The 72,089-nt window shown below is 43.7% G+C and overlaps 1 pseudogene; it reads right to left on the bottom strand.

The window, feature by feature from the left end:
• Positions 1 to 31,271: 31,271 nt before the first annotated feature.
• Positions 31,272 to 31,941, bottom strand: LOC145714318 (small ribosomal subunit protein uS10-like; annotated as a pseudogene).
• Between the last annotated feature and the right edge of the window lie 40,148 nt (positions 31,942 to 72,089).

Below are 72,089 nucleotides of genomic sequence, written 5' to 3'. Positions count from 1 at the left end.
AGATCATGACCTGAGCGAAGTCGGACGCTTAACCGACTGAGCCACCCAGGCGCCCCTGAAGTTATTTTCTTAATGTAACTTTTTCTATCCTTTTAACTTTTCTGCCCTCATATTTTATTTATGCCTCTTGTCAAAAGCATATAGCTAGATTGCATATTGTCATCTAATTTACAAACTCTTTTAACTGTAAAGTTTGGCCAGTTTACATTTATAGTGATTGCTGTTGTATTTGCATATATTTCTATAATTTTTTTGTGCTATTTACCCTGATTTTTCTGTTTTTGCTTTTTTCTGTTCTGCTTTTTTTTTTTTTTTATTCATTGAGGTCATTGTTTTAGTTGTCCATGATTTCTTTCTAATTTTGAAATTATATATTCTATTTCTAATCTTCTTTTGGTTATTCTTAAAGTCTTAACGTCCATTCTTAACTATACAAATTCTTTTTTTTTAATTTTTTTTATCTTTGAAGTCAATCTTTTAATGCACAAACAAAAAAAAAAGACAATACAAATTGTAAAGTTAATCCATATCTTTAACATCGTCCTGAAAATTTTGAGGACTTCAGACCTCTTTAAATTTGATTACCTCTCCCTTCTTGCATTTTATTTTTGCACAGAATTTTACTTCAATCATCTTACCTTAGCTCTCTTTCCAAATTTATCATTATTATTTTAAATATTTAATCACCATCTCTTTTTTCAATATATATTTTTTTAAGTTTATTTATTTTGAGAGAAAAAGATAGCACACGAGCAGGGAAGGGGTAGAGAGGGAGGGAGAGAGAGAATCCTAAGCAGGCTTCTCCTTGTCAACACAGAGCCCGACGTGGGGCTCGATCTTACAAAAAATGAGATCATGACCTGAGCCAGGATCAAGACCCAGTCGCTTAACTGACTGAGCCACCCAGGAGCCCCTAGTCACTATTTCTTATGTTGAATCTACCTATTTACCTCTTTCTTTGTTTTCCATTCTCTTGCATCTTGGCTTTTGCCTCTAGATTCGGTTTCCTTCTTTCTGTAATACACCTTTGAAAAGCTCCTTTAGTTGGAATCCATTGATGACAAATTCTCCCCATTTTGATTTTCTGAAAATGTGCCTTTTTTACTTCACTTTTGAATGATAATTTCTGTATCGATAGTTATTTTTCCCCATCCCTGTGGAGTTACTGTCCAGCTTTTATCTGCCTCCTGCTAGTGCAACTGAGAATTCTACTTTTGTTCCACTGAAGATGATCTACTTTTTCTCTTTGTATACTTTACAAATCTCTGTCTTTGGTGTTATACGGTTTCACTAACTGTGTTTATATGTGGATGCCTTATATTTATCTTGCTTGGAAATTTTTATTTTCCTTAATCCAAAGATCCATGTCTTTTGTCCCTTCTGGAAAATTCTCAACCATCGTCTCTCTATATTATGCCCTCCCCCCGCCAACACACTCATTTCTTTACTTTTTCTACACTCCAATTATGTGTAAATTATTTTGTCATTTTTTTCATGTTTATTTATTTATTTGACAGAGAGAGAGAAAGAGAGAGAGTGTGTAAGTGGGGAAGGGTCAGAGAGAGAGGGAGACACAGAATCCGAAGCAGGCTCCGGGCTCTGAGCTGTCAGCACAGGGCCCGAGGTGGGGCTCGAACTCCCGAACTGTGAGATTATGACCTGACATGAAGTCAGATGCTTAACGATGAGCCACCCGGGTGCCCCTCAGTTATGTGTATAGTGGGGCTCACAGTCTATCCTCCATATCTCTTGACCTTCATGTTTCTTTCTTTGTGTTTCTTTGCTCCCCCTCCTGCTTCATTTTTCAGCTGACACAAGTGTGCTATTTCATCGCTGCATTGCATTTTACTTTTAATGATTATATTCCTAATTTCTCAAAGTTCCATATGATCCTTATTCAAATTTGCTCATCTCTTTTGAGTCTCTTTTTCTTGTTCATATTTTTTTTTTAACTTTCTCTTTTTGTTCTTTAAACCTCAAGACACTTATTTTACATTCTGTGTTTTATAATTTCCGCGTCTGAAGTTCGGGCCCGACGCGGGGCTCGAACTCACGGACTGTGAGATCGTGACCTGAGCTGAAGTTGGACGCTCAACCGACTGAGCCACCCAGGTGCCCCAATGTTTCTTTATTCTTGACAGAGAGAGAGACAGAGGCAGAGAGCATGAGTGGGGGAGGGGCAGAGAGAGAGGGAGACCCAGAATCCGAAGCAGGCTCCGGGCTCTGAGCTGTCAGCACAGAGCCCGACACGGGGCTTGAACTCACCGACCGCGAGATCATGACCTGAGCCGAAGTCGGGCGCTCAAGCGACTGAGCCACTCAGGCGCCCCTAAATTTTATGTTTTATTGCTTGTTGCATCTTTATGGTGGGCATGCTCTGTGGGGTGAGTGAAGTGTCCCATGTTAATGATGTGTGTTTCCTTTTACCCATCAGTCTCTAGTGCCACACACCTCGGGCCACATGGTGTCAATTTCCCGGTTTGTGGTTTCTTAGCTCTGAAATTCTCAATTCTCGGGGTGGGGGGAGAGTTTCTTGTTTTTTTGTTTTTCTTGAATCAGAACCCAAGTTAAGATGGACTCATGTTTTTATGGTGTCCCTTTGCCAGCAGGTGGATTGTTTTCTAAACTGTTCTTTTATCATAGGAATAGCCCTTAAAGGATCCCAGCTTGCGCCCCGGGGGGCTCAGTCGGTTGTGCACACAACTTCAGCTCAGGTCATGATCTCATGGCTTGTGAGTTCGAGCCCCACGTCGGGCTCTGTGCTGACAGCTCGGAGCCTGGAGCCTGCTTCGGATTCTGTGTCTCCCTCTCTCTCTGCCCCTCTCCTGCTCGTGCTCTGTCTCTGTCTCTCTCTCTCAAAAATAAACATTAAAATAATTTTTTTTAAAAAAAGGAACCCAGCTTAATGCTGGAGTTTCATTTCCAATTTCTATTTTATTGGGGCCAAAGCTTTGTCTCCTGTTCTTTCACAGAAATTAAAACTCAAGCATTTTAGTTACAGACATCTTCAGATATTTCCAGGGCACCCATAGAGCCATGGTCAGCTTACCATTATGATTTTCAGATCTCTCTCTCTCTCTCTCTCTCTCTCTCTCTCGTCTGTTTTAAACCACAAGATTTTTTATACTTGTGAAATCAGCCACGTATCTAACAAGAATGTTTGTTGTATTTTATCAGGCATGTCTCAAGCTTTTGTATGCAGAAGTTTTTAAGATATCAAGTTGGTCATGTTGCTGCAAATGGAAATCTCTAACAGTTCTTTATATTTCTGTTAGTTCACACTGTATCTTCTTTTTCCAATATATGAAATTTATTGTCAAATTGGTTTCCATACAACACCCAGTGCTCATCCCGAAAGATGCCCTCTTCAACGCCCATCACCCACCCTCCCTTCCCTCCCACCCCCCGTCAACCCTCAGTTTGTTCTCAGTTTTTAAGAGTCTCTTATGCTTTGGCTCTCTCCCACTCTAACCTCTTTACACACTATATCTTTTTAGTACAATTTAACCGGATATATTTGCAATGTTTGCCTATTATAAGTGGTTCATGTCTGCCAGTCTAGGCATTTTGTACCTCCTCTTTTTCCGTAGCTCATTCCTCATTGTCCCTGTAAATTCAGATTCAGCTAACACATCTGCGCACCTACCGCGTGCTTGACTCCTTTACGTATGTGCTCCCACTTAAAACTTTGTAAGACCCTCTGAAAAAGACACGGCTGACCTCGGGGTGGACCCTCTCTCACTCTAAGAAGACCGTCACTGACTTTAAGTAAACTAAGCAGAAAATGGAGGCTCAGAGAAGTTAAGATCCATCCCGAAGTCACAAAATGGGCCGAGGGTCCCAATGCCACAGTTGGAATTGTTAAAATGGAATCCTGCCCTACGCGTTTCCACTCAGAAATGAAAGAATGACGATGCCCACGTTTCAATTAAATGGACGCTGACTAGTGTCACTTTTCTTTGTTGGATGGGTGTGAGGATCTTAACAGTTAATGACTTAACCTACTATGAGTAGAAACGTTGACTCCCTGAACAGATGGGCACCCGGCAGCCAAAAGGTAACAAAGCCTTCCACTCTCCATAAGGCTCACTCGCTGACATGCGGCTGAGTACGTTTAAACTCCTTTACAGAGATTTTATGCTTTGCAGATGCCGAAAGGACATACTAAATCTAAGCTTTCAAGAGTTACTTTTTCTCCCCAAACCCTAAAAAAAAAAAAAAAAAAAAAAAAAAAAAGGTATTTTAAAGCGTTTACTGAAATGATTTCAATTAGAATTAAGATTTATCTCGTTGATTTTTCAGTGTGGTTAACTGTAGTCTTAATTTACTAAGATTTGTATTTCCGATAACTTAGAACGTTTGTAACAACCAGGTTTAAAGATTTTGTTTTTTAATGTTTAATTTGGAGAGAGGGAGTGAGCGAGACAGAACGTGAGCAGGAGAGGGGGCAGAGAGAGAAGGAGACACAGAATCCGAAGCAGGCTCCGGGCTGTGAGCGGTCAGCGCAGATCCCAACGTGGGGCTCAAACTTACGAACCGTGAGACCGTGACCTGAGCTGAGGTCCGACGCTTAACCAGCTGAGCCACTCAGGCGCCCCTGTAACTTCTGGTTTTACTTGGTCCTCTGTTGTCTTGGAAGCTTGGATGTAATTAATGACAGATGTAAACATTTCAGAAAAGAGGCGATATTAACAGTCTCCTGTAAAAAAAAAAAAAAAATAGAAGTACGCTGCAGTTATGTTTAATATAATCAACTGTGAATGTATTTCCCATTATTTCATGAGCTGTAGTTTTGAGGAACACGGGATGGTGATGCAGAAATCGAGATGTTATTTAGAGCTGTAATCTTTCAGCATTATCTGTTTTCACAAGCTGATGGAACACAAGAATTGTATGTATATCAGGACCCCCTTTTAACATTTAAATAATTTGAAATCTATACCTCCATTATCTTTTTTTTCCTCTTTAATTGCAGCTCTTTGAGAAAAGATGGTTGCACGTACGGTTTTACGGAGTGCCCGCAGTAATTCTGTGCCCCCTGAGGAGTCCGGTGCTTGTGGTTTGGGACTATCGCCATGCTAGATTTCATGTATGTTTCATGTACTGCACCTGACCTGACTCCTCAGTGTTGCCAACAGAAGACTGTGCAGCCGTTTGGTAGTGAGTCTGGGGTCATGAATTGTTAAGCAGAAGCAAAAATAATAATAGCTAGCCTTTATTCCGTGCTCGTTACGTGCCAGATATTTGACGTACATTGGCCCACTTAACCCCCACAACACCGTGAGAGCGGTAACTGTCACATAGCTAGGAAGTTTGGGGAAAGTTGACATTAGATCACAGGCAACCTAGCCCACCTCTTCATCACCGTGCAAGACTGCCTCTCAGAAGCATGGGTCGTCAGATGCCGGACGTCGGGGAAAAGACAAAGGCGTGTTATAGTTCCATTTAAGCCACTTCGAATCCATTTGGAAGGGAGGCAATATGTAAGAGTCCCGGAACCCCAGGTAGTGTCAGAGACACGTGCCATCAGAATTAGGAACTAAAGTTGAAGGCAGAATGCAGGACAGCATCTAGAAATCTGTGATTAAAGGGATCCAAAAAGATTGCTGATTGTAGAAAACCCAAAGAGATGGTTAACAATTGTTCATTGTTGCTCTAACATTTGAGCCTATGCCTTCAAAAATCAAGTGCCTTCAAAAATATGCCTAACTTGGGGCGCCTGGGTGGCGCAGTCGGTTAAGCGTCCGACTTCAGCCAGGTCACGATCTCGCGGTCCGTGAGTTCGAGCCCCGCGTCAGGCTCTGGGCTGATGGCTCGGAGCCTGGAGCCTGTTTCCGATTCTGTGTCTCCCTCTCTCTGCCCCTCCCCCGTTCATGCTCTGTGTCTCTCTGTCCCAAAAATAAATAAAAAACGTTGAAAAAAAATTAAAAAAAAAAAAAATATGCCTAACTCTTCACACACTTTACTTAATCCTCACAACGGCCCGAGGGGGCTGGTGATATTTTGGCCTATTTTGCAGATGACAAAACTGAGACCATAATGAAAAACTAACTTAGGCAAGATCATGCAACTATGTAAGTTGCACAACTGGATTCAGCCTAATTAAAAAAAAAAATTTTAATGTTTGTTTGAGAGAGAGAGAGAGAGAGAGAGAGCAAGGGAGGGGCAGAGAGAGAAGGAGAGAGAGAATCCCAAGCAGGCTCTATGTAGTCAGTGTAGAGCCGGATGCGGGGCTGGAACTCACGAACCGCGAGATCATGACCTGAGCCGAAATCAAGAGTCGGATGCTTAACTGACTGGACCACCCAGTGCTCCTTGCCTAATGTTTTTAGACTTCAAAACCTACGCAGTACCATATCGTAATGCTTTTTAGATGAACATTTCAGATCTGCCTTCTTAGTGCTTGTGTATTTGAAGGACCCTCGCTAGGTTTTTTTGAACAGGTTTGCTCTCTTTCATTAGCCTCTTACTGAAATACATTCTTGAGAAGATTGGGGGGATCCTAAGGGAATGTTAATTCTCTGGGGACTTGGGTCCCAAGGCCCCAGGCCTAACCATTGTCATTCTGTGGAATGAGAAGGACCTGATTCCATGGGGTGCCCGGATAGCTCAGTCGGTTGAGCCTCCGACTTTGGCTCAGGTCATCAACTTGCAGTTCGTGAGTTCCAGCCCCGCGTCGGGCTGTGTGCGGACAGCTCAGAGCCTGGAGCCTGCTTCGGGTTCTGTGTCTCCCTCTCCCTCTGTCCCTCCTCTGCTCGCGCTCTGTCTCTGTCTCTCTCTTTCAAAAATAAATAAACATTAAAAAAAAAAAAAAAAAACTGAAGAAGGACCTGATTGCTAAGAACAGGGGCTCTGATACTTTCAGCATTTGGTCTTTTGTTGTGCTGGAGTCCGTCACGTCCCCCGAATCATCTTGATTTTCTTTAATATCTCACTAACCAAAAACACATTCTGAACCTAGGCACATAACTCTTTTCAGCCCATACTAACTTTATAAGCCATTACTTCCCAGAGCTTATTCCCTGTTGTGTGATAACGATAATAACTCATTGATTTGGCAACGTCGGGGCAAAGTCTGTCCTTGATCTGCCGAAAACAAGCCCTTTCCTCTCTGTGTTCATTTTAGGGAGGTCGGGGTTTGTTTTTGTTTGTCAAATTCCACGTTTTGTAAAACTCCAATATCTTATTTCAGACAAGTCAAGTAAAGGTCCAGTGGTATTTTAAAATTCAGAGAACCTTTGTATAAGGCCATTATTCTCCATCCCGATCTGACTATAATCAGGCTCTTAATCAAAAGGCTTGGCGTTTTTAAATGTCCAAGCTCCGTCTGCTCATAATATGGGCAGTAAAATAGACTTTCGATGCTTGTTACTGTAGGTTGCCTTGTGCTCCAGTAAATATGAGCTTCATGAAATATACAACCAAATTTTTGAATCCAATCCAGACTGCTAATAATTTGCCAGACTAGCATTTATGCCCATTAAGGAAATGAGAAGATTCAATCTGCACTTGAACTCGGAAAGAAGCATCGCAAAACCACTCTCCCGATTTCCTGGTATTTTCTTTTAACCATTCTGCGGTGGACACGTGGGATCGGATGGCCTCGTCGGTGAGGTGAGAAACTAGGTTCCGTCATAGACACTGGAGGGAAAAGTCCATCACTGTCCCCTATGCCCTTGCTCAGGCATTTCCACAATCTGTTGAAGCTCTTGAAGGCAGAGGCAGTAAAAGTGAACGCAGTGATGTAAGCAGGGAGGAAGGGGATGATTCTCTCTCGTATCCCCTCACTGCGCACTGCTTCTAAGACTGAACCTGGACACACATCACTGGCACGCAAGGCAGCCTGCTTGTGAACAACGTGGGCTGCAGCATTAAGCGACGGAATCACAGCTCTCTCACTTGCCAGGCCTGCCCTCTGTGGCAAGTTATGGAACCTCTTTCAAAGCCATACTTTTCTAATCTGTAAGGCAAAAAAATAATGGTACCTCTATCATGGGATCGTTGTGAGGATTAAATAAAATAACCCGTATGAAACACGTATCACGATGTTCGACGTATCGTATGCAGTCAATAAATATCAATGACTATTGTAAACATTAAATATATGATCTTTGGGGGCGCCTGGGTGGCTCAGACGGTTAAGCGTCCGACTTTGGCTCAGGTCACGATCTCGCGGTCCGTGAGTTCGAGCCCCGCGTCGGGCTCTGTGCTGACCGCTCGGAGCCTGGAGCCTGTTTCGGATTCTGTGTCTCCCTCTCTCTCTGACCCTCCCCGTTCATGCTCTCTCTCTGTCTCAAAAATAAATAAACGTTAAAAATATATGATCTTTGAAGGAGGGGAAGTGAAAAGGGTTACTAAGCCAAGTGCACCGCCTCCCTGCACTTTCATTTGTATATTTTCCCGAAGGGAAGGGCAACGGTACCTATTTCACGGAGCGGCATAGCGGAAGCACTGTTGAATGTCGAAAGTGGGTATTCTTGACAATATGTGACCATGCTCGAAGGTCCTCTAAAACCACGTATAAAATAAGAATATACAGACACTGGCACACACACAGTCATATTCACACACTGTAATAAGAGTCCTCTTTCTAAACAGTAAACCTGACCGCTATTTAAAACCCTACAATGGCTTCCCCTTCCCCTTACAGTAGCAGTGACACCCCCTCATGAGACTCATAAGGTAACCTGTCTTCTGTCTACTACTTCAGCCTCATATCATTCTGGTCTGTCTTTTCTCTGCTCCGGCCCCAGCTGTTATTTTACTCAACGTGCCATATTTTGTAACCTACATAACGTGTGGTTGCTGCTTCTTTAGCTACTCTGCCCTCGTTCTTGGCCAGGCTGTTCCCGATGCGCTTTTTTTTTTTTTTAATGTTTGTTTATTTTTGAGAGAGAGAGTGTGTGTGCACAAGTGGAGGAGAGGCAGGGACAGAGGATCCAAAGCCGACTTCGCGCCGACAATCACGAGCCACGAGCAATGTGGGGCTCGAACTCACAAATTGCGAGACCATGTCCCGAGTCAGAGTCAGATGCTCAACCGACTGAGCCACCCAGGCGCCCCTATTACTGATGCTTTAAGCTCAGCTTCATTGACTTCCTCGGGGAAAGCTTTCCTGATCCCCTAGACTAAGGTATCCCGTGCGTAGGTACGCCGCGATAGCATAACGTTCACCTCTGTCTTTTGTAACACGTATCGACACTGGTTATGAACTGAACTGTGCCCTCCCCCAATTCCTGTGTCGAAGCTCTAACCGGCAGTGTGACCGTGTTTGGGGATAAGGCCTGTAAGAAGGTAATTAAGGTTAAATACCGTCATCAAGGTGAGGCCCTACTCTGATAGGATTAGTGTCCTTATAGGAAGAGACACCAGAGATCGATCTCTTTCTCTCTCTCTCTCTTTCTCTCCCCACATGCACAGAAAAAAAAGAAAAAAAGGCCATGTGAGGACACAGCAAGAAGGCAGCTGAATAGAAGCCAAGAAGTAAGTTCTCACCAGCAACCAGCCCGGCTGGAGCCTTGATCTTGGCCTTCGAGTCTCTAGAACGGTTAGAAAATAAATTTCTGTTGCTCGGGCCATGTAATCTGTGGTATTCTGTGATGGTGGCCCAAGCTAACTAATACAGAACTATAGTATTCCAGTTGGAAATTCAGCTCTGGCTCACAACCTTTTATTAAGCGTCTTTTCTGACAAAACCCAAGCAACGGAGACAGACAAAAAGACATTCTTGCCGTTCCTTTACGCGATGATCACGTAGATTCCCAGAGGGTAAATCCCGTGGAAATATTATATGCCTAAATCGCCAGCATCCGTTTTAATCTTGAAAAAGCTTTTAATATGGGTGAATGATATTTCCTCATAGACATCTTTAATAGGCCAGGATTTAGATTTAAATTTGGATAGTTTGGCTGGAGAATCAGCTTCTTCTTGTCTGATGTCTTCTCATCCATTACTTCTAATTTGCACAAAGAATATAATGTCTTTCTTTGAAACAACGTACGGGTACTTGGTAATGATGCTGTGCCCCACTCCCACCCTTTTCGTACTAGCTCTTGTCACCATCGGGAAGAAAATAAGGGGCGCCCAGGTGGCTCAGCCGGTTAAGCGTCCGACTCTTGATCTTGGCTCCGGTCACGATCTCAAGGTTTGTGAGATTGAGCCCCACATCGGGCTCTACGCTGACAGCGCAGAGCCTGCTTGGGATTCTCTCTCTCTCTCTCTCTCTCTCTCTCTCAAAATAAATAAACATTTTAAAAAACCCAAAAAAGAAAAGAAAGAAATAACCTATTGAGAGGAATGAAATCCTCAATGACTTCCCCGTTCTGGTCAGTAATGAGGAGTCGCTTTCTGTAGCGGAGAATAAAAAGCAGCCTGTGAATTTGTGACTTCCCTACTGCATCTTACATGATTTAGTGATGCATTTCATGGACATTTTCACCATGGTGTCTTCCAGAACTCCCTGTGTATCTTTTGAAGATTTAAAAACAAATCTACCTTCAGATAATTTCAGCACGTTCAAACTTTTTCATACCGTCTATCAGGAAAGACAGAATGTACGCACCATCACTTTTCCTCGATGATTTGGTACCCTTTTTGTGTTTTCCATGTGATGCATATTTGGAAGGTGGGCAGCATCCCAAGACCAAGTGTCTCCTCAAAGTAGCTAGACCTGTCTTAATCCAATGATAGATTTTGTCATCAGAAACTTCGCTGGCGGAGGGAACAATATTTAAGAGACCTAGGATACAGCATTTTAGCTCCATTTAACCATGGTGGTGCTGCTTCCTGTCTTTTGTTGCTCACAGGTCTATCCCGGGGACTCTGTCTCTCTTGAATGATATGCCAATCAATCCCTACTGAGACACAATCACTATTCTTCTCACTCCGGGCTCAGGTACCTAGTCCTCTGTTCTGCTGGGTTCAGATTATGAACTTATTCCTTCCTCTTAAGTTATTATCACCTCTAACTCTTTACCAGAGATACTGGAATTTATACCAGTCCTTCTGATCCTAGGGTAATTTTTTTTTTTTTTTTTACAATGAAATTTGACCTCTGAAGATTTGTTAATGAAAGCATCGTGGTCCATGACTAGAATCTATAAACTTGGAAAACACTATCAGACATTGTCTTTCCTTAAAAGAATATTCCAGGGGCGCCTGGGTGGCTCAGTCGGTTGGGCGTCCGACTTCGGCTCAGGTCACGATCTCGCGGTCTGTGAGTTCGAGCCCCGCGTCGGGCTCTGGGCTGATGGCTCGGAGCCTGGAGCCTGCTTCCGATTCTGTGTCTCCCTCTCTCTCTGCCCCTCCCCCATTCATGCTCTGTCTCTGTCTCAAAAATAAATAAAAACGTTAAAAAAAAAAATTAAAAAAAAAAAAAGAATATTCCATTAGAGATAAAGCAGATGTGGTATATATATACACAATGGAGTATGACTCGGCAATCAAAAAAGAATGAAATCTTGCCATTTGCAACCAAGTGGATGGAACTGGAGGGTATTATGCTAAGTGAAATCAGTCAGTCAGAGAAAGACAAATGTCATATGACTTCACTCATATGAGGACTTTGAGAGACAAAACAGATGAACATAAGGGAAGGGAAACAAAAATCATATAAAAACAGGGAGGGGGACAAAACAGAAGAGTCATAAATATGGAGAACAAACAGACGGTTGCTGGAGGGGTCCTGGGAGGGGGGATGGGCTCAATGGGTAAGGGGCATTAAGGAATCTACTCCTGAAATCATTGTTGCACTAGATGCTAACTAACATAGGTGTAAATTAAAAAATTTTAAAAAATTTTTTAAATGAATATTTCATCAGAAACATTCCGTTTCACTGTTTACACAGTCTAGTCTAGGAAACTATAGGATCAGCGGGATCAAAATGGCAGCTCACAGAGTATTTCGTATTCCTGTCATTGTTTTAATCTACAAAAAAAGAGAAACATAACAGCCGACATGTTCCTAGGCTGCTTTTTTCTTCAATTTTTTTTTAATGTTTATTTATTTTTGAGAGGGAGAGAGAGAGACAGAGTGCAAACGGGGAGGGGCAGAGAGAGAGGGAGACACAGAATCCGAAGCAGGCTCCAGGCTCCGAGCTGTCCGCCCAGAGCCCGACGCAGGGCTCGAACCCACCACCTGTGAGATCATGACCTGAGCCAAAGTCGGTCGCCTAACCAACTGAGCCACCCAGACGCCCCTTAACATTCCTAGGCTTCTAACACAAGGAAGGCCACTGCTTATCAGTCATTTTGAAAATCAAGCCAATCGGTCTTGGGTGATAATCCCACAATGTTACCACTCTGATGGTTTGTGTGCGGTGAGAGGGGATTCTTGAATGGAAGAAAGAACTGTTGGGTATGTCTCCAGCCAGTGGTAAAACATCGCTAACGTGAAAACCGTAGGGTAACAATGTAGGGAAAGATATGGGGGTATGAGTATGGGTTCTGGAGTCAGACAGAACTGAGATGGAATTCTCACCCTTCCTCTTACCCGTTGTGTGATCTTTGACAAAATACTTACTTTCTCTGAACCTCGGTTTCCTTAAGGATTACTTGCTTTCCCCCCACTTCCAAAGTCTCGTTACGCTGGCGTAAAGGTCCGTTGCCATTCCCGGTTTCGTGCCCCACGCCCAGTTATTTTTCATGGAGGTGCAGTGAGTTTCCTAATTGGTACGTGTGGACGAGGAGCCAGGTGTTTGTGACCCAATTTATTCTCTTGCCCTTTGTCTTGGGAGACAGGTTGGCTACAAGGGGCATGCATTCTGCTCTGCTCCTCCGTGCCAACAAGTGGCAGGAAAAGCCTGCAGTGACCCAGGGATGCCTGAGACTGGGGACACTTCTCCATACGCTCGGCATTGGGTGTTGAGTCTGTTCAGTTCCTATTTGGCCACAGCCATGAGCCACATTTTCTGATTTATTTCTGATTGTTTCATTATTAAAGGTGAAAGTTTGTTCTCCGCGTGCTGACCTCTGTGCCCTTAGTTCTCAATTAGATCACAATTGAGCAGGGAGAAGAGTGCTATTTCCTGGTTGCCTTCCTTTATCCCAACGGGTTATCATAAGAATTAAATTAGATAATACGGTCAAACCTTGGATTGCCAAGAACTTGCTCTGCGAGGGTTCCACAAGACGAGCAAACATTTCTAATAAATTTTAACTCGATAGACGAGTGACGTCTTGCAACATGAGCAATATGTGACGCTGCATGTCACGCGATCACAACTGAGCCATCGGTTCTTCTCTCTCTCTGTCGCTGCAGGATTGTGGATGATCATCAGTGCAACGTCACGTTTCCGAGAAATCCTCAAAAGGAGGCAAAAGCAAGTGTCATCGGGTAGGTTCCTTGCTAAAGGTGCACGCACACACAAAAAGATTCCATTGAGCCACTAGATAGCAGTGATTCCCCTTAGTGATAGTGAACGTCGTCCTGCACAATAACCCTCCTCCCTCTTGCCTCCCTCACGCCGGCCACGAAGGTTTTCAAAGGTTAAGTGCAGGTCCATTCATTTTTCTTTATATTTTGTGTTTTCGTTATTACGTTGTATTCTATTACAGTATTGCAGTCATTTTTATATGAATATTTGGGGGTTGTGGGACGAATCATCTGAGTTTCCATTATCTCTTATGGGGAAATTCACCTGGATACACAAGTGCTTTGCATTAGGGGCATGTTTCCGGAACGGATTATGCTTGCAAACCAAGGTTTTGCTGTATGAGTAAAATGCTAGTAAAGTGCCCCCCATATAGGAGTTGACTGATAAATGGTATCTGCTGATCATTTAGGTAATTCTAGGGATGCAGTATTCTTTCACGGAACCTAATGTAAGCATTGCCACATTCCCTTGGGTCAAGCATCGTGGAAATAGAATGTATCATTCTATTGATCTTGGCTCTTTTTGAGTTTATAAAGGCTTTGAGAAGACCATAGGACAGGGGTTTGAGGGGAAGCTAGGGTATGTTATTAAGAGGACTGAATCTTTATATTCTAATGCCTTAAAATCATGATTCGTGGGGCGCCTGGGCGGCTCAGTCGGTTAAGCGGCCGACTTCGGCTCAGGTCACGATCTCACAGTCCGTGGGTTCGAGCCCTGCATCGGGCTCTGTGCTGACTGCTCAGAGCCTGGAGCCTGTTTCAGATTCTGTGTCTCCCTCTCTCTCTGACCCTCCCCTGCTCATGCTCTGTCTCTCTCTGTCTCAAAAAAATAAATAAACGTTAAAAAAAAAAATCATGATTCGTTTTCAGCTAGAGAAAGTGAATCATCTGGTCCAATAAATACCTCATTTTATGGAAGCAGAAACTGAGGCCAACATAATTTAAGATATTTCCTCAAAGTCATACAGATACCAGCAGGTGAGAATTATAACTCAGATCCTTTCCCCTGCATTATGCACATAAGAAAATGATCATAAATTACTTTCTATTAAAAGTTAGGCTACTAGAGGGATGCCTGGGTGGCTCAGTCGGTTAAGCGTCCTTCTTTTTTTTTTTTTTTTAATTTTTTTTAATGTTTATTTATTTTTGAGACAGAGAGAGAGCATGAATGGGGGAGGGTCAGAGAGAGAGGGAGACACAGAATCCGAAACAGGCTCCAGGCTCTGAGCGGTCAGCACAGAGCCCGACACGGGGCTCGAACTCACGGACCGCGAGATCATGACCTGAGCGGAAGTCGGACGCCTAACCGACTGAGCCACCCAGGCGCCCCTAAGCGTCCATCTTGATTTCAGCTCAGGTCACGATCTCCCAGTTCCTGAGTTTGAGCCCCGCGTCGCACTCTGCACCGTCAGCACGGACCCTGCTTAGGATCCTCTTTCTCCCCCTCTCTCTCTGCCCCTCCCCTGCTCGCTGTCTCTGTCTCTCTCTCAACATAAATAAAATAAACATCAAAAAAAAATTTTTTTTTAAGTTAGGCTACTAGCAAACTTCAGTCTTAAACTTTCCACCACTAGCTGCCCTGGAACAAATTTGAACCCATCCCGGTAACGATGATCATCCATATTTATGGTCTTGGGATCTGAATAGCCTAAGTGTTGCCCCATCATCTCCCTGGACACACACAACAGTCATAGTTACTAAAAAGTCAGACTAGTGAGAATTGTGTCTTTCACTTTTCCACTGGGATCCTGGCCCAGCTTTCCTCCTGGCTTAGCTGACTCCCAGCCTCGTGACCTTTAGCGGTGTAGATAAAAACCTTAGAAAAGCCCCCTTCTGCCCAACTAAACCAACCATCAGCTAAAAAACAAAACGGGACAAAAGTACCTGACACTTGGGGATGATGCCAGAGATGGCCACTGCAGACTTAAATCTGACATCAGTCAAGAGGCAAAGCAAAATGAGAACGAAAGGTGATAGATCTGACATTTAAAAGCTCGCTGATATTTTTAAAAACCGCTCTCCTGCCATTTACTTCTCGGCCGACAGCAGCACAGAGCCGTCATTGTGTCCTTAAGTACATATTTGAGGGAACATAGCTGCTTACTTATATTTAGTTTGTTTTTTTCTTCCAACTGGAGACCAGAAATGTTTTTCTTTCCAAATTGATTATTTGTCAGACAAATGGATCTAAATCTGTAAGCATTAATACCCACCATTCATTACAAATCTCACCATCTCACTGAGCAGGAGAAGACTATGTTAAACACTGTATTCTTTGTTCACGGTGGCTTAGTACCAGAAATGGTGGACTTTGGAGCTATGATACTTGGCAAAATTTGCCGTGTGTCAGAAACAAAATACCTAAATATTTCAACATTTCCAGACTGACAAGACCTTAGACATGAAGAACACTTGATTCCTTATGAAGCCAAGTCAAGCCACGAGGTAGGGTAGCCTTATTCCTAACGGAGAGCAATGAGAAAAAGCAAAATATTAAATGTCATGCTTATTCCTTGGGTGTAATTGTTACCTCCTGTCTTTAGCGGAGAGCAAAGGGACGGGATCCCATTTCAACGACCCTCATGCTAACATCCAGTTCTATATTGTAAGGCTATTTCTACATCCAGGCAGAGAGCCCAGAGCAATCCTGCTTCGCTGAATTAGAACCGGAGAATTCTATTTGAACCAGAAATTCTCTATAAAAGATACATTCATAAGCCTCCGCTTTTAGTAAGAAATCTAGGCTTCTAGACTCCTAAAACCTTAAAACTGAAAGGGGTCTGAGAAAACATCCAGTCCACCCTGCTCGTTTTTCTAGGTTAGGAAATCGAAGCCCAAACAGGAAAAGAATTTGCCCATGGTTACGTGGCTGGCTAGTGGCAGGACTGGGATGAAAATCAAGGTCTTTTGACTCTTATTCCCAGACCCTTTTCACTAAATATACGTTGCCTCTGTCTTCCCTTAGAAAGGAAATACACCATGGGTGTTAGGAATGTTGACTCAAGAGTTAAAAGGCATCAGTTGGGTGCCTTATTCTGTCCCCTTGGTGATGAGTGATTTAGGACAAATCATTTAAACTTGGGTTCTCGGGGCGCCTGGGTGGTGGAGTCGGTTGAGCGTCGGACTTCGGCTCAGGTCACGATCTCCCAGTTTGTGGGTTCGAGCCCCACGTCGGACTCTGCTCAGAGCCTGGAGCCTGCTTCGGATTCTGTGTCTCCCTCTCTCGCTGCCCCTCCCCTGCTCGTGCTCTGTCTCTCTTTCTCAAATATAAATAAACATTAAAAAAATAAATAAAAATAAACTTTGATTCTCATTGTAAAATGGGGATACTAGCACTATTTCATAGGACAGTTGTTAGGATTGAGTGCCTCAGATACTGTGAAGCACTTGGGAAGAGTGCCAGGCGCATGGTAAGCTGTCAAAAATGTTTGACAGTATTTTCTTATTACGCTCTTAAGTCAATTGGTTTCATCAAGATAGCCCTTTTTGACAAGATATTTAAGAACAATACATGGTATTTGGGAAGAGCTGAGAAGGAAACAATCAATGGAAATGTCAACAGAAGGGGTTAAAGAAAAACAAAAGAAAAAAGCACCAGTGTATTGGTAGAACTCCATTACGTGAAGTCTAAAATCTCCATGACTATATCTGGTCTCTCAAGACGTTCCTGATGTCAGAAAGGGAGCGTTACCGCTTCTACACAGTTCTTAAACTAATTATTCTTCGTTCGTATTTCTCAGACAGTTTAAAATAATGCATTTGTATTGCCACAGAGCTATATATATAAAAGGATATATATGATCTACATAAAAGAATATATATACACACATGGGTATGTATACACACACACACACACACACACACAATAGATATGCATATATTTGCAGCAAGACTTTCTTTTTTTGTTTGTTTTAGTTTATTTATTTTTGAGACAGAACATGAGTGGGGAAGGAGCAGAAAGAGAGGGGGACAGAGGGTCCAAAGCATGCTCCGCGCTGAGGCAGCGAGCCCAATGTGGGGCTTGAACTCACGAACCTCGAGATCATGAGCTGAACGGATGCCGGATGCTCAACTGACTGAACCACCCAGGCGCCCCTGCAGCAGGACTTTCTTGATGTTGGAAGGAGAACGTTGATTCACATTCTGGCACAACACTCCAAATCTCTAGATCGACCAGTAAAGAGTTCATAGAATGGCACTGATCTGTTGACTAGTATTGGCCCTCAGCCCGCACTTTGATTAGGACTGACCTAGACCATGACTTTAGGATACTCTAGCCACAGACTTCTTTAATTTTATTGGCTCTGACTAAAGGACACGGCGCCCACCTAGCCTTCCTTTCAGCATTTCACTTGTGGAAGAACAATGTATTCTAATATAGAAAAGTTGGTGCCTTGCGTGACAGTTCCCTTCTTATCAGATGTCCTGACAGGACATCACCCACATAATTCAGTCTTCCTGGAAGATTCCATGGGTTTGCTTTGGCTAATAGTGGCAAAAGAGCTCTTCCAAATAGAAGTGAAATCACATGGCATTTGTCTTTCTCTGTCTAACTTATTTCACTTAGCATAATACCCTCTAGGTCCATCCATGTTATCACAAATGACAAGATCACATTCTTTTATTATGGCTGAGTAATGGATGGGTGGATAGAATAGATACAGATACAGAGATCTAGATATAGATCTAGATACAGATATAGATACCACAATCTCTTTATCCATTCATCTATCGATGGGCATGTGGGTTCTTCCATATCTTGGCTATTGTAAATAATGCTGCAATAAATATGCGGGGGCGGGGTGTGTTTCTTTTTGCATTAATATTTTTATTGTCTTTGGGTAAGTAACTGAGTAGTGGAATTACCGGCTCATGTGGTATTTCTATTTTTAACTTTTTGAGGCATCGCCATACTGTTTCCCACAGCGGCCACACCAGTTTACATTCCCATCAACAGTGCATGAGGGTTCCGTTGTCGCCACATCCTCACCAACACTTGTTGGTTCTTATCTTTTTGATATCAGCCGCTCTGACAGGTGCGAGACGACATCTCACTGTGGTTTTCATGTGCGTTTCCCCATGATTAGTGATGATAAGCACCTTTTCACCGGGCCCGTGGGCCATCTGTCTGCCATTATCTGCTCAATATTCCACGGTGCGTTAAAATAAAATCGCAACGAATGCAAGTGGAATGGAGAGCACGTGACAAAGAGAAAAGCGAGGTCTTCGTTTCTCATTCTGCACAGGTTTGTCTATCACCTAGTTTTTTTTTTTTATAATTTTTTTTTTAACGTTTATTTATTTTTCAGACAGAGAGACACAGCATGAACGGGGGAGGGGCAGAGAGAGAGGGAAACACAGAATCGGAAGCAGGCTCCAGGCTCTGAGCCATCAGCCCAGAGCCCGACGCGGGGCTCGAACCCGCGGACCGCGAGATCGTGACCTGAGCCGAAGTCGGACGCTTAACCGACTGAGCCACCCAGGAGCCCCTATCACCTAGTTTTATCTTCTGCCTTTCCCCCAGGGAACTGTAGGGGACGCTTCCTGTAATACTGAATTTCAAACACCTAAAAGAGCACCTATCGTTTTACCATCACCCAATTAATGAGGGTTATCTGCCCTGCTTCCTTACTTCCTGCTTTCTCTGCGAGGAGCATCCACCTAGTCTTAAAACTAAAGCTCAGAGAATCTCCAAGTCCAGTGGCAGAAAGCATTATTGCCAACCTTCAGCACCTAGCCCTGTCCTTCCCAGCATCTAAGAGCAGCCCCCCAGCCATTTATTTATCGTTGTTTCATAAATACTTTTCCTTTCGTTGGCAGTATTTATTCGTAAGGTTCAACCCAGTGAGAACGCAAGGACCAGGCAGCGTTAGCCCTTCAGGAACTAAGGCTCTGGAACCTGGAAAAAAAAAAAAAAAAAAAATCCCATGTGATAATCATTAATGACGTTTGTCAAATATTGCAATTCTCTTTGCCTTCTGAGCTCACACGGTAGAGTTGGACCCTCCTGGACCCTTCTGGTTGGGTAGCGCTGTGTGACCAGCTCTGGCTAATAAATTGCGAGCAGGAGAGACTGTGGCTAAGCACTTCATGAATTCATCAATTAGAGCTCTCTTTCTCTTTGCCACGACGACAGGCAGGGCTCCAGAGAGTGACTGTTCCGTCCTCCTGGGTCCTAAGAAAAGACAGCATGGAACAGATCCCCAGTTTACCCTTGAGGAACATGCAGCACCGGTAAGAATGAGACCTTGTTTCAAAGAATGAAACCTTGTTTCAAGCCACTGAAATTTTGCATTTGTTACTGCAACATAACTTAAACCATCCTGATGGTTTCTTTCATGCAGTCACTCCAGAAGCAACTTTGCTTGCAAGTTTAAGTGGAACTAAATTCTGTTGTCTATGAACAATATAGCATGACCATAGGTAAAAGGTACCTGTGGGGATTTGAGTTTTTGAAAGTCGGATGTGACGTGAAAATTTCGTTCTGCCCTATAGCTTATTAAATGACATCCTGCCTACGTAGCTTTCACCTAGAAATATATCTGGCGGGGTGTCTGGGTGGCTCAGTCAGTTAAGTATCTGACTCTTTTTTTTTTTAATGTTTTTATTTACTTTTGAGACAGAGAGAGACATAGCATGAGCAGGGGAGGAGCAGAGAGAGAGGGAGACACAGAATCCGAAGCGGGCTCCAGGCACTGAGCTGTCAGCACGGAGCCTGATGCGGGGCTCGAACTCCAGGACTGTGAGATCATGACCTGAGCCGAAGCCGGACGCTTAACCGACTGAGCCACCCGGGTGCCCCCATGTATCTGACTCTTGATTGACGCTTGGGTCCTGACCTCACGGTTTGTGAGTTCGAGCCCCGCATCAGGCTCTGCGCTGACAGATTAATTGAAATATAAATTTAACTTAAGCACTCCACATAAAAGGGAAAGATTTGCCAGACTGGATTAAAAAAACAAGACCCAACTAGATGCTATCTATAAGAGATATACTTTAAATTTAAAGACACAGATAAACTGAAAGTAAAAGGATAGAAAAAAGATACAACATGCAAAAAGTAAGCTTTACTGCTTCTGAAAAAGAAGCAGAAATTTACCCTGGCAAATATTCGAAGATGTATAATGAGAGAGAGAGAGAGAGAGAAAAAATGTTCAAGCAAAGCAGAGGGTTTTTTTCCCTTTTCAAACATTAAAGCATCGTCTTATATATTTGCTATTTAAATGCAGGCGTTTTGCATCTTTAAAGAAGAAAAATGTCCGGAGCCTTTGGAGAAAAAATGATCATACAGAAGAACCTCAGAAAACAACAATATTTAGAGCTCAAAGAGGACTTGAAAATCATCTAATCCAACATTTCCAAATGATATAGAAATACTTCCTATGGTATGTGAATGCCTTTGGATGGCACTTAAAACCATTTTAATAGTTATGAATTTAATAAGTTTTATTAAGAAATACTATAGGGGCTGGGGCACCTGGGTGGCTCAGTCGGTTAAGTGTCTGACTCCTGCTCAGGTCATGATCTCATGGTGTGTGAGTTCGAGCCCCACGTCGGGCCCTGCTTCAGATCCTCTCTGTCTCCCCCTCTCTCTGCCCCTCCCCGACTTGCTCTGTCTCTCTCTTTCAAAAACATGTAAACCTTAACAAAAATAAATACTATAGGGGCACCTGGGTTGTTCAATCAGTTCAGCATCTGACTCTTGATTTTGGCTCAGGTCACGGTCTCGTGGTTCAGGAGATCGATCCCCATATTGGGCTCAGTGTGCTGACAGCATGGAACCTGCTTGGGAGTCTCTCTCTCCCTCTCTGTCTTTCTCTCTCCCTCTCTCAAAATAAATAAATAGACATTAAAAAAAAAAAAAGAAATACTCTACCTAGGGGTGTGTGGCTGGCTCAGTTGGTAGAGCTTCCAACTCTTGATCTCAGAGTCAGGAGTTCAAGCCCCACATCGGACAGGTAGCCAAATAATTAATAAATAAATAAATAAATAAATAAATAAAGAGAGAGAGAGATACAGAGAGGAAGAAAGAAAAGGAAGGAAGGAAGGAAGGAAGAAAGAAAGAAAGAAAGAAAGAAAGAAAGAAAGAAAGAAAGAAAGAAAGAAAGAAAAGGGTATAACACATGACCCGAGCCGAAGTCGGACGCTTAAACGACTGAGCCCCCCGGGCGCCCCAGAGTGCGCTTTCCATTTGAGGAATTATGTTTTCGGCTCTGGAACATTTTCAGCCATTATGTCCTCAAAGAGTTTTTTTCTGCCATCCCACCATCCATTCCATTCTCCTGGAATTTATGAGACAAATAGTAGAAACCCCTGTCCTATCCACATCTCTTTAATTGATCCTTCATGTATTTTTAATTCCTGTCCCTCCGTGCCATGGCTTGGGTTGATTTTTTTTTTTCAGAAATATTTGCAAATTCATTAATTCTTTCTTCAACTCTGTCGAGTTGAGAGCACTTTTTATTTCGGTGAATAATGAAAGGAATGCGATCCCTCCAAGCCCTTAGGCTCAAGCCTGGCTCCAGCCGTACATCTTTCAAGAAGTACTTGTTTCTTTTCCGTAGAGCAGCTGCCTTCTCCTGAACAGAGAAGCTAGAAGGGGCCTCAGGTGCACGTATTATTTTATGCTTTTATTCTATTTGTGGTCCTCAGTGATACCATATTATTTCTGATTCCAGCTATGTCCTTTCGGTTTCTCTTTGGTTGTCTCTTCTAAATCACAACTTTGTGCTTGGAGCACACAGGTCGTCAAAACATGAGCTCACTTATAACATCCCAGCCAGACGTCTCTTTCCAGAAGCATTTGTATTTAACAGGGATTATTAAAGAATACATGCCTTCAGGGGCGCCTGAGTGGCTCAGTCGGTTAAGCGTCCCGCTCTCAATTTCGGCTTGGGTCATGATCTCAGGGTTCGTGAGCTCAAGCCCCGCGTCGGGCTCTGCACTGACGGTGCGGAGCCTGCTTGGAATTCTCTCTCTCCCCTTCTCTCTCTCTCTGCCCCTCCCCCACTCACATGCATGCATGTGCTCTCTCTCTCTCTCTCTCTCAAAATAAATAAACTTAAAAAATTTTTTAAAAAGAAGCAATGCCTTCAGGAATATAAGTGAATAAGTTCATAACAGTGGCTCTTAAAGCAGTATGGCTTGTGGTTACGGATTTAGAAGGGTCTCTATGGGGTTCCTTACACCATATGACATAAACAACAACCCTCCTTCAAGGGTGGACGCTCCTTTCAACTGGGTTCTTCCATCTATATGAGACTCACTTGAACTCCACTCCATACGATATGGAACTTGAAACACCTTCTAACGATTTCTGTCAATTTTGGGTGTGATCATTCTCATGGTTCCCTTTCACTTCAGGACTCTTACACCCATGTGTGCTGTCCATCTCGTGCACTGTTCTGACTCAGACCGGGAAAAAAAAGTGTTTTGTGTTATTTCTTATTTACGCAACCAGACACAACAAAAACGTATTGACGTAAAAAAACCCCATAGAGACTCGGTAAGAAGGTTTACATTGAATTAAGGAAACTGTTTTCAAATTGAACGTTAGATGCCCGGGTTTAAAAGTCTTTCACATGCACACAAACGAGTGGAAGTGACACTGGGGAAATCTGCATAAGATCGATGTCAATATCTTGGTTGTGATATCGTACCAGAGCTTTGCGAACTTGGTTATTGGGGAAAATTGGGCAAAGTACACGAGGGATCTCTCTGTATTATTTTTTACAATTACCCATGAACCTGTAATTATCTCAGTTTTTTAAAAGGAAGGGGTAAAAAAGGAGCACCTGGCTGGCTCAGTCGTTAGAGCATGTAGCTCTTGATCTCAGGTTTGTGAGTTCGAGCCTCACATTGGATGTAGAGAATACTTAAAAATAAAATATTTACCAAAAAAAAAAAAAAAAAAGAAGGAGGGGCACTCAGGTGGCTCAGTCGGTTAAGTGTCTGACTCTTGACTTCTGCCCAGGTCACGATCTCACGGCTCGTGAGTTCCAGCCTCATCCTTGGCTCTGCGCTGCCAGTGTGGAGCTTGCTTGGGATCCTCTGTCCCTCTCTTTCCCCCTCCCCCCACCTCTCGAAAATAAATAAATGAACATTTTTTTAAAAAGAGAGGAAAAAGAATCACACAACTTTGCCACTGAGGATTTTCGTTTCTGCTCATTCACCCCGTCCCCCTCCATGGTACCCAAAAGTCTGCCACTTTGATGGCATCTCACTTTTTCCCTCTGTTCCTCTCATTTTCAGAGTCACAAGAGGAAGAAAAACAACTAACCAAAGCAAACACTTTCATTCCTAGGACCTTGCAAATGATTTTTACTGAGAAGCCTTATTCCCAAGAATTCTGATGCCAGCTGCTGATACCATACAGGTTTTACCTCCCCAAGTGAGAATATTTACTGCTTCCCTAGAAGGTCTTGATGAAGAGCTTGACTTCTAAGCAGGCTGTTAACTGGGTTTGCAACACGTTGATTCTGTGGGTGCTGCTGAGGGGCCGTATTAGCGTTTCTGCCTTCATGGCGTTTGCGTGACCAGGAAAACAGGTGGGGTCATGTAGGAAAGGTCGAATGATTCCTTGGCCCCTCGTGTGGTTCCGGGGATCCTTAGAGAAGCTGGAGTTGGAGAGAAAGAATGAAGCAAGGGTTGGGAAATGAAGGGAGAGGAGTGTTCTTTGGAAGGAGGCAAGAGGGATCCACAGTTTATACGAAGAGGGTAAGTGAAGACATTTGTCTGTAGCAAATAGTTCACCCAGTCCTAGAACGGAGGGTGAGAGAAGTTAGCGCCCTGGAATGTTTCTTTGGGAGGCATGGGCTCCAGATAGTAAGGATTAACCCCTTCATGATGTTAATGATTAACACCTCCATGATGTTTGCCCCGTGCCACACAGGTGATCTCCCACACCTTTTACATATCTCAGCTGGTTTAATCTTAGTAACAATAAGGTGAGTGAGCACTGGGGCAAGTACTAGCATTTTTCCAATATTCATGTTGGGAAACAGAAGCACAGGAAGGTTAGGCAACTGAACTGAGGTCACACAGCCAGTAAACCTTAAGTAACCAACCTCTAGATTATATATTTTTAATTCTATCTTCTTTTTTTTTTCCAGTTTATTTATTTAGAGAGAGACAGAAACAGTGCGAGTGGAGGAAGGGCAGAGAGAGAGAGAGAGAGAGAGAGAGAGAGAGAGAGAGAATCCCAAGCAGGCTCCATGCTGCCAGTGCAAAACCGGACATGGGGCTCAAACTCATGAACCGTGAGATCATGACCTGAGCCAAAACCAAGACTGAGCCACCTGGGCTGCCCGACTGTCTTCTTTTTCTTCTAGATTTTAGCCCTGGATCTGCCACTTGATAGTTACGAGTCTTAACAAAAAAAAATAGTTATGAGTATTTTGGTAGGTTGCTAACCTTCTCTGAATTGGTGTTTCTTCAATAGTAAAATATATTTTAACAAGGATTAAATAAGGTCCGGCAGGTAACTTATCATTTTTTTCTTTCCCATTGCTGTCCTTTCCATCACTGATGGTTGAAAGGAGATTGTTAGATGTGATCCACATCTTGCCTCCGAGAGGCCCTTTAAAATGAAGCCTGTCTGCAAATTGGGAGGAAGGACTTTAACCCCAAACTAGGACATGCCAAGGTGAGTCACAGAAATGTTCCCATCAGTCTAATCAGCGACTGCACATTAAATCGAGCTTAGAATAAATTGCTGAAAATAGAGGATTCTGTATTACACTTGGTGTTACTTACAACTTGCCTTTACGGGATGCTCTAAAAATCTTGCGAAAGGTATATTTTTTTCAAGAGCCATAGAAATACGAAATGACAAGGCTCACTCGTTAGTTACGAAATGCAAAACAAAGCAGCAACCAGCCACCATTTTTGCCTATCAGATTAAAGCTAAAACTCTGGCAGTTCCCTATTACGAGCGTACTGATATGCTGTGTGACCTCTTTGGTGAGCAATTTTCCAGTATCTATCAACATTTTTAATGCACGCCCCCTCCAGCTATCCCAGTCCTAGAACTGTACCTTGCAGCAATGCTTACCCACTTGACCAAAGATGCATATACAAGGCTCTGCGCCGTGTCGTTTGTGTTTGCAAAAAAAAAGTAGCTACTGCTAGGAATCTCTGCTCTGCTTTCCTAACAGGCATCCCTACAGCTAAATGTCTCTGCTTTAGTAACTAAAACAACAACAACAACAACAAAATGCTTTCTATCCAATGGACTTGTCTGTAGCTTTTCAAATAAAGTGCTGAGTAATTTCAGTGGCTCTATGATTGTTTTCATAAACCCGAGAAGAGTCACCAGAGGTGTTATGATACCATATAAATGTCAAGAGGTGATTGAAAGGAACCCGTTTTAGTGTTTAATCATTGCTCGCTCTCATTTCGAGGCTATTTTTCCTACCCTGAGGGTTTAGCAGAATCAGGTCTTGTTTTCCAAACAGATTTTTCTCTCTAAACTTTCTTGTGTTTCTCTAAACTCCGAGTGTCCTTCATCTCGTACCTGATGGGCTTAGTCATTGTCAAATTCCTCCAGTATTGGAAAAAAAAAAAAAAAAGAAGAAGGGAAAAAAAAAAAAACTGGGATGGCTTTGGGGAAGTGGTGTTTTGCATCTCAGTGAAAATAGTGACCCGTCAAGCCACTCAGGCAATTAACATGTAGGAAGGAGAGATGGCCAGTGAAAGAGTGGATGATGTTTTGAAACAAACAAACAAACAAACAAAAAACTCCAGCATGGTCCTCTAGGGAAGAAATAAAAAATGTTTTATGCAGCCCTCTAAAATGCTCAATTAAGTTTATTTAGCAACTTTTTCCTAATGATGGCGTAACCGCTCAGAGTAGACATAACATTGCTTTATCCTGGATATTTACAATTGTATCTCAGAGCCCATTTGTCCTTGAGAGAGTAGCAATCAGCAAAGCAGACGATGAAACTATAAATCTATGGAATCGCTTTGCCGCATATCAGTGTCTCAACGTTATCGTGGTGAAATGAGTTCTTTTACCGAACACTATTGAATACGCCTCACAATCGCCATTTTTCAGTGGTTTAATCTACACTGTGAGTTGACTTGAAATTTTTTTTCCCCCCTGAAGCTCGGGCTATAAATAACACATCACAAAAGGACAAAGCTGAAGAATAAAAAAGGTTGGAACAGATTTTATTTTAAATCTTTCAATTTGTGTATTTCTAAAGTGAGCTCATGTATTCGCAATTCTTCCCTAGCCACTGTTTGTGCATCCGTGCTCAAGAGGGGGAAAGAAAGACTGTGACCGTATTTAACTCCGAAAAGCAATAAAAATCAGCGCTTTGTTCTACCGGCAACTCTTTCTTTCAGGCATCAGAACATAAATATGTCGCGTGTTGCTACCGTGCTGGGGAACAGGATCCCCACAATTTACTTAAGAACTTGAGGCTATCGTAACTTTTTGCACCCGAGAATGTGTCGGATAAGATGGGATGCAAGTTTTAAATGCCTTTAAAACTAGGCCCTTTCCTTCTGTCTAACCAAAATGAAGCAGTCCTCTCCCCCATCACCAAAGGCACACGCTTGTTAAAAGACAAACTGAGGCATATTCACATTTTTAAGGTTATTTGAGCAGGAATCCATTCACCTAGGGCTGTGCCAAACTGTTAGCGGTTAGGGGTATAAATGAACCAAAGAGCTCGGTCACCCGATGCACAGCCAGCCAATAAAAACGGACCCCGAGGTGGCACCTGGGGGACTCAGTCCGTTAAGCGTCCGACTCTTGGTTCGCACTCAGGTCGTGATCTCTCGGTTTCAGGAGTTTGAGCCCCTCATCCGGCTCTACGCTGATAGCGTGGAGGCGGTTTGGGATTCTCCGTCTCACCTCCCCCACTCGTGTTGTCTCTGTCTCTCTCAAAAGAAATAAATAAACAAACAAATGAAAACGAAACAAAACAAAAACCGGACACTGAGCTTTTGCAGTGAGGAAAGAAAGGGTATTTATTGGTGTGGCACTCCCCTGCCCAGGAGAATGGGGAGCTAATGATCCAAAGTCCCAAACTCCCTGATGGCTCACAAGTGAGGGCTTTTGAGGGCCAAATTTGGGGCGGGGGGGTCCCCTGAGGAGATGGATGTGGTTGACTGGAGGCCTATAAGATCATACTAGCAGGAGCTCTGGCGCCATCTTGTCTGGTCCCCAGAAGGTCTCTTCAATCTCAGGAGACTTGGAATCTGAAAACGTATCCTTACTTGTAAGCTAGTGGGGTTGCATATCTCCACGTTCTTTGGCTAGTCCAGCTGTGCCTGCGGGGGGATAAGACCTCCAGCGTTCATGCTTTCGTTTGAAGTGACAAGACGGCTGCCTGCTTCAGGAGCACTGGCCAACAGGAAGCCAGGGGAGAGACTTATCCTGGGAATGTGAGGAAGCAAAACGAGACATTACTCGATTGGCTGTAGCTTCAAGCCTAGTTAGCTGTTTGTGATAAGTTGTCCCTTTGCGTTTTGACTTGATAACTTTGAGGCATTCACTGGCTTGGATTTTGGTTTGCTTAAGTAGACTGCCCTGGCATGAGAAACACCTCAGTCTAATGGCCACCTTGTTTCATTAATGTAGCCCGCCTTGGATTTACGCTTTAACGTTCCAGACCTTTTCCATTAAATCAAACCCATGCTAACTGATGTAGCCAAATAGTATGAATTGCTTTGAAACTACAACACCACTCGGCTCTTTATCCGGGTAACCCGCCGTCCTGCATCTTTATAAACGTCACAAAAGTTGGAGGTGGCAAGTTTCAAATTGGCGGAAATTTGGGATTTAGTGAGTCACTAGGCATCACACGCCATTTCCTTACTAAGCAGACATGGAAGAAGCAGAGAATTTTGTCTGTTCATCAGATGTGTGTTTTATTATTGGCCTCACCCAGAGCAGGAACATCCAGAGCGGGAAACTGGCACTTAATCACATTTAACAAGAGGAGATTGAAGTTCTGGAAATTCTCGTTTGGCTACTTATCTGGATACCGTGTAAATCGCATAAAATGCTTCCTTTTTGAGCTTGGAAAATAAAGTTTCATCTTTGTGTTCTAACACAGTGAACACTTAATTCCATTAACGATAATTATGCTGCAGTTGAATTGCTTATTTGTCTATCACGGCTCGTTATTATAAGTTATACTCTATTAATTTGGGGGGAAAAAACAGACTCCATATTTGTAGGCATATGGATCCACAACACCAAAGCATTTTTTTTTTTTTTTTACAAGAAAGACGAATAAACAATTGAAGGAACTATAGGGTCAGGATAAGGGTAAGGAACTGTAATTTTACCTGGATCCTATACTCACTTGTGGAAAATGCTATTTTGTTTTCATCAGTGACACGTGAGGAACGACGGCTGAAGCAATTTCCCTCTTATTACCATCTTAGTGCCCACGTAAATCTGTCACTTTCAGTGCCTGAGAGCTGGTGAAGTTCAGCTTCAGACAGTAATTTTCAGAGGCCTAAAAAGCACCGAGAAAAATGAATCTGTTATTTTGGTAATCCATCTGCAAGCTCAAATGCAGCGGAATACCACTTTTGAAAATGTTCTCTTGCAGATAGGAATTGACAGTGTAGCTGTGTTTTAGATTAGCAGTCTTTGTGTGTGTGTGTATATGTACACGTGGGGTGGGGAGTGACTTTAGGGACACGTCATTTGCAAATACTTCCCCAGTAGCACGGTACCACCGGATCGGTATACAACGGAAGTGAACATAGGAATTGGGGCCTGAAGGGGAGCAGAATTTGCCACCCCAAATCATGCCTCTTTGACACGGGATTGTTTTTGCCTGGTGCTTTTGCAGAAGCAGCAGACTCAGGAGAAGCTCTGAAAACCTGGCAAAAGTTACCCTTTTATAACAGAAACGTAAATATTTGTAAATATTTTTTGCAATTTCATTTTCTTCTCAAGTTTACCATCTTAATGGTTTTTTATGTATGTTTTTTCATCATGATAAATGTACCCTTTAATCCCCATCCCTTATTTCTCCCATCCCCCAAACCCACCTCCCATTTGGTAACCATCAGTTGGTTCTCTCTAGCTAAAGGTCTGTTTCTTGGATTCTCTCTCTCTCTCTGTTTTCCTTTGCTCGCTTTTCTTTCTTAAAAACCACATAAGAGTGAAATCATATGGTATTTGTCTTTCTCTGACTTATTTCACTTAGCATTGTACTCTCTAGCTCTATCCATGTTGTTGCGAATAGCAAGATTTCATTCTTTTTTATGGCTGAGTAATATTCCATATGCATGCCACATCTTTATCCATTCATCTGTTGATGGCCATTGGGCTGTTTCCATAGTTTGGCTATTATAAATAATGTCGCAATAAACATAGGGCTGATTCCTTTGAATTAGTGTTTTGTATTTGGGGGGCAAATGCCCAGGAATGCCATCACTGCATCGTAAGGCAGTTCTACTTTTAATTCCGTGAGGAACCTCCACACTATTTTCCACAATGGCCGCACCGGTTTTCATTCCCCCCCAACAGCGCACGAGGGTTCCTTTTTCTCCACATCTTCACCAACACTTGTTGTTTCTTGTGTTTTTGGCTTTAGCTAGTCTGAAAGGTGTGAGGTGATATCTCATTGGAGTTTTCATTTGCATTTCCCCGATGATGAGTGATGTTGAGTATCTTTTCATGTGTCTGTCGGCCATCTGGATGTCTTTGGAGAGACGTCTGTTCATGTCTTCTGCCCACTTTTTTAATTTCTTTTTTAATGTTTATTTATTTTTGAGAGAGACAGAAAGCGAGCTGGGGAGGGGCAGAGAGAGAGAGGGAGACACAGAATCCAAAGCAGGCTCCTGGCTCTGAGCTGTCAGCACAGAGCCCGACATGGGGCTTGAACTCACGAACCGAGAGATCATTGACCCGAGCTGAAGTCGGACGCTCAACCAGCTGAGCCACCCAGGCGCCCCTCTGCCCATTTTTTAAATTGGATTATTATTATTTTTTTGGTGTCGGTGTATCAGTTCTTTATATATTTTAGATACTAACCCTTTATCAGATATGTAATTTGCAAATATCTTCTCCCATTCAGTTGATTACCTCTTAGTTTTGTTGATTATTTCCTTCACCATGCAGAAACGTTTTATTTTGATGTAGTCCCAATAGTTTATATCTGTTTGTATTCCCCTTGCCTCAGGAAGCATATCTAGAAAAATGTTGCTACGGCCAATGTCAGAGAGATTACTACCTGTGCTCTCTTTGAGGACTTTTATAGTTTCATGTCTCACATTTAGGTCTTTAATCCATTTTGAGTTTATGTTTGTGTATGCTAAAAGAAAGTGGTCTAGCTTTACTCTTTTGCATGTGGTTGTCTCGTTTTCCCAACACCATTTGTTGAAGAGACTAGACTGCCTTTTGCCCATTCCTCTTTGACAAAGAGTAATTGACCGGATAAATGTGGGTTTATTTCTAGGTTTTCTGTTCTAGTCCATTGATCTGTGTGTCTCTTTTTATGTCAGCACCGATACTCTTTTAATTATTACCACGTTGTAATATAAATTGAAATCTGGAATTGTGATACCTCTAGGGTATTTTTCTTTTTTTCTTTCTCAAGATCGCTGTGACTGTTTGAGGTCTTTTGTGCTTCCAAACAAATTTTAGGATTATCTGTTCTAGTTCTATGAGAAATGCTGTTGGCATTTTGATAGGGATTGCATTCAATCTGTAAATTTCTTTGGGTAGTTGTGGACATTTTCACAATATTTGTTCTTCCAATTCCTGAGCATGGAATGTCTTTCCATTTCTTCATGTGTTCTTGAATGTCTTTCATCAGGGTTTTATAGTTTTTAGAGTACCTCTTTAAGTTTATTCCCGAGTATTTTATTGTTGTTGTTGTTGTTTTTAACAACTGATAACCAATTTATTAAAAAAGTTTATTTAAGCATCCGCAATGATGACTTCAGTGTCGACTCCTGGCTCAATACTGATGGAAGTAATCTGCTTAACAATCTCAGAAGGACTGTGCCAGCCAGTGAGTCACTTGTGGATCCTCATCTGAGAACGATCCCAAGCCTTAGAACCTTCACCGCAAAGAGTTTTACTTGTAGAGATTCTCAGTCTTTTTTAAAAAATGTTTATTTATTTTCGAGAGACACAGAGAGAGAAAGAGAGCAAGTGGGGGTGGGGGAGAGGGGCAGAAAGAGAGGGAGACACAGAATCAAGAGGAGGCTCCAGGCTCTGAGCTGTCAGCACAGACCCTGACGCAGGGCTCGAACCCATGAACTGTGAGGTCACGACCTGAGCCGAAGTCGGACGCTCAGCCGACCGAGCCACCCCGGCGCCCCTGATTCTCAGAGTCTTGGTAAACATCCGGACTGGTCCTTTCACTTTGAGATTCTTCTCCTTTGCCCTCTGGTCAAGTCAGCGTGTACCTTCTCCAAAGATTTTACATTGCGGCTGGTTAGAGTAATTCTCATTCTGTGAATCGCCCCCTCGGGTTCCATGGGTGTCTTCCCGGTGTCTTTAAAAGCCATGGCTATGACCAACTTGCTGCTCAGCAAAAGCAAAAAGTGGGGAGTCGGGAGCAGGAGTGGGATGTCCAGAGATCCACTCTACCTGTAACTGCACCTTCCTCAAAGAACGGATTATGTTATTGTTTACGGTGCAACTGTAAATGAAATTTTTCTCTTAATTTCACTTTCTGTCCCCTCATTATTAGCGTCTAGGAATGCAACAGATTCCTGTACGTTGACTGTGTATCCTGCGACTTTACTGAACTCATTTATCAGTTCGAGTAATCAGTCCCGGTCTTGGCGTTTTCTATACGTAGTATTATGTCATCTGCGAGTGGTGAGGATTTTGTTTCTTCCTTGCCATTTTGTCTGCCTTTTATTTCTTTATGTTGTCTAATCGCTGTTGCTAGGACTCCCCGTGCAGTGTTGAGACACAGTGATGGGAGTGGTAAGAGACTTCTTTATTTCTTCTTTGATTTCTTGATTGGCTGAGAAATGTGTATTTGTAAAGGAAATCTCCACTTGTAAGGGTGTCCCCCTCTCTGTACCGGGAAGAGAAGGATGACCAAATCTCTAAAAATTCTTATCAATGGAGAAGGCAGTGATTTGTGTCTGTGTAACAACCATACCCTCCTTTACTTTACCCTCTTTACCTGGCAACCTCCCATAACTGGCGCCCCGCCCCATTATCTTCCTTTGTCTTTAGACGGAGGTAGACTTAAAATGGCGGCCTGGGGGCGCCTGGGTGTCTCAGTCGGTGAAGCGTAAGGCTTCGGCTCGGGTCACGATCTCGCGGTCCGTGAGTTCGAGCCCCGCGTCGGGCTCTGTGCGGACCGCTCAGAGCCTGGAGCCTGTTTCCGATTCTGCGTCTCCCTCTCTCTCTGCCCCTCCCCCGCTCGCGCTCTGTCTCTTAATAATAAATAAACGTTAAAAAAATTAAAAAAAAGAAAAGATGGTGGCTTGGGCCATTTTAGGACGTTATTCAGGTTTCCTGGGTATCTGCCAAGTATATAGGAGGTATACATGTTATTAAACATCTTTTTTTTTTTTTTAAATGTGTATTTATTTTTGAGAGAGAGAGAGAGAGAGGGCATGCAAGTGGGGTTTGGGGGGGGTGGTACAGAGAGAAAGAGGGAGACAAAGAATCCCAAGCAGGCTCTACGCTGTCACAGGAAGCAAACAAGATCACAGAAGCCAGAAGTTTGCCAGGGGAGTATCGAGCCTCGGGCGTCTGGCTGGCCCCTTTTATCTTGTTTTTACTAGCTTTTCTTCTCAGTAAGGAAGAATTACCTACTCTAGTTACCACCCGATAGGGAGATGTAAAGAATCCTGCCAGCAATAGACCCCTCTGTAGGAGTAGAGACATGGGAAATAACACAAGTTAATATTGCATAAGCATTATCACATCCACATGCTGTAAGGTAATAGAACAATCTGGACCGACTTACAAAGTCTGGACAGAATGTCCCATACATCGATACCTTAAAATGGAAGAAAGAACAATGAAAACGTCTCTTACCTCCTCGAGAGACATATAGATGCACCGTGGTTGTTGCTTGTATATCTCCTGAGAGACTTAATTTCAAAAGTGTCTGTTCATATTTCCGAGAGTCAGAAGATATGTGAATTGAGTTGTAAAAAAAAAAACTCAAAAGGGTCAGCCTCTTCAGTTGCCATGTCAGCTTTCTAGAGACATCCTAAGAAGGGAAGGGTCCTCAAAGAGAATGTCCTCATGTTACCCTTAGAATCTACATTTGTAATTGGTCATTGTTTTTCATTGTTTGAGTATATTCATATGTGTTTACTATGTATCTGATGTATCTGTTAAGGCATATGTGGTTCTGCTGAGGGTTTTGTTCTCCTCAACTAACATGTGTTCACATTTCTCGGAAGATCCGGTCCCTATGTTCTCCTTTCAGACATCCACGCACAAGGTTGAGCGTTGGTTCGGAATGAGTTGCCCCAAGATGTGCCACTTTGGCCTGCAGATTGTTTCAAACTGAAAACAGTTCAGGCCCAAAAGAGAGCAGTCACCATAGACAATGGCATTACGATGTGAACCGAGGTTGGCAGACAAGAATTGAGCCGAGTCTGTTTGTTAAAATTCCTCTCTGTGTCTCATTGCTTCTTTTTCTTTTTAAATGCTTATTTATTTTGAGAGAGAGTGAGTGGGGGCGGGGGCGGGGGAGGCAGAGAGAGAGGGAGGGAGAGATTCCCAAGCGGGCCCTGCCCCGTCAGCCCAGAGCCCGACACAGGGCTCCATTCCATGAACTGTGAGGTCATGATCTCGGCCGAAATCAAGAGTCCGACGCTCAACTGATTGAGCCACCCAGGTGCTCCTGTGTCTCATTGTTTCTGTGTGGCCTAGCAATCCTCTGTTTACCCAGAATTTACTCTTTTTCATCTTCCTGTAAATTGCTTTCCTTCCCTTTGAAGTCCCAGACCCCTAACCCCTTCTTAGTTCCGGATGACATACCTCATTTTATCTGACTATCTTTGGAACCATTCATGTTTATGGGGATTCCCCATAGTTAAGTAATTAATTTTCTGTTGCTCTATCCCATGCCAATTCTTAGACCAGCCAGAAGAACCTTGAACATTACAGAAGAGTTTTTCTTCCCCAACGCAAGCATATATCAAAGGGATAAGAATGATGGCAGGAGGGTCATGGTTGGGGATGGTTCAGTCGGTAGAGCATGTGACTCTTTTTTTTTTTTTTAAGTTTATTTATTTTGAGAGAGACAGAGACAGGGAGGGGAGGGGAGGGGCAGAGAGAGAGAGAGAATCCCAAGCAGGCTCCACACCATCGGCACAGAGCCCGATGCGGGGCTCGAACTCACAAAACCGTGAGATCATCGCCTGAGCTGAAACCGAGAGTTGGACGCTTAACCGACTGAGCCACCCAGGCGCCCCGAGCATGTGGCTCTTGATCTCTGAGTGGTGAGTTTGAGCCCATGTTGGGCACAGAATTTACTTTAAAAAAATGGAGGGAGGAAAATCTATGGAAATGTTTGGGTGAAAGGAAATCTTTTCTTAAAGCATCAACACTGTCGACTGTATCACAGCTTCCTTTTTTTTTTTTTTTTTTAATGTTTGTTTATTTATTTTGAAAGAGAGAGGGCATGAGCTGCGGAAGGGCAGAGTGAGAGGAAGAGAGAGAATCCCAAGCAGGCTCTGTGTTGTCAGCGCAGAGCCCAGCACGGGGCTCAGTCTCACCAGCTGTGAGATCGTGACCTGAGCCAAAATCAAGAGTCAGACACTTAATTGAGCCACCCAAGTGCCCCTACCATGTCACAAACTTCCAGCCATACTTGCTCGATGAGAGACTATGAGACGGGGTGAAGGCAGCCTGTTTGGCCAGAATCGCTCAAGACAAGTATCCGAAACTAGCAGAACCCTAGACAAATGTCTGGCAGTGATTGGGATCATTATGCTCTCATCATTATACCGAATCATCCCTGAATGCTGAGAGAAAACGGTCTCTACTATTAGATTGTTCTGAATGGCAGAGTTATTCCAGGTAGTTTGTGAATTGGCCATTACCAGAAATATTGTTTTGGCACCCACAGTTTTAAATCCCAGTTCCTTTTTCCTTGAAAGAGAAAAAAAAAAAAAAAAAACAGAGAGACCTGTCTAGTGCTCTTTTCTTCCCATTTAGGATGCGAAAGCTTTCGGACGGGCCGTAATGATGGGCTTCAATCAAAATCGAATTCACGTAAGCATACACATAAAATCAAATAGACACACACCCTGCCTTTGGTGAGCAGAGACTTCATTCAAAAGGATCATCAAGAGGGGGAGAGGCAGCTATTGTCATAGGGAAAACACTGACCTGAAGATCTCCAAAGCATCCCTAGAGTTCAGTAAAAAGCTGCCTTTTACGGAGAGGTGTAAACAAAGCTGGAAAGAACGAGGTGCCGGGGAAGTGAGCCGAAAGGGGGGGGCAGGATCACATTGTCGATCCAGCCTGCTTTCCAAGAGGGGCCCTTAAGGAGTTGCCGGAAACTGGCTCCGGATGAGGGTGGGCCAGATTTCAGAGGCCTCGGGGAAGGTTGGACTCTTACCAAGAGTTTGGTTGGGAAGTGTTTTGTTCCACAGATCAGTAGAGACAAGCATTTGTCTGATTACTTATGAGGCAAAGAATACGGAACTCTGGAGGATCTATGTCTTGACCTTGGCTTAGATACCCTAGCAGAGCATGTGTGAATCTTAACGTAAGTCATGTGGGAAAGGATGATTCTTTGCAAGAAGACATTTTCTGAAACGAAAGAGCAGTAGATTCCTCTGACCTCATGTTTTCCAGGAGTGTAGGGCTCGGGTAAAATTCAATGCTGTCTCTAACGTCTTTCACTGAAGGTCAAGGCATGAAGGTATAAAGGAGAGGACGGGAGTCTTTTGGTTTAACGGCGTGAAAAACACCAGGAGGTTTTAGTTGGTATGCGCCACCAATGTGACCTGTGGCAGGATGGGGGTGGGGGTGGGGGATTTGGGGTCACGTTAGTAGAAGTCTATTAGGTGGGACGATCCACAGTCTACTGTGGAGATAGTGCTGGTCAAAATATATCCCGAGCAACATATTCAGCTCTGTCTATGCGTGTTGCAGCGTTTTTCGCAGATTATGAATTTAATTCTTCCCTTATCTCTTTCTAAAGTAAATAGGCCTACCTTAAAGTACTTCAAGGACTGTCGTATGAAAGTGGGATTATGGGTGTATCTGTAACGGGGCGAAACTTAGCACGTCAGGCTCCATTTTGCTTCTACTTCCCTCGCTGCTGTGACCTATAGCTTAGAAACTTCCGCTTCGCCCTGCAGGCAGGCGTATTAATCATCGAAGGAATTTTGCTTACAGCTAAGATTTATAAACACTTTTCTTCACCCCCAATCGACCTCCCCCGAGGAGATCAGGAAGTAGCCGAGTAGTCCCCATCCTAATTCCTCAAGATGGAGGAAAGATCGTAACTCAGGGAGGAGTTGAAAACTGTGCCCCGTAGTGTTAATGAAGTGGAAACTAGCAGAAAATGTAAAGCTTGTTTTTTCAGAGAGCTATTCCCGCCCCCCCCCCCCCATCAGCTACTGTGTCTTTTCAGACCCCACTAACAAACTCACTAGCTCTCTCTGTAGAAGCTTGGACTCAAGGTCAACTGATGCGTTTCCAGCCTGTGAACCAGCAAGGGCTTACGTTCCTTACTCAAGATAACAAGCCCAAGTCTCCGTCCTGTTTATAACAGTGCTCAGGGCATGCCGATAGCCCCCTCTCCTTGTCCTAAAATAACCTCTTAGAGTCAGGGGCTGAATTTTGCCTCGTTCTGATGTTAAGTCTTCGCCCCAAAGTGAGCACGGCTTGGGTGTTTCATCAATTTTCGCTCAATGTGCAACTCCGTCTTTCCTCGGGAAAAATCGTAAGTTTGCCTGCCCTTTTCGCCAATAGGTATGTAATCCCGGCCCCTATGGTTATAAACAAAACCCCAAAAACCCTGCGCTCTCTCCCGCTTCAGGGAGACACATTTGAGACCCGTTCTCCCACCTCCTCCTTTGGCTGCCCTCTCAAATAAACTCTTTGCTCGCTCCATGCTTGATGTCTCCGTGATTGGCTTTGCTGCACATCAGGCGGAAGGACTTGGGTTCGATTACACATCTTTCATAGTTTCTGTGGGAGGAAGTCAAATCAATGCGCAGGAGTTATAGAAGGCAAATGCCTGCTCAACAAAAGGAAGACTGTTACCCTTTCCTTCTCCAAAGGACGTCCAGTCACTCAACGGATTCAGGCAGAAACTGAAGGCTCACCAAGCTTAGGTGTCGGAGGAGAAGTTCTTCTTTGGTTTTGCTTGCTTGTTTGTTTGTGTTTAGAGAAAGAGAGAGAGCAGGAGCAGGAGAGAGAGGCAGAGGGAGAGAGGGAGAGAATCTTACTAAGCAGGCCCCATGCCCAGTGTGGAGCCTGCGGTGGGGCTCGATCCCATGGCCCTGGGATCATGACCTGAGCTGAAATCAAGAGTCTGCCATCCAACCAACTGAGCCACCAGTCATCCCAGAGGGGCTCTTCTTTGGATGAGAGGTTTGGTCTGATTTCTTAGTTCCCTTTCCAATTCCGTGATCCTGTGACTCTCCTAATTGACCACTTCGACCTAATTCTGATTTGTCTTTCGTGATGTATAAAAGCTGTGCTGTTCCTTCGTCACCCTTGATTTCTTTCTTCTCTGATTAAAACGCCCGTGCTTATTTCCATAGTGAAGAGCCCTCATTGTTGGTCAGTAGCACACTCACATTCACACACAGGCTAAAGCTGGGCTCTGAGCCCTCTTTTCCTGATTGAAATGTTTTATCTTCTACGCAAGGTAGAGGGTTCTTACCTGAGCGTCACAACCAAAAGTAACCATTGTCATGTCGGTCATAGTTTCTCCTGTCAATCTTAGGGAAACACCGAGACAATTCGTGCCCAGGAACACTTCTATGATACGTACATTGTCGGGGAGGAAAACGGTAATTTGTCTTCTGTTCTTCTAAACTCTTAGATGGGGCCCTTAAACCACAAGAAAGAGCGGTGAGAGAAGAAAGAAGTTCGTTAACACAGATAGTTCATATATACATGGCAGACAGCCGGGAAAAAGAGATGGCTTAAAATGTGGCCTTAAATATCATCTTTATCAGAAAACATAAAAAGAACCTCAACAAAGCAATACAGGTATGAACGACTGAATAGAAGAGTGGACCAGTAAAGCAAACAAACAATTCACGGAAAAAAAGTAGAAATACCCAATCAACACATTAAAATATGTACAGGGTCATTAACAAGAGCCCAACAAGCCTCACTAGTTGAATGGAAACGTCATAGTCAAGAGCACCGGTGGACCGGCTGGGAGAACATTTAGCTTTCTATCAAAGCGAGCCAGCGGGGCGCCTGGGTGGCTCAGTCGGCTGAGCGTCCGACTTCGGCTCAGGTCATGACCTCTTGGTTTGTGAGTTCAAACCCCATGTCAGGCTCACTGCTGTCAGCACAGATCCTCTGTCCTTTTCTCTTTGCCCCTCCCTTGCTTGTGCTCTCTCAAAAAATAAGTAAAACGCTTAAAAAAAAAAAAAAAAAAAAAGAGCTACACCCTTGAAGGAATTAGTCTCTTCAATCCCACCACCTTCGTGAAGCAATGCTGTCAGCTCGGTGGGGTTCTCGAGTCACAGAGATTCTTCGTCTACATTTCTAGGCTTGATTTACTGATGGCTGGTGTCCACTGAGCCGCTACTGATGTTCCGTCTTAGTTCCAGCTACTTATAAGCAAAAGTGGATGTGGTTACTCCACTCCCTGGACAGAACTCAAGGTGGGCTTAATAGCTCTGGCCGATATGGCCCTTCCTGAATCGTTTTACATTTCGGGGCTGTTGCCAATGTCCCAGGGGTCTGGTCTGCCACTTTGAAGACTACAGACTGGCAGATTAAATACGCCCCTCTTTGGAGTCCTGAACTATGGAAACAAATTTCAACTGGCAGTCAGACAGACTGAGCCACTCATGTAAATGTCTATAGTAAGGGCCCATTCTCTGATGAGACCAAAGGGAATATAGCTGCTGAGCAAGCCTGCTCAGATGGCCTTCATCACCGGCCAGCTTCATCACTGGCCTGAACGTGGCAATATATCCACCCTAGACCAGTCCTGAATTAAAGGACTATATGCTTCTGGTGCCGAACTTGCAACTAACTGCCCAAAAGTTGACCCATTTGACTCACAGTAGGAGGACATGTTGCAAGAGCCTTTGCTCTTTCCTTCTTTGGACAAATTGACTGAATAGAATCTTGATTCCTCTTTTAAGGCTATCTGTGGTACTTCGTTACCGTCAACGCTTTTTCTGGTCATGGTGTTGCTGTTCCAATGCAATCCGAGAACTGCGGCCACCCAGGTAGGACCCTTATGTCAAAACCGTACCGTGTTCCCTTTTACAAACCATCTACAGTCTGACAGTCGTTTGCTTTTTGTCATAAAAGTCACTCAAAAAGGGGCTGGTGGTCATGATATTTGGTAGACGTCCATGTCCCTTTGCGTCTTCGAGCTGCTGACATCATGAAGAAGTGGAATGGATTTTAAAAAATAATCTAGGGCGCCTGGGTGACTCGGTAGGTTGAGCGTCTGACTTTGGCTCGGGTCACTATCTCGCGGTTTGTGGGTTCGAGCCCCGCATCGGGCTCTGTGCTGACAGCTCAGAGCCTGGAGCCTGCTTCAGATTCTGTCTCTCTCTCTCTCTCTCTCTCTCTCTGCCCAACCCCCCCTCCCACACTCTGTCTCTCTCTCCTTCAAAAAAAATAAATAAACGTTAAAAAAATTTTTTTAAAAAAATCTGCAAATTGTTTCTGCCTCTGCCTCTTATCTCTTTCTGGTCCATACCTTTTAGTAAGACAATTCGGTTGCAGAATGTGGCATAGGGACAGAAAACGTTTTCCTTCCTCTCTTCTAGGTTCTTCTGTCTAGTAATTATATTGATATAAAACAGATTAACAGGAGAAAAACAAATTTTAATTTCATACGTATGGTAGACCCATAAAAATATGAGACCATAAGGCAGTCAGTCAAGCAATTGAGGCTTCTATAACACCCTGAGCTAAGGAAATAGGTAGGGATCTGATGAGATTTGGGGGTGATGGTGGGATTCAGAGCCAATGGCCAAGAAAGAGTTCTTGAAGATGGCTTTGGTGCAAAAAGGTGATTTTATTAAAGCAAGGGGACAGGACCCGTGGGCCCAAAGAGCTGCACTGGGGTTGTGAAGCGTGACTGCTTATATACTGTAGAGCTGGTGGAGGTAAAGTCAAGAGGAAGTTTCTAAAAGGGATTTCCATACGCCAAAGAGGGTTTACAGCATACTGGAGGCCTAGCTATTGTCAGGCTAAGGTTGTTTTTCCCTCTAGCAAAGCATTATCATTAAGATAGTAGGGAGTTCCTGGACATTAGGCTGTTGGTAAGATTGCCTTTTTCTTGTAATTTACTAAGATAGTTGCAAACCAATGGAGACCCAAGTCCTGCATGACTGTGATCTCTATCAGTGAACCATTTGTTTTCTGTCTTTTCCTTTGTTCTTGAGCAGCCAGGAGTGCCTGAGGAGTGTCACACATAACCCGCCTGGGGGCGAGGGGTGTTTGCGGGTGTCAGCTGGCCTTATGCTCCCTCATCAGATCTGGGGACACAAAGGGAAGGAGAACCACTCACAACGAGGTAAGAAGAGATGTTTGGGAAACAAAGGTTGCCCTGTTATGCAAATGAGCTTCTCAAATAAAAAGGTATCTCTAGTAAGATCTCTCTTCCCGGCACAACTTTCCTGGTACCCCCTTTCCAAGGTCAATTTAGGCAACTGAGGAGAGAGAAAAAGCTTTTGCTGCATCTGGTGGATTTTGATTGCCTTGAGCTCAAAATACCCCCCCATGCCAAAGTGACATATTTTAAGGTGGTAAATTCTACTCTCCTTCAGTGGCCAACCCAGAGTGGGTTGATCTGTTGGCTTCCTCCTGGGTTGTAATCAGAGAAAAGGGAAGAGAAAAGAGATAAAACTATTTGGAACATTCAGGATTATTCCCTGACCACTGCTGGGCATTGTGTCTTTTTCTCCTACCAGGAGCCTCAGGTAGGCCTGGCTGATATGTTACGGAACCCGGTCTGGATCACCCGGCGGAAGACCCAAGCAGCACTCGGAGATCTTGGAAGGCAGGAGGTTTATTTCCCACTGGTGGGCTCAGAGGAGATCACTCTCCAGAGGTCTGAATCCGGAGCGTAAGCATGGGGGACAATTTATAGTCTGTTACTTCTGCATTCCGCGTTAGTAGTAATTTGGCTTGCATTGGGCCTTCTCCACTGATAAGATTCTTTAGTGATTTAGAATCATTCTTCTCTTCCTGGTACCTTGAGAGAGACACCCTTACAAATGGAGATTTCCTTTATAAATGTAAATTTCCCTCACAAAAGGGTAACTTCTACTCTTACTTTCAGAGCTCCTCCCATATCTTGCTCTTTCTCAAACTAAGCCCCTAAAAATAATCCTTGTGCCAAAGAGGCATCCTTAGGGTAGCATATTCTGGTCTCCTACGGTCATATTTTGGGGTGACGTATTCTGGTGTTCTATAATATAAGTACTCCTAGTCCTCCCTAAGTGATTTTTTATTTACACGAGGAGATTAGACTCAGTGATAGTTACAAGCGTTGAAAGCAGGGTAGTTAGACAAATGGTGGAATCACCTTCACTGCTAGATTTAATTACTGGGAGACATTCCAAAACCTAATCTCTACGCTTAGAATCCTAGGTTTGGGTTAATTGACCCCCGAGGCTGTTCCAGTGCTAATTCTTCAGTATTATATTGCACATACCAAGGGAGTAAATCACTTTTATATGGATGTGGATAGATCATCAAGCAATAAAAATGCTAATGCTCTGGGGCCAAATCCAGAGCTTTCTAGGGCTCAGGTTCCTTTTGGACCTCAGTGGGAGGTACTCACCCACGGTGCGTGAATCGAACGTTCCGTTCCGTGAATCGAACGTTCCGGTTGCCGGTTGCCTGATGGCACAGTGAAGCTGACTTCTGGAGAACATTTAATTTACTTATTTTAGAATCAGTTATACTCATAGTCAGGAAGCACCTTTCTCGAGGCTCTTTCTTTCTCGTACCTTTATCCGCAACTGTTCCACACAGGGAGTTTTGCTATTTAAGAAAAAAAAAAAAAAAGTATCCAAGGAAGATTTTCACCATAGCTGCAATACTTTGGAAGTTTTGTTCTCACCGAATCTTAACTCCCGAGGCTGCGGTTTAAAGCCTTTTTGTCTTGTTGCTTCCTCAATAGAAGTTGGAGGCTAACTCATGGAATCTGATCAAAGATAAACTGAGGCGTATTAAAATTTTAAGGATTTATTTGAGCAGACATCAGTTTGAATCAGGCGGTACCAATCAAGAAGTGGTTAAAAGTGCTCTGTTGAAGGGAGCTGGGGAAGTTTTTTTTAAAAGAGAAAAGGCAGAAGGAAGTAAAGAAGTTACTGGTTAATAGCTTAAAACTGAGTCGGCTGCGATTGGTTCTCTTTAGATTTCAGTTTTTATAACTTTGAGGTATTTACAGGCTTAGACTGTGCTCTGCTTATGGAGGTGCCGTTAGAGCCGCCTTAGTCCGACGGCCTCCTTGTGTCATTAATTTCACAAATCTGCTGCATGTTGGTTTCCCATGTTTTCACGTCCAGTCGTTGGTGACAACAGGAGATTAACAATAAATGTGTATCTGCTTCTTTTGAGAAGACAAGAGCATGCGAGAGTGGGGGAGGAGCCGAGAGAGAGGGAGAGAGAGAATCCCAAGCAGGCTCCGCCCTGTCAGTGCAGAGCCCAACCCGGGGCTCGATCCCATGAAACGTGAGATCATGACCTGAGCCAAGGTCAAGCGTTGGACGGCTTAACCGACTGGGCCACCCGGGTGCCCCTAAGATGAGATTGTTTCTAAGGGAGTAGTTTTGACATAAGAACAAAGTAAGGGGCGCCTGGGTGGCTCAGTCCATTAAGCGTCCGACTCTTGATTTCGGCTCAGGTCACGATCTTGTGGTTCATGCGTTCGAGCCCCACATCGGCCTCTGTGCTGACGGTGTAGAGCCTGCTTGGGATGCTCTCTCTCCCTCTCTCTCTGCCCCTCCCCTGCTTGTGCTCTTTTTCTCCAAATAAATAAATACACTTAAGAAAAAAAAAAGAATGCATTGAGTCCTGGCCGGATGTCATTATCTCATTCGTTCTCACTGATAAGTACTCAGTAGCTCAGCTGCTGAGGGGCCCCACTGGGGGCTTATCAACACAAATATATGAAGGAGCTACTATGGCAAGGGGACACTGTGACTATAAATACCAAGAGTCTGTGAAGACCAGCTGAGAGTATTTGGTCTGGGAACGGCTGTACTTTGTTGATCTCAAATAGCTCTCTGAGGACCTTGGGGCCATTGGTTCCTGCTGCAGTCGAGGCGATTCTTTTTACCAGCAGTGCCCAAACCTGTGCAGTGGTCCCTTGAAGACTATCCTCTTGCCTGTCAATCAACACCAGTGTCGTGGGGTCCCTAGCAAGGCGCTGTGGCAGCAGGGGACTTGTACGGTTGAGCTTGGAGCCGAACATCAACTCTTGGTTGGCTAAGCCGTCTCTCCCAAGCACCACATTCGGGCCGTTTTCCTTTCATCTGCCCCTGCCTGGAACAGTACTGTAGCCGGGGTGCTGGGGTGCAAGAATTCATGGCCCTGGGGGTACCAAACGGACCAGGTTCAGCCACTCTGCGGTGGCAAAATCCAAAGGCAGACAGATGGGTGGGGGTGAAATAAGCAAGGACTTCATTTCGGTGAGGCCAACCCCAGGAAGACAGCAGACCAGTGTCTCGAAAAGTGCCTCCAAAGTGCCAAAAATAGTTCCGGGTCTATAAGGACAGCGTGGGACCAAGGTGGGTGGGTACCTGCGGGTGGGCTGGAGAAGGTCAAATCCATCATTGTTTTGGCGTTCATCACGAGTGGCGTCTTGCCGGCTCAGGGCAGGCCTTAATGTTTCGGGGGAGGGGGGGGTCATTTCCATTCCTATCAGAGGATAATTTACCCTCATGATCTTCTGCCTGAGCCAAGAGACAGCTGGAAAGAAGAACCCAGCTAGAAAGTTTGAGGTCAAAACGGAGACAGCCAAAGTCCTCTTTCAATAGTGTGATTGATCTATCATCGGTTTGGAGTACGTTATTTCTTTGTTGGCTTATTAAGAGACATTGTCCTGTAGGCTGTTGTCTTGTGAAATTCCCACAGCGAACCTGCGTTAAATAAATGGCTGGCTGGCATAGGGGCGCCTGGGTGGCTCAGTTAAGCATCGAACTCTTGGTTTCGGCTCAGGTCACGATCCTCACGGCTCACGCATCGGGCTCCGCGTTGACCGTGTGGAGTGGGCTTGGGATTCTCTCTCCGTCTCTCTCTCTGCCTGTTCCCCACGTGTTCTCTCTCTCTCTCTCTCTCTCTCTCTCTCGAAATAAATAGACTTAAAAAAAAAAAGAAAAGAAAAAAGTAAATTGCCAGCAGGGACAAATTCAGTCTCCACGCATAATTTTGCCTTCCAAACCAAAGCAGAATCCAACAGTCTTGTCGCACAGATGCGGAAACAGAGAGTCCCGAGGGGTTAACTCAGGGCATTACTCTGGGTCCCCCAGTTAACGCTATCGAAAAGGCCAAAGTTAGGATCTTTAGCTCTTTGGTTTTTGTCCTGCTTCAAGCTGCTACCGTAGAATCCTGCTCGGCCTCGTGGCTTTGCCCCGCGATTCGCTGTGTCCACATCAGCGTACAATTCTACACAAATCTGGGCTTTTCGTCTGAGATTTTACCTTTTCGCTCTTCGGTCAATTAATTTAAGTAGACGAAAGTACAAATATTTCATGGAGTACTTAACAGGATGATTCAAGTGACCTTGGATGGCGGGGGGCGGGGCGGGGGGGGGGGCACCTGACGAGGAAACCCTAGAGTGGCAGTGGAGACAAAACCAAAACCAAACGAAGCCCCAACAAGAGCCCTCTCTGAATTGCATTTATTATTTTCTTCTTTGTGTGCCTCAGAGATAACCCTGTCTGATCTCTCACATTTATAAAAGAAGCCTTAGAGGGGCGCCTGCGTGGCTCACTTGGTTAAGCGTCCGACTCCGGCTCAGGTCGTGATCTCGCGGTCCGTGAGTTCGAGCCCCGCGTCGGGCTCTGTGCTGACGGCTCGGAGCCCGGGGCCTGCTTCGGATTCTGGGTCTCCCTGTCTCTCTGCCCCTCCCCTACTCGTGCACACACACACACACACACTCACTCACTCTCTCTCTCTCTCCCCCTCATTCTCAAAAATAAATAAACTTTAAAAATTAAAAAAAAAAAGACGTCTCAGATAAAATAGAAAGTTCTCTGTCAAAAACTGCTTGGCTTTGACATCTCCTACAGACCTCCTGCTTGTTAGCTATAGGACCTTGGGTAGCTTGGAAATGTAGGACCTCTGATGAAGACTAAAGTATCTGTCTTTATATCCATCTGGTGTGTGAATCAGAGCAAATTCAAATAAATTGCCACCGTCTGTTACAGCCTTCCTCATCAGACGACGGTGGTTGCAGAAATGCTGCTGCGAACTGCGCTGCTGAAACGTCCCAGCCCTGGACTGTGCCTGTCGGAAGTGGGTTCGGTCCCTGGAGATGGTGCTAAGGGAGGGACACTGCAGATTCCAGAGTCGTCTTCCTCCCTAAGATCATCTGTCTGTATCTTCACCCTCTCGTTGCAGAGGAAGAAGTGGTGTGTTTCCTGGCCCAAATTTACACTTTACTTAGATTGTTTTCTTACGTCAGTACTTCCCTCCTGTTCCGGAAGCTTCTTTCATCAGTACCTCCGTTCTCACATTTAATGCCCTCTTCTTGCATGGTTTTTTACTCTCAAGTACAAGCTTCTTACATTTGTCCGCGTAAAAAGAGAGAAATAGCCCACTTGGACATGAGGATCGTCTTGAGCTGGTTTTTTTTTTTTTTTCAATTTTTAATGTTTATTTATTTTTGAGAGAGAGAGAGCGAGCACGGAAGGGGCAGAGAGGGACAGAGAGAATCCCTAGCGGGCTCTGGGCTATCCACGCACAGCCCACCCAGCCTGGGGCTCGTGAGCGGAAGTTGGCCACTCAACCGACTGAGCCACTCGGGCACCCCTCGAGGTGGTTATTTTTAAGAAACCGCAGACACAGGAGAAGCTCTGAATACCCAGTAGAAGTTACCCTTTTGTAAGAGAAATGTATATTTGTAAAGGAAATTTTCGTTTGTCTGGATGTCTCCCTCTCTGTACCAGGAAGGGAAGGGGGACTAACTAAATCTCTAGAAAACTCATCCAGAAGGAGGCAGTGCCTCCAATCTGCATAGCAATCATGTCCTCCTTCACTGTGCTTTTCCGAATCACCTCCTATAACCGGCTCCCCACCCCCATCACCTTCTTTTGTCTTTAGCTGGAAATGGATTGAAGGTGTCGGCGGGGGGCCATTTCAGGGAATTACTCGGTTTTCTTGGGTCTCTGCCACGTATGCAGGAGGTATACATCTCATTAACCTTCTGTTTGTCTCCTCCCCCCTGCCCCCCTCCCCCCATCGGTCTGTCTTTTTATTTTTTGGGTGTCTTCAGCCAAGGACCTAGAAGGGTAGAGGGGAAATTATTTTTCCTTCCCCTTCCTTTAAGGAAACAAAGTCCCCTTAATTGTGAGCTCTCCTGTAAGGACAGATACAAATTGAAAATAAGAGGCTTAATTCTCCTGGCTAAAAATAAAAGAAGAGACTCCCCCATCCCCTTTAATTTTAGAACTTCTTCCTCTGCCCTTTTCAAACGTATATAAATCTTTATATTGACTAAATCAGCAGTTCACCAGTCTCAAGACTCAGGAGTAGTTCCTCAAAGACCTGGGAGCCATGTTTCTGAGATGCAGACATCAAGGGAGATAAGCACCCCCATCTCCCATTACTGTGTAAGGGTAAGACCCCCAACTCCAGTGGGCACTTTCCTCCAATTTGCAAAACTGCTGCCTGCCCTTAAGACATCAAGAAGTTTGTTTTCCTACCGGATAAAGCCCGTCAACTAATATGGAGGGTCTTCCCAATTTCCTTGACAAAGTTAGGATGAATCATGTGTGACAAAAGGTCTTGTCACGCGTTCTTGCTTGAGGGCTGTGTTGTTTGTTTTGAAAGATGTCCGTGAGGGATTTTTCTTGATTTGGCAAGAGTCTCCATACCCTTAATGCTTCCTTGACTCACCACACACTGCCAGCTATAGGTTCTCACTCGTCCTTGCTGTATTCAGAATTGAGCTCATTCCTATACTGACGTCTCTTTTCCCCCTATTGCCATAGGTCCTGAAGAAAATCTGGTTTCTCCCTTCTGCTGTTAGGCTCTGGTTTTCTTCCATAAGACTCAATTGCCTCAATCCGTAAAACAGAAATAACAGTGCCCCTTCTTACAGAATTGTAGTGAGGATACAATGATACCACTCGTGGGAGGCGCTTAGCGTTTGATAAATATTAACTGTTACGATTACAAGTCACATCTCCAATATTCTTTTTTGCTCCCCAGTTTCTGCAAACGCTCCACGCCCTTTCTTGTTGCGTGTCATCCCTTCCTGGAAATTCTCTCCTCCTTTGGCTTCTGATTCATTGTGTTCTCCTGCTTCTTCTCTTGCCTCTTAGACGCTCCCGTCTCCCACTCCCCTTCTCCTATATCCTAAGGGTAAGAGTGACATTAGCATGTGGCTTTGGCTCTCCACCTTTCTTCATACCTATCCTTTAGGGTGTCATCCAGTGTTTTAGGACTGCAAATCTACTTTCTGCACAAATGCACCCCGCAGTGGAGAACGGAATCTGGCGTCTAATAGCCAGTCAGTAAACTTTTGTGGAAGGTATGAATTGTATATATATATTTTTAAATGTTTATTTATTTTTGAGAGATAGAGCGCGCACACACACACACACACACACACACACAGAGGGAGACACAGAATCCGAAGCAGGCTCCAGGCTCTGAGCTGTCAGCACAGAGCCCGACGCGGGGCTCGAACTCATGAGCCGTGAGATCATGTCCCGAGCTGAAGTCGGACGCTCAACCGACTCAGCCACCCAGGCGCCCCTGAATTGGATATTTTTGACCCTTACCTCTCCCCAATTTCACAAAGGCCTGTTGAGTTAGATATCTCTAGCTGGATGTTCTGTTCTGTCTCCACACCTTCAGGGTTTCTTTCTTTCGTGTTTCGTATTTCTCTTAATAGTACAGACACCTCTCAGCTGCACAGATTTACAAAATTGTAATCATCTTTGACTCTGCACGCCCTCTTGCCTACATAGCCCATCACTGGCATCTTGGGTCAAATTCTAACTCCAGGTCATTTGTAGGAAATGACCTGGTAGCTAATCTTGCGGCGTTTAGTTTCCCGGAAGCCGACCATGAAAGAAATGATCCCTCTCGCCCTGTCTTTTAAACCAATACTTGTATGGGTTTGTAAAAAGACCAGAACAATGGTTTTTAATTTGCCGTGACTGTCAATTCATACTCTAGGGACAGATGCAGGCAAGAGGAGGATTTAGCAAACCTAATTGTAATATATAAGTCACATTTTTTTACTGTGAAACGCTGGAAGTTTCCGCAAACCTCCGGGAGAAATGTTAAAAGGCAAAATTTCGTTTCTTTAGCCATCGGACAAAGGGATAAATGGCAGACACAGCAATAGTTACCAAGGACAAAAAGATGGACTACTTTTTGTTGAAATATTTTTAGTGACACCATGGTAACTCCTGCCTGCGAATAGAGTTATTCAGTTTCGAGGGGGAAAAGGTCACAAATCATTGTTAGGGTACTGGTACACAATTCTGTTGTTGAGCACATCTGCAACGATTCGGGTTTTTTATACTGTTCAGAGTAGGGCCACGGTGTAGCATGTCTTCAATGAGCACTTTTCTCCTTGAACGCCTTGGTGCTTCCTGGAGGTGTTGCTCTCCCTATGGCAACCCTGAATGAGAAGATTGTATCGATCTCAATTTAATAGCTTTCCTTAAGAAACACGAAAAAGGAGAGGAAAGTCTAACACAAACAGAAATGAGGAAATGATAAACCAATGGAAATGATGGCAGAAACACAATGGAAACTCTTAATTCTACAAAAACAAACAAACAAACAACAAAAAAACCCACAAACACACAAAACAAAAACAACCCCCCCAAAACAAACAAAAAAACCCCAGTTCCTTCAATAAAAAAATCAATAAAATTGGCAAACCTCTAATAATAAAGGGGGAAAAAAAGCAAAAACACAGATCACTAATATTAGGGGTGAACAGAAAATTTAACTACACACCCTGCAGGCACTGAAAGGGTGTATGTGAATGTTACAAACAACTCTACACACATATGTTCCGTAACTTAGAAGAAATGGACCAACCCTTTAAAAAATAGAAACTACTCCAACTCGATGAATATGAAATCGATAATGTGAAGTTCTCTAGCTATTAAAGGAGTTGATTTTGTAATTAAAAAACTGCCGAAATGATGTCAGTAGTCCCAGATAATTTGACTAGAGATTTCTATCAAAGGAGAAATGAACACCAACGGTACACAATCTCTTCCGGGAAATAGAGAATTAAGGATCACTTTCTGATTCATTTTATGGGGACTGTATTAACATAATGCCAACTTGAAAAAAACAGGGCAAAAAAGGAGACTGCAAACCAAAGTCCTTCATGAATATAGATGCAAAAATCCTTAATAAATATTAACAAATATAAATCAGCTCTATACAGAAAGAATTTTATAGCATGACCAAGTATTGTTTATTCCAGGGCTGAAAGGCTATATCGATACTTTAAGAAATTATTCAATGTAATACACTATATTAACAGGCTAACGAACAATCATATGATCATGCCAATCAATGAAGAAAAAGCATTAAAAAAACTCATCTTTTATGATAAAACACTCTCAGAAAAATAGGAATACAGGGAAACTTCCTAAACTTGAAAAAATAGCATCCATGCAGAAACTGCAGTTAACATTATACTTAAATGTAAAACATAGAATGCTTTTCCCTAAGATGGGACACAAAGCAAGGGTGTCTCCTCTCATTGCCCTTATTCAAACTACTATTGAAAGCCAGTGCAATAAAGCAAGAAAAGAAAATAAAAGGCTTACAGTTCAAAGAGGAAGAAATAAAACTATCCCAATTTTCAGAATATAAGATGGTCTATGTAAAAATTCCCAAGGAGTCTACAAAAAACCCTCCTGAAACGAATAAGGGAATTCAGCCAGGTTGTACGATACACAAAAATATACAAAAATCGGCTGTATTTCTGTGTACTAACAATGAACACATAGATGTCAAAATTAAAAATCCAATAGCATTTTAAGCCTAAGAAAACATCTAGACACATATGAGGGAAACTACAAAGTACTGATTGGAGAAATCAAACATCTAAATACATAGAGAGGCAGGTCACGTTCAAGAACTGCAAGATCAACATAGTCATGATGTTCATTTCCCCCAAACGTATATACAGGTTTAACTCACTTGCCATCAAAGTCCCAGATTATTATTATTATTATTATTATTATTTTTACAGATGGGCATGTGAAATAGTACAGCTACTTTGGAGCACGCCTAGACATTTAGCCCCGAGAAGTGAAAAATAATTTGTGTGCATGAAGTTTTATAGTAGTATTTGTAAAAACATCAGGCAAATCATAATGAATGGGTGTTCTATGAAATACCTGACCTACTACTTCTCAAAACCGTCAAGGTCATAAAAAGGAAAGTCTGAGAAACTATAATAGCTAAGGAGACATGGCGACTGAGATTAATCCTGGATGGAATTCTGGAACAGAAGAACATTAGGTAAAAATGAAGAACAAAAATAGGTAATAATGACTTATGAATATTGCTTCATTAATTATGGAAAATATACCAATCTGATATAAAGAAGTTAATAAGAGGAGAAAGTGGATGTAAGATATGGGAACTCCCCGCACTGTCTTCACAACTGTTTTGAAAATCCAAAACTATTCTCAATTTCATTTAAAAGTGTTAGGGGCGCCTGGGTGGCTCAGTCAGTTGAGCGTCTGACTCTTGACTTCAGCTCAGGTCATGATCTCATGGGTTCATGGGATCGAGCCCCGTGTTAGGCTCTGCACTGACAGCTCGGAGCCTGTTTCTCTCTATCCCCCTTTCTTCCCTCCCCGGCTCATGTGTGCATGATCACTTTCAAAAAAAAAAAAAAAAGTAAATAAACATTATTTTAAAAAGTGTTAAAAAAAATAAGTTTGGAGTTCGGGCTTGCATAGTTTGTAGTGAAGGGCCAATTTCTTTAAAAACAATTTTTGTAAGTGTATTTACTTATTTTGAGGGAGACAAGGACGGTAAGAGCAGGGGAGGAGCAGAGGGAGAGGGAGAGAATCCCAAGCGGGCTCTGTGCTGCCAGCGCAGAGCCGGATGTGGGGCTCAAACTCACGAAGCCACAAGATCATGACCTGAGCCGAAACCAAGAGTCAGATGCTTAACCGATTGAGCCACCCAGGTGCCCCGCGAAAGGCCAGTTTCTAAACAAGAGGTTTTTTTGTTTGGAAACGCACTCGCTAATGTTTCAACTAAAGAATGGCACTTTCTTCTCAAAGTGTGATCGTTCCGAGCCACAGAGACTAAAACAAAGGGGATTGTGGATATTATGATGGCAGGAGAGCCTGAAGACTGCGTTGCTTCGGCTGAGGCATCTAGAATGGCCAAGAAGCAGTGTGGTATGTTTTTTTTTTTTTTCTCTGTTTATCTTAGAAAATGTTAGAAGTTTTTCCTTTGAGAGACACTATAGATATTTTATCAAAAATAAAATACCGGGTATTGGTCCGGCACATGTAGTCAACCATTCCCAGGGCTCTAAATGATGACAATAGAAGGCAAAAATTTGCCTCCAGTAGGAGGAGCATGTTGGGCAGAAAGTACTCTGGGACACAAGAAACAGCAGTAATCGGAAGTCATTTTGGCTTCTGAAGGTGTATGGTGACCAGTTGAAAGGTTCGAATTCCATTTGGAAAGATGTCTCTCTCAAATTTCAGAAGTGGGCACGTGAGGCATGATGTCCAGCCTTCTGGCAAATGAGATGACTTTTCAAGGGAAGTGATACAAACACTCGGTGTCATTTCATTAGAGGAGCCATTTAATTTCAATCCCCTTCAATTTCAATTGCTTAGGTAGCCTCTAGGAGCACAGGAAGAGAGCCTTCTCATCGCGCGAGTGGACTTCTCTCCCTGGCTGCCTAAAAGGCCTTCAATGGGACTTCTCTGACAAAGGGCTTAATTTAAGCTCATAGTAACAATGATTGAGAGTAGTTTTGGGAGTTGAAAGAGAGATAATAAGGAGATTGGAAAAAGGCAAACTACATGTACAAAGACCTCTTGAACCTGCTCAGTGTTCACATAGCCTGGGAATAATTCCAGTTCAGCATAAAATCCTAGGCCATTCTTTTTTTTTTTTTTTTTAAGTTTATTTATTAATTTTGAGAGAGAGAGGGAGAGAGAGAGAGTGAGCAGGGGAGGAGCAGAGAGAGGGAGAGAGAGCGAATCCCAAGCAGGCTCCGAGCTGTCAGCACAGAGCCCAGTGTGGGGCTCATACTCGCGAACTGGGAGATCATGACCTGAGCCAAAATCAAGAGTTGGATGCTTAACTGACTGAGCCTCCCAGGTGCACCCCCCCCCCACCTTGCCTGCCGCCCCCCAGTCAACTGTTAATGTAGATCTGCTTTTATGGGATCTGGCTGGAGGCTGGCCTACTTCCTCAACTAGTAACAGGGATTCCTTAAACCACATAGCAATCAAAAGGGATATCCTTGGCCGCTTTCTTTGCATGATAGTAGTGATGAGAACGCGTTGGGAAGAGAAGAGGGATTGCAAAGAGAAATTTTCTGGACTCGTTTCAGGACCGCCTTGTCTTTCTGGAGCAATCCAGCCTGCTACTAAAACCCTAATGTTCACATCCAAGAGAGTTTTTTTTTTTTTAATTTTTTTTAACGTTTTATTTATTTTTGAGACAGGGAGAGACAGAGCATGAACAGGGGAGGGTCAGAGAGAGACACAGAATTGGAAACGGGCTCCAGGCTCTGAGCTGTCAGCACAGAGCCCGACGCGGGGCTCGAACTCACGGTCCGCAAGATCATGACCTGAGCCGCAGTCGGCCGCTTAACTGACTGAGCCACCCAGGCGCCCCCAAGAGAGTTTTTTAAAACGATCACCACACCACTCCATGTGAACTGTAGGGATGGTTCCTGCTGTGTATTTAACATGTCAGTTGAAATTTGCAAGAGGCTTCAACTTGTTCTAGACTTTTTTTTCATTTCCGTAAGCTCTGTAGATGTGTTTGTAAATTCCTGCTTGTTTCTAGGAAGTGTGGGTGGGGGTGGGGAAAGAGGAAGGGCCTTATCTGCAACTGTTCCCATTAGTCTGTACCAAGTAATTTAATTTTTTCCCCCCGCTGTTGTGCTTACAATGTTTTCATTCCTATGTCCGTGCTACGTAATTAAAAATTATTTCTTACAAATCTGTCTAATGAGTAATGACTTTACCATCAAAATCCCCCGACTCCCACAGTTAAATTATAGGGAGGCAGTTAACATTTGCCTGAAAAGCAATGGAAATAACTTTTGGAATCAAAGAAATGAGACAGAAATCTAATCCGGCGTGGTCTCTTAGGCTCTTAGGATTTACGTGCGTGTGTCAAGTGCACGCATATCATTCGAGACGGGGCCCTTGGTGGGCTGTATTAGCTATGATTTCTGTTTGAGGATTCCTCTTACTCTCTCTAATACATCCGAATTCACATGCTTTTTTTTTTTTTTTTCCTCTCTCCAGCAGATTGCTGGAATCTGTCCTCAAAAAGGCTGGACTTCTACAAAGGCTATTTCAACTATCGGGTGTCTACTCAAGCTAGCGCTCTCCTGGTTTGGCCCGAGGGTGGCTGAGAGGAACCGTGGCCATTTTGCAAGCTCCTGCTGGTTCTACAGCCCATATCAAGGTCTGTCTGCCTATTGCCCAATGCACAGGTGGATGAGGCCCTCCCAGGTCCCTTGATATATGGCGTTGGATCCTCTGATTCCCACCGAGGTGCTTTTGTTTGCGAATGGATACCAAATTAATTGTTAAAAAGGGAGGACAAAAAGGAGGATGTCCTATGCCACCATGATGCTGACATCACTCTCATTGCTTGTTCTTCGCATTGTTCAGTAGTATTCTACGGTATGCATATAACGCAGTGGGGTTTTTTTTTGTTTGTTTTTTAGCCATTTACGTGTCGAAGGGCATCTCGGTTGTTTCCTTTATCTTTTAATGTTTATTTATTTTGAGAGGAAGAGTGTGTGCACAAACGGGGAGGGGCAGAGAGAAAGGGAGAGGGAGAATCCCAAGCAGGCTCCTGGCTGTCGGCACAGAGCCAGACGTGGGGCTCAATCTCACAAACCACGAGATCACGACCCGAGCCCAAGTTGGAGGCTCAAACTGACTGAGATGCCCAGGTGCCCTGCTTGTCTTTTCATCCTGGGTTTTATACAAAGCAAAACTTTCCAATTTTGATGAAGTTCAAATATCAATTTTTCTTTTCGTGGATCATACTCTTGGTGTCGAGTCGGAGAGCTTGTCCCCTAGCCCTGCGTTCTCCAGATTTTCTCCTGCTGTTTTCTAAAACGTCAGTTATACATTTTACGTTTAACATCAGTGATCCATTTTTGATTCATTTTTATATAATGTGTGCGACTTGGCTCAAGGTTAAGCGGTGAAACTTAGATAATTTTTTTCATATTTTTTTTCATAGCTTTCTGTTTAGATTCCCTATCTTTTCCTTAATTCCGAGTGTGTTTTCTGTTAACTCATTGACCATCTTTTGAAGAGCGTTGACATTTTTATTTACGCTCAAACTGAAATTTTTGTCTTGCTTGGAGTGGACATAAATTCTGATCCCAGGTCTTTTTTTTTTTTTAAAGTGTTAGCTGTACTCTGTTTCTAGAGTGTCTTACATATGCTTGATTCACCCATCAGACAGAAATTTAGGCAGTGTTTATACACAGAATTTAGGCTTTCTTTTCGTTACTTCTCTCCTCTCTAGGATTCCCTCCTCACTTTCCAGTGGCTGTTGTTGTTTAGTGGCTATGTTCTCTGGTTCTGTAGGACAGAAAATAGGCATTTTTTTTTTAAAAATACAATTTTGGGGGCGCCTGGGTGGCTCAGTTGGTTAAGCATCTGACTTCGGCTCAGGTCACAATCTCACAGTTCATAGGTTCAAGCCCCGCATCGGACTCTGTGCTGACAGCTCGGAGCCTGGAGCCTGTTTCGGATTCTGCGTCTCCCCCTCTCGCTGCCCCTCCCTCACTTGCACACTCTCTCTCAAAAATAAATGAACATTTTTGAAAAAAAAGAACATGAAAAGAATTTAAAAATTAAAAACCGCAATTTTTGTGACCTCGTGTTGCACCTGTACTGTGATCCTTACTTTGCCTAAATTTGTAAAAACAGTACATTTATTCGTGTTGGTCTGTTTTTTCAAATTTCAATTTTTGTACAGAATCTGCCTGTTTTTTGTTTATTCTCCAGAGGCTTTACGTGGCTGGACTTTGTACTTTTTCTCGAGTTTACGTAACGGCTTTATTGATATGTCACCTTGGCCGGTCTGCAGCACCCAATCGTTCTATAAAGCAATCATCTAGGTGTTGGATTGAAGGCATCTTGCAGATACAACTAAAGTTTCTAATCAGCTGATTTTATGTAAGAGTATCTAGGATAACCTTGGTGGACCTGCTGGAATTTGCTGGAAAGGCTTAAAAGCAGGGACAAAATTTCCCTAAGAGAAAGAGGCAAAATACTATCTGCAGGCAACAGCTTCAGCCCATGCCTGTGGAGTTTGAGCCAGCCCATGAACTTTGCTTCCTGAGTGCCTGCTCTACGGATTTTGGACTTGTCATCACAGGGATTGGCTAAGAAAGTCCACAATCCATAAGGCAGACACCTGGGAAGTAGGGGGACTAGGGGGATGGGGAAGAGAGAGAGAGAATATATACCCTATTGGTTCTGCTTCTCTGGTTCAACTCCGACTGATATACTCCTTCATTCCAAAAATCACTGATAGTTTATATTTTGAATGTGATAATTGCAGGATGTAAAGCCCTTAGAGGAAATCTGTCTAAAGTTGATATTTGCGATCCCACTCGACTCATTTCCTTTTTGTTAATTGATTGTTTTTCATTGTGAACCGATTTAGGTGATATTAATCTCAGGAAATACTGAAGTTCTAAACTGAAGGTTCTCTTTTTTTTTTTATTTAAAAAAAATTTTTTTTGTTTATTTATTTTGAGAAGGAGAGAGAGACAGAGTGCGAGTGGGGGAGGGGCAGAGAGAGAGGGAGACACAGACTCCGAAGCAGGCTCCAGGCTCTGAGCTGTCAGCGCAGAGCCCGACGCGGGGCTCGAACCCATGAGTGGGAGATCACGACCTGAGTCGAAGACAGACGCTTAACTGACTTGAGCCACCCAGGCGCCCCAAGGTTCTCTCTTTTATAGGAAGTTTGATTTTTCCTTTTCTGCAAGTAGTCTCAGGAGTACTACTGACATGGGGCCAAGAGGGACTTCAGCCCTGTTCCACACTTCAAATTAACCTGGTCGTCACTTAGCCTAACAGCTACTTTATATCTCTCTCGGCCAAATTTTCAATTCCAGATTGTAATGTTGAAATGCATTTGCCTCGGGGCAGTCTATCCCTCTTACATACTTACTCCTTATAGCTATCCTTTCAGTGCTTACGAAAAGGGAAGTTTCTTTAATTTTTGTTCTTTTAGATCATTTTCCCATTTCCTGCAATACCAGTAACACAGCAGAGGTTTTTTCAAGAATGATTTTGTTACTTTGCGGTAGGTTAGCGTTTAGTCCACTATATAACCAGAAAGGGGATAACTAAATACTATAGCATAATAGTAACTTTAGTGTTCTGTGGGGCACATCGTCCTTGCTTGTTCTTTTTTCCTCCAGAATTGCCTTTGTTCTTCTTTATGTTCATTCTGCCACGTGGGTTGTCCAATCGCTTTGTACTAAAGTCATATTGGGTGGGGTGCCTGGATGGCTCGGTCGATGAAGCATCCGACTCGTGGTTTCGGCTCAGGTCATGATCTCCCGGGTTTGTGAGATTGAGCCCTACCTCGGGCTCCGTGCTGACAGCGCAGAGCCTGCTTGGGATGCTCTCTCTCCCTCTCTCTCCGCCCCTCCCCGGCCCACTCTCCCTCTCTCTTTCAAAATAAATAAATAAACTTAAAAAAAAAATCTCACCTAGAGCCTTAAGAAAATAAAACATAAAATAAAATAAAATCCTATCAGGATTGGAAGGACACCAGATTGCTTAATCTGGGGTTATGTCACATGTTTACAGAATTGCGTCTTCCCACTCATGATCGCTGTGTTTCTCTATCAAGCCTTCTTTCACCTTCTTTAGAATTGTTTCATAATTCTCTTCTTAAAGGCTGTCTGTTGCTTTTCTGGTTTTAGTCTAAGGTCGCAAGGTAAACCATTAAACTATATTGATGGTATTCTGAATAGGATTATTTTTTCATGTATCCTTTCTAATTCATTTGGGCTGCTATTTACTCTTGTATATAGACACCGTGTCCCCCAAACTTTATGAATTTGATTACTATTTCCGATCATGTATCTTAAGAATTTCTCTCCACGAAATTAAGAAAACAGTCTCATCTACGAGCGCGCCAGAAACAGGAACATATTCAGGAATAGACTGAACCAATAAGGTGAAAGACCTGCACTCTGCAAACTACAAAACACTGATGAAAGAAATTGAAGATAATGGAAAGAAATGTAAAGACATCATTCCATGCTCGAGGATTGGAAGAACAAATATGGTTAAAGTGTCACCCAAAGCGATCTGCACATTTAATGTATCAAAATACCACCAGCATTTTTCACAGAGACTGGAACAAACCATCCTCAAATGGGTATGGAACCACAAAAGACCCCGAATAGCCAAAGCAACCTTGAAAAAGCAAAGCCAAGCCGGAGGCGTCACAATTCCAGACGTCAAGTTGTATTACGAGGGCGTAGCGATCGAGACAGTATGGCACTGGCACAAAAACAGACACATAGATCAATGGAACAGCATAGAGAACCCGGAAATGGCCCCACAGCTACAGGGCCAATTAATCTTTGATAAAGCAGGACAGAATAGGCCCTGGGAAAAAGACCGTCTCTTCAACAATTGGTGCTGGGAGAACTGGACAGCGACGTGCAAAAGACTGAAACTGGACCATTCTCTTACACCGTACACAAAAATGAACTCAAAATGGATGAAAGACCTAAATGTGAGACCTGGAACCGTAAAGATCCTAGAAGAGAGCACCGGCAGTCGTGTCTCTGACCTCGGCCCCAGCAACATTTTTCTAGATCTGTCTCCTGAGGCAAGGGAAGTAAAAGCAAAAATAAACTATTGGGACTGCAGCCTTGTACAATGTTAGCATCAGGTTATTAAAACTAGCTCTCAAATGCATGTTAGCAGACATAAAGCAACCCATGGATGAATGGAAGACAAAGATTTTGCACACAAAATCACACTGGAATAAAAAGACAAAAAGAAAATATAAGAAAACTGGAGGCTCTCCTTAGGAAGTGAAATATTTGAGTACGAGGAATTCTGTCATAAGAGAAAAATGTGAAAGGGAGAGGAAGTAATTCAAAGAAGTGATCCAAGGTGATTTTCATTTCCCAGAACTAAAGGGCACGAGTTTCCAGACTGAGTGGGCCCACTGAGAACAATACGTGGGAAAACATCCACAAAAAGGCACATGATAGTGAAATTTCAGAACAATAGGGATAAAGAGACAGCAGGAAGAACTCCCAGGTAGGAAAAAGTAGGTTACTTACAAAGGATCAAGCCTCCAAATGACATCTGAGTTCTCAAGCACAACGCAGAGCTATGAGACCATGTAGCGATTCCTTCAAAATTCTGCGAGACCATTATTTTTCATTTAACATTCCCTATTCAGTCAAAAAGTAGCCATCAAGCAGGAGAGTAAAATAAACACGTTTAGGTAGGCCAAGTAAAAAAAAAATCGAACCATCACGCACCTTTTTGTGGGAAGCTGCTGAAAGACAAACAAAGAATACCAGTAAAAGAAAGCAAATGAACAAACAAAAAAGAGGTTGAGGGGCAGTTGACATCAGCAAGATGGCAGAGTAGGACGTCCTAAACCCTCCTTCTCTCAACAAACACATTGATTCAGCAGTAATTCATGGGCGCATTCCATTCGTGAGGGACCAGAAACCAATGGCACGTCTCCGGCACCAGACTCACCGAAGCTGATAGGGAGATTCAGGACACCTTTACATGGAGACCCTGCCCTCCGTGCATCACCATAATAGCAGGAAGCGACTCCCTAGCCCCCGACCTCCCCTAGTGGCCCAACTGTTCTGAGGGGGCTCCAAGAGACTGGCACGGACTGGCTGCCCAGGGAAGCATGGAGGTGGTCACTTGCGCCATTGATCCTTACCCCTGCTCAGCACAGCGTGACCAGGTGAAAAATCCTGGCTGTCAGTTTCCTCCCGTGGAGGGAAAAAGTTGATCCACGTGTCTAGTGCCCCAATTTCCTAGAGGCTTCCCAACGAACTAACATGTTCCCCTCCCGGAGTCCCCCCGTCCCTTTGACCTTATCGTCATCATTTTTCTTTTATCCTGTCCCGGCTAAAGCCTGCTGCTTTTCACAGACTATATCTTGGGCTCTAAGGTAATCCCTATAGAAAATTATCAATTGAAAAAGGATCGTTGAGAAAATTATCAAACCATGTTCATGGAGTTCGTTGAAAATTCATCTTCCCTAGTCTTAGAGGGCCCTCGTTATACTTAAAAATCCTTGTCATCTTACAGAGTCCCTACCTCAGTAACCGATTACTGTTCCAGGCTTTTTTAGATTACGGCACGCTACTTGACTTATACATTGTGTGCTCCCTCGGGATCTATTTTCTCCATTTCAAAATCTGTCTCTTCCTTTCTTAAAAAATGTTTATTTATTTATTTTGAGAGAGAAAACACAAGTGGGGGAGGGACAGAGAGAGAAGGAGAGAGAGAATCCCCAGCAGGCTCCGTACTGTCGACACGGGGCTCGAGCTCACAAACTGTGAGATTGTGACCTGAGCCAAAACCAAGAGTCAGACGCTTAGTTGACCGAGCCACCCAGTCGCTCCTCTCTCTTTTTTTGCTTAGCTTCTTTCCTTCTTGTTCTAGAAGAAAGATGTTTTCCTTTCATTCCCGAGGCAAATATCTCCCGTCTTTCTAGTCACTCTTTTTCTGGGACCATAACTCCATCAATTATAATCCTCTCCAAGCAATTCTAGGCTCTTTATATTCTGGTTTCTTTCCTTCTGTTTACACTTGAAAGCCAATATAACATAATGTTTACAAGCACGGACTCTGGAGAAAAGAATGCTTAGATTTGAACCCCGATTCTACTATTTAAGTGCCGCATGAGTTTGAATAAGTCACCTAGCCTTTCTGAGCTTAATTTTCCTATCTATGAACAAATAGGATTGTTTCAAAGGATAAGTGAGATAATCTACAGACAGTGCTTAGCAGAAGGCTCGGCATATGGTAAGAGCTAAATTGTTACGTATTATGCTAGAAAGTATGGTGTCGACCAAAAAAATGAAGTTCACTTTTCCCCTATCCTAGAACAACTCTCCCTCTTCCATGCTCCCTCCCAAGTGACTTTTTTTTTTTCAACGTTTTTTTTTTTTATTTTTGGGACAGAGAGACACAGAGCATGAACGGGGGAGGGGCAGAGAGAGAGGGAGACACAGAATCGGAAACAGGCTCCAGGCTCCGAGCCATCAGCCCAGAGCCTGACGCGGGGCTCGAACTCACGGACCGCGAGATCGTGACCTGGCTGAAGTCGGACGCTTAACCGACTGCGCCACCCAGGCGCCCCATCTCCCAAGTGACTTTTAATCGCAACTCTGGCTTTTAGAAAGCCCCACCAACAATTTAGTTGGTTTAGCCCGTGCCCACCAACCCCTCCTTACATAATTAACCACAGCTTTCTGTTCTCACTGCCTGACTAACACTGCTCTCTTGATGGGGCTGAATCTTTCTAGTCCTAGTCCAACGCTCAACCACCTGTACACCATAATACCTCCTGTCAAATATGTTGGCTGATTCCACTGGTATGTTTTTCCAATCATACACGATCTATCTGGATCTAAAGGATGGATCTTGCATTTGCCCTTATGTAGGTTGTCAGAAAAGACAAGATAGGCCTTCAACAGAGAAAGTGACATTTAATTTCTCAAGTGTCATTTCTTGAAGTACTATAATCCGATGTTTCTGACCTGATTTCAAATCATTCTCACTCACTCCCCCACTCTTATCAATCTTACCACCCTTCATCCACTCTGTGCTCTCCTAAGAAATTTTAAAAATAAAATATTTCATAATACTCTACAAAAGTTGAAGATTCTGGTTTTCATTTTTATTATTAAAAAAAATTTATAGAGAGAGAGAGAGAGAGAAAGAGGGGGGGGGAGGAACAGAGAGAGAGGGACAGAGAGAATCTCAAGCAGGCTCCACACTCAACGCAAGAGCCCCGTGCGGACCTCAGTGTTAATACCGTGAGACCATGACCTGAGCCGAAATCAAGAGTCGGAGGCTTAACCGACCGAGCCACCCAGGCGCCCCTACAAAAAGCTGAGGACTCTTGAATCGGTAGTCATTATAATATGACTTCTTCTGTGCCGTAGGTCGGCCTTTGAAACCACTGAACTGCATCCCAGACCTGGGTCGTAATGTCCCTTACTTTGAAAATTGACCTGTAGCTCCATACACAACTTTCTTGAGAAAGTGCTGAAATCATTCCGCCATTTCAGGGAAGGGGGAGGGCCCTGCTCCAGGCGGCGGGGAAGTCTAATTTTAAAGTCTAATGAGGAAATCTGGGCAGATGAATACCACGGAGAAGGTGATGTTGACCTAGTTGAGTGCACCCGCAGAATTAAAACTTGATGGGAAATCACTGCGCTTCCGGGAATGGGACCAGCGAAGGCTTAGAGGACGGCGCGAAGATCAATATTGGAAGAATAAAATAATTGAATTAGCAAATCCTCAGGACAAATAGGCTGAAGGGAACAATGGGCAGCACAGCTCCTACCGACTTAAGGAAAGTTAAGAGGAATTAGGAAAGGAAATGGGCCCAAATCTGTTGGAGTCAGGCCTGCTAATGCCATGGCTGCACGCGGAATGCACCTTGCTCTAGAGGTGAGACTGACACTGCCTTTCACAGCAACCCGAGGCTCATTATCTCGGATCCAAGATTGGTCAGCAATCGCGACGCGGGCTCTTCTAAGGAAAAGGGCAAAGTGTTCATTTGAGTTTCTGTTTCAGACACAAGCTGTGTGACTTGGGCAAGACATTTAAGCTCAGTTCCCCAGCTGTCAGATGGGGATAAAAAGAATTCCTATGCTTTAGGGATATCGTACTGCTAAAATGAGATGGCGTGTGTTAAATGCCTAGCACAGCGCCTGGCACATAGTTGGAGCTCCATAAATGTCCATTTCCCCTATGGCCACCCCACAATACTTTTGTTTCGTATCGCCTCTCTCGGACTGTAGGGAAAACAAAATAAAAATGATAGAAACACGACGGCGGGTTTTTTTTGTTTGTTTGTTTCCTTGTTGCAAAAATCGAGAGACTTAGTGAAGAAGTTGAAAGCATTAGCTAAAACAAATTTAAGAATTATCGGTGATTCCAGGGGCACTCGGGTGGCTCAGTCGGTTAAGCGTTCGTCTATCTCAGCTCGGGTCTTGATCTCAGGGTTACGTGTTTGTACCCTGCACGGGGCTCTGTGCTGGGCGTAAAGCCTACTTAAAAAGTACAAAAAAAAAAGAATTATGAGTGTTTCCATGATGGGTACTTTTATTATTTTACTTTAAACAATTAAGTGATTACACATTACACTGTTTTTTTTTAAGTTTTCTTTTTTTTTTAGTTTATTTATTTTTGAGAGACAGTGAGAACAAGTGGGGGAGGGGCAGAGAGCGAGGGAAAGAAAGAATCCCAAGCAGGCTTCGCACTGTCAGCGTGGAGCCTGATGTGGGGCTCAAACTCACAAACTGAGATCGTGACCTGAGCCGAAACCAAGAGTTGGAGGCTTAACCGACTGAGCCACCCAGGTGCCCCTGGTGTTTTATTTTTTTTTAATGTTTATTTATTTTTGAGAGAGGGAGAGAGACAAAGTGCCAGTGGGGAAAAGGGAAAGTGGGGGGGGGGGGGAAGGGAAGAGAGAGAATCCCAAGCAGGCTCTGTGCTGTCAGCAGAGAGCCCAATGTGGGGCTTGAACTCAAGAGTTGTGAGATGATGACCTGAGCCTAAATTAAGAGTCGGACGCTTAACTGACTGAACCGCCCAGGCGCCCCCACATTGCACTGTCTTTTTTTTAAACTTTTTTTCTATTATTTTTTAATTTTTTATTGAATTATGATTGACGTGCAATATCGTATTAGTTTCAGATACACAACACAGTGATTTGATATTTCTATACACTACAAAATGATCACGACAGTATGTTTAGTCACCGTCTGACCCAACACAAAGTTATTACGATATTATTGACTACCTTTCCTATGCTGTACATTACCTCCCCGTGACTTATTTATTTATTTTATAGCTGGAAGTTTGAGGCTTTTCACCTATTTGGCCCAGCCCTCTACCCGCGATGCTGTTTTGAACTCAGGTGGCTAAATGTTGGCTGGCTATCCTCTGTCGGAACAGCTCTCATTGAGGGCACGTGAAAAGGTGTGACTAAAAAGAAAACGGGCTCACGGATGGCTGAGTCACCGAAGCGTCCGACTTCAGCTCAGGTCCATGATCTCTGGGTGCGTGGGTTCGAGCCCCGCGTCGGGCCCTGGGCTGACCGCTCGGAGCCTGGGGCCTGCTTCAGATTGTGTGCCTCCCTCTCTCTCTGCCCCTCTCCCCCTCCTCGTGCTCTTTGTCTCTCAAAAAAAAAAATCAAAAACCACAAATAAATCGATCGATCAATCGGTCGAAAACAGACTCCCTTCCACCTCCGTTAACTCGGAGACCGGAAGTTGAATACGGTTTGTAATAGTAAAGACTTCCTTCACAGAGCTTCTACTCTTGGCCCCAGCTAGGTGCTTTAGATTATCTCCAGTCTTCACCAAAATTCCTGAATGGCACCTCTTATTATCCTTATTTTACAGACGAGGAATCTGGGATGCAGAGACATCATTCATCCCAATAGCCAGCTCTCTAGCTCAGGTCTCCGTGGCCCCGAGTCGTACACCTTGTTCGCCATGCCAGTGTGCCGGGCTAACCAAACAGCAGCTGGTGGCTTGGCCAACCTCACTTGTTCTGTGCTTTTGACTGGTATCACACTTTTGAAGGGAGAGTGCCAGATTACGATCTTTAGGCTGGGAGAGGTGTGCCTTCTTAGCAAATCTAAACTATTCCAGGAGAACGTTTTCGTAGGAAGGCCTTGTAAAAATCCACTGTTTACTGAAGTCGAAGTGAGCTTTTTTTTATGCACTGTGGTGCGAATCTCGCCTTTTGTGGGAGGGATTTGTGACACAGTAAACGTCCGCGTGTTGGTTGAATTTGCCAGCCACACCTGCAGTCTTTGCCTAATAATTACCAACTTCTGTTCACTCTCAGGCTAGGGTAAGTAATAATCGCCGCTCTTTATTGGGCTCTTAGAAGTGTTCAGTATTGTGTTGGATGCATACAGTATGTTACTTATTCCTGAAAACACCCTGTGAAGGTAATGGATGGGGAAACTGAGGCACAGGGAGGTTATTTAACCTGCCCCAAACCAGCCAGCTTGTAAGTATAAGAGCTAGGATTCATACTTGGTCTCGCTCTAGACCCCAGACTCTAACCCATCCGTTCTGCGGACACTTGTGAAAGTACAGTGACTTGGCCAAGACCACTTGGATAGTGTCGGACCTACATTTTCTCCACAAGTATGTCAAGTTCTAAATCCCATGCTCTTACCACTCTCAAGTGAGCAGGTCGCACAAAGGTTCCTAGAACAGCTCAACATGAAAAATCGGTGGGCTTTTTTTACACCAAAATAAAGAGTAGTTGTGACCTTGTTGACAACACTTAGCTAGACATTAAAATATTTTTTTTTAATTTTTTTTTTAATGTTTATTTATTTTTGAGAGAGAGAAAGAACACAAGCCAGGGAGGGTCAGAGAGAGGTGTAAGGATTAAATGAGATAATATATAGGAATAGTACTTTGCCAACAGTATAGTGATCTGCAAATACACCACAAGTTATTGGTCTCGGTAACGTACGCAATCCTTTTTTTTTTTTTTTTTTTTTTTTTTAAAGATCTGAAGTAATCTCTACACCCAGTGTGGGTCTCAAACTTATAACCCTGAGATAAAGAGTCACCTGCTCTACCAACTGAGCCAGCGGGGGCGCCCCAACAGGATGGTTAGCGAAATGGAAGAGGTAAGTCTCTTTTGACTCTTGGACATACCTGACAGATGTTATTGTTGACCTTTTCTGCATTCACTTCTTTTGTCGTTGCCCTTTCCTTAAACGTACGATGTGGGGGAGAACCTGAACATGAAGTAATTTGATTGGCTAATTGAGGGTTTATTGTATGTAGCTGTGTATGGCTGTGGCTGATTACAAAGGGATTCGCTTCTGTTGTCGTTTGTGATTCAAAGAGCTTTCTAAATACCTCGCCCCGTCTTTGCATCCCTAGTGGGCGTGACAACGTGGAGGGGAAAGCCTTTGTCACTAACTTCCTGGTACCTTCCTTTCGACCTAGCTGGGCTCCAGAGAGCCAAGACCCCTCCCCCTCCTGTGCACAGGCTCACACTGACACACGCATTCACACATACAAAGGTGTGCTCTGTGTGTATGTGTGTCGTGCGCGTGTGGTTCAGTGTTGTGTTGGCTTGGGGTTCGTGTGGCGTGTGTGAACGGTATTGCTGTGGTGTACGCGGTACAATCGGTGTGTGTTGATCTCGTGATGTCTAAGAAGAAATACGTATTTGGTCTTGGCCTTAGTTTTAGCACAGAGCTTCTAAAACCCTTGGCATTTCCTCAGTGGTGAAAGATAAAGGTGTTTTTGTTGTCCTCACGAGGCAACTTACAGAAAGCATCTACGCGTGGGGGCTGGTTGCCCAGAGAGCCAACCTTGCATCTAGAGGGCTGGCACTTTCCGTCCCGCCCCCAGACCTCCAGGGAAGGGAGAGGGGCTGGGAGCTTGAGTGGATCCCCAGCGGCCAATGATGTAATCAATCAAGCCTCGGTAACGCAGCCTCCGTGAAAGCCCAAAACGACTGGCTTCGGAGAGCTTCCGGGTTTGGCTGGAGGTTCGGGGAGAATGGCGCTTGGGGAGAGAATGGGGGTTTCGCAGCCCTTCCCCATAGCTCATCCCACGTGGTTCTTCCATCCACTGTTCCTGAGTCACATCCTATCATCTTGCAACCGGTAATCTGGTAAGCAAAATGTTTCTCTGGTTCTGTGAGCAAATTCATGGAACGCTAGCTCATCAATGGAACCCAGAGAGGTGGTGGTTGGAACCTCTGATCTACCGTCGGTCGGTCAGAAGCACGGGTAACAAACCTGGGTTTGCAACTGGCATCTGAAGTGCGTGCGTATGGGGAGTAGTCTTGCGGGACTGAGCCCTTGACCCGTGGGATCTGATGCTATCTCTGGGTAGACAGTGTCAGGGTCGAGTTAAATCGTAGGACGCTAGCTGGCGTCTGGGCATTGCTTGTTAGTGGTGTGGGGGAAACTGCCCCCCACCCCGTCCGAATTGGAATTGGGTGCTCTCTCTCACACCTAGACTCCAAGCTGTCTGGGAACAGGAGTAATGTCTTTCCCTTTCCTGTAACGTTTTGCACAGCTCCAAAACTGGGTCGGTTGCTTAATAAATACTGGTCAAGTATTAAATTGGCTCTAAATGTTGTTGTGGTATCGTAGTTGTTGTTCTGTACTACGCCTTCCGATTTGAAATATCTCAGAGGGAGAGTTTAAAGTTGGTGTTTTAAATATAGGCCCATAGCTTCGTCCTTTAAGAAGAGGCAGAAATCAGGGCGCCTGGGGGGCTCAGTCGGTTAAGCGTCCGACTTCGGCTCAGGTCATGATCTCGCGGTCTGTGAGTTCGAGCCCCGCGTCGGGCTCTGGGCTGACCGCTTCGAGCCTGGAGCCTGTTTCAGATTCTGTGTCTCCCTCTCTCTCTGCCTCTCCCCTGCTCATGCTCTCTCTCTCTCTCTCTCTCAAAATTAGTTAGTATTTTTAAAACAACAATAGCCAGAAATGGGCCCCATTTCATACCTTTGGGGCCAAAGGTCTGTAAGTCATTCCTGAAAGATACATAGTTCCTGTCTGGCTTCTGGACCAACTCTAGCACATGAAACATCTTGCTGGCCTGGTATCTGCCAAGTGAGGAAGGGGCACGATGGGGGTGGGGCGCTTGTATGTGTGTGTAATGTGGGGGGTTGTTTAAGGATAGCTTTGGCCAGAAACTGACATCCATGAAGAGCGGTTGGTGTGGTCATTCCCCTGGTGCGCAGAACCCACTAGACGGCAACCTCAGCTTCGTTCTGGATGCTCTTAGCCCGAGCTAAGAAAAAAACACCACTGGTAGTTGGACTTGGATGGATGCCTGCAGCCCACAGGCAAGATGACCCAATGGTCTGTGGCCTGTTGTCCCAAGAGTACGAAGTAACCCCACAGAGGAAATCGGAGCTGGAGCCCAAGGAACTGCCTCAGGCACGATGCCCAAGATGAACAAAGCTATTAAACTTCCAGAATCTGCCTTTCATCGCTTCCTAGGGTTCCTTCCCCAGAGCATGCATCAGATCCATCTAGGTAAGAGAGTGAAGCTTGCTTGGAATTCAGATTCTTGGGCCCCACCCAAGATTCTGAATCAGAATCATTGGAATGGGGACCAGAAATGCGATTTTTTTTTTTAATTTTATTTTTGGAAGGTGCTCCAGATGGCTCAGGTTTGAGGACAAGCTATCCGGAAGACTCCAGTCGCTGAAGTCATTGTTATTCTCTGTCGCTTCCCTGCGTTTCTGCATTCTCTTCTCAATATTTAGGATTCCCTCCCCGTTCTCCATCATTCATGAAGATCGGGTAGAAATGTCATCAGGACTTCAGGAGGCAGTGTTTGTTTTTTGAGAACTCTGAACAAAAGTGAAATAAAATACGCACTGCAGTTAGATTCCATTGCAAAGAATCTCAAGTATGTCATGGTAATTCATCCCCTCCTCCAATCAAGGAAGATGCTAACGCTACTTTATTGCGTTGCTGATAATGATTTGACTTACGTGCTCCCTCGCTAGAGTACGAGCCCCTTCAGGACAATCCCAAGAGTAGTGGTGAGGCCATTCATTGATTGCTCAATACGTTTGCTAAATGGACGGCCGACAAGTGATAGGAAGAAGAAATGGAGATTCAGGCTGTCCAACACATAGTGTATGAACCTGACCGGAGAAGACCACACAGCAGAACAGAGTCAGAAATGCCCAGAATTCAATCCAAGTTTTGTCGCTTTCGGTCTCCGTGACCTTTGCCAGTTGCTTAAGCCTTCTGTTTTCTCGTTTATGCTGTTGGGATAATAATGGTGCCAATCTCATACGATTGTTAGGAGGATGAAGTGAAAAGGCACGCGTGAAACCCTTCTCTTAGTATCTGGCTACAGGATACGTTTTCAATCAATAGTAGCTGTTCTTACGTCTGTAATTACTGCTCAGACTTGTAATGTCTCGACAAGCCCGGGGGCCATTAAGTTGGTAGGGCTGTTTTGTCTCTGCAGCAAATGGCTCTAGGCTGTGTGTATTTGTGTGCGCGTGTGTTTTAATAATTTTGCTATCCGCTGTTTCTTTCATTACAGTCAGTCTCCAACAGTTTTCGCCATGTGTCCTCCCCCTTCCTTTTAATTTGCGGCTCGTAATCTTTTGTGAGATGGAACACCAGATAAGCAAACTTTGAGTTCGTGAATCCACTCGTTATCGGGAACACCTCTAATCAAGTAGAAAAATGATTCTTTACAATGCGTTGATGACTGAACTGCACTTTAGCCGTGCTGAAAGGGCATTGTGACCCGCTTTTTCTACCAATAAGTCCATATGGGAATCTGCTAGATCCTTCCTTTCCTTGGCATGATAGCTAGAGGCATACCTTTCCTAAGGAGGCAGCCCCCATTCAAAGATAGGAACTCTTTGTTATCACAGTGGATATTTTATAACCAGGCATCTGTATACCCTCATGGATATTGAAGACAAACTATTTCCCTTCCTTATTTTGTCATTTTACACATGAGGATTTTGAGGCTTAGAGGTTATGTGTGATCTTGCCCAAGGTCATACATTTATTTTGGTTGAATTTTCAATGTTTAGTTACCATTTATATTTTCCTTTTAATGACTGTCTCTTAGATGCTATGCCCTGTTTTGTTTTGATAAGTGATTTTTTTTAAATTTTTTAAATATTTATTTATTTTTGAGACAGAGAGACAGAGAATGCATGGGGGAAGGGCAGAGAGAGAGAGAGAGAAGGAGACACAGAATCCAAAGCAGGATCCAGGCTCTGAGCTGTCAGCACAGAGCCCGACGTGGGGCTCAAACTGATGCGGGGCTTGAACTCCCGAACCGTGAGATCATGACCTGAGCTGAAGTCAGCCACTTAACTGACTGAGCCACCAGGCACCCCATGCTATGCCCTGTTTCTATTGGGCATTGATATTCAGTTCTCTAATTTACTTTTTAGTACTTTTATTCTCAAAATGATAATAGTTTTCGGTTACAAACATCAAGTTTTGGTAATCACTCGTTTCCTTCTGGTTTCATTATGTATTTGTTGTTTTATATTTTATGTTTTGGTTTACCTATTGTATCGTTTAGCGATGCGAAATGACACTGGATTCCGACATACCAATGTTTTCCAAATAGTCCCTTGTATCAGGAAATGTATTGAAGAATCCATTTTACTCTTATTCGAAATAATGTATGTACTTTCTTCTACATTATCTTATATTAAAATATTTTAAGGCTTTCTATTCTCTTCTGTTGATCGGATATGCTTACAATAGTGTTACAATTTTAATTACTTAGATTTGTGATGTGTATTTATCTGACAGAGCAAGTCTTTCCTTAAAACTCTTTCTCCAAATTTTCCATTGCCCTTTTATTCACTGTTACGAATGTTGGTACCCATTTGTCAATTCCCAGTCACTGAATTTAGTATTTGATTAGAACTGATTTACACATATACGTTAGTTTGGGGACAGTGAACAAATTCACAATGTTGGGTACAGAAACTGTAAGTCTTGGGGCGCCTGTGTGGTGCAGTCGGTTGAGCGTCCGGCTCTTGGCTTCGGCTCAGGTCATGATCTCACAGTTCGTGAGTTCGAGCCCCAAGTCAGACTCTGCTCTGACAGCACAGGGCCTGCTTGGGATTCTGTCTCTCCTTCTCTCTGTCCCTCCCTCACTTGTGTGCTCTCTCTCTCTCTCTCTCAAAACTAAATAAATAAGCTTAAAAAAAGAAAAAAAGAAACTGTAAGTCTCAATGTATTTGTCTGCTGTTATTTATACAATTATGTACTTGAAAAAAAAAATCTGCCCCTCCCCCCCCCCAAAAATCTGGCCAATTTAACTGAACTCTATTCCACTTGAAATTTATTTTCTGGGTCACCTGGATGGCTCAGTCGGTTAAGCGTCCGACTTCAGCTCAGGCCACGATCTCGCGGTCCGTGAGTTCGAGCCCCGCGTCGGGCTCTGGGCTGACGGCTCAGAGCCTGGAGCCTGCTTCCGATTCTGTATCTCCCTCTCTCTCTACCCCTCCCCTGTTCATGCTCTGTCTCTCTCTGTCTCAAAAATAAATAAACATTAAAAAAAAATTTTTTTTAAAAAAAAAAGAAAAAAGAAATTTATTTTCTTGGAGTTTTAGGCATCTAATTCTATATTCACAAGGAAAGATAATTTTGCATCTTTTTGTCCTTTTTTCTATATCTCATTTCTTTTTATTATTTCTTTTCTCATTTTTTAAATGTTTGTTTCTTTTTGAGAGAGAGAGCTGGGGAGAAGCAGAGAGAGGAGACAGGGGATCCAAAGCAGGCTCTGCATGACAGCAGAGAGCCCCATGTGAGGCTGGAACTCACGAGTCGTGCGATCATGACCTGAGCTGAAGTCGGACACTTACCCGACTGAGCCACCCAGGCGCCCTGGCATTTCTTTTTATGCTCTCAATTTCTTCATTTGTAAGATGGAGATAAATAGTACTTAACGGCTAAGATTGCTGTGAAAATCAAAAGCGGTAAGTCATCTAAAACAAATAACACCATTGTTTTACAAATCGTAAATCCTCTGTAAATGCTGTTCTTGTTGAGGTTGTTACATTTTTTGGCAACTTGGGGGAAAATATGGAAAACGTTGGGATAATCCCTTATGGGGATGTTTACAATAGATGAATTACATCCTATTAGGGAAATACGCCTCTATACCTCGTTTATTTAAGAATTTCAGAATCGGTAATAAAACTTTAATTTTATCAACGACTTTGTTTTCCATCTGATATTTGCCTGTTTTTTTTTCTCACTTGGCTTTTTAATTTGATGGGTTATATTAATAGATTCCCTAATGTTGAAAAATCTTTGCGATCTACATTTCCCTGGGATTGTCATGGTACGTTTTTTCATATACCAATAAATTTGTTTTCTCATTATTTT

This window comes from Panthera onca, chromosome X (assembly GCF_046562875.1).
Source record: "Panthera onca isolate mPanOnc1 chromosome X, mPanOnc1 haplotype 2, whole genome shotgun sequence".
NCBI lineage: Eukaryota > Metazoa > Chordata > Mammalia > Carnivora > Felidae > Panthera > Panthera onca.
This window is presented reverse-complemented; position numbering and strand designations above follow the sequence as displayed.